Source organism: Leptosomus discolor, chromosome 1 (assembly GCF_034619465.1).
Source record: "Leptosomus discolor isolate bLepDis1 chromosome 1, bLepDis1.hap2, whole genome shotgun sequence".
In the NCBI taxonomy this organism is placed as follows: domain Eukaryota; kingdom Metazoa; phylum Chordata; class Aves; order Leptosomiformes; family Leptosomidae; genus Leptosomus; species Leptosomus discolor.
In genome coordinates, this window is record NC_141391.1 from 117,367,263 (window position 1) to 117,438,490 (window position 71,228).

At 47.4% G+C, this 71,228-nt stretch overlaps 2 protein-coding genes across 2 annotated transcripts; one reads left to right on the forward strand and one right to left on the reverse strand.

Annotated features, from left to right (window-relative positions):
- Window positions 1-5,108: 5,108 nt before the first annotated feature.
- On the forward strand, window positions 5,109-6,545 carry LOC104349293 (uncharacterized). The gene is made up of 2 exons (XM_009954796.2): window positions 5,109-5,190; window positions 5,626-6,545. Exons 1-2 carry the CDS (start codon window positions 5,139-5,141, stop codon window positions 6,543-6,545), a joined length of 972 nt encoding a protein of 323 aa, XP_009953098.1. The 5' UTR covers window positions 5,109-5,138.
- A 15,015-nt stretch (window positions 6,546-21,560) lies between these two features.
- Window positions 21,561-57,523, reverse strand: ILDR2 (immunoglobulin like domain containing receptor 2). The gene is made up of 10 exons (XM_086463131.1): window positions 57,478-57,523; window positions 47,942-48,274; window positions 46,730-46,849; window positions 37,214-37,270; window positions 32,612-32,758; window positions 31,683-31,859; window positions 25,764-25,880; window positions 23,739-23,949; window positions 22,432-23,122; window positions 21,561-21,596 (listed from the first exon to the last, which is right to left on the reverse strand). The coding sequence occupies exons 1-10, from the start codon at window positions 57,521-57,523 to the stop codon at window positions 21,561-21,563; spliced, it is 1,935 nt and encodes a 644-aa protein (XP_086319257.1).
- Between the last annotated feature and the right edge of the window lie 13,705 nt (window positions 57,524-71,228).

Below are 71,228 nucleotides of genomic sequence, written 5' to 3' on the forward strand. Positions count from 1 at the left end.
TTTTCCCTTTCATTCTGTTTCAGTATTCCCGTCTTATTTTGTTGACAGCCATTTCTCCATCTGTCCACAGCCAGTGAAATTAGACGGCAGCTCTAATGAGCCCGTATCAGTCATCGCTTCTCCAACAGAAAAATCTTTAAAAATGCAAATTGATGCTTAAACCTTAACAAACAAAGCCTCAGCATGACAACACTGAACCACGTTCATTTCTCTCAAGTTTAGGGCACACAGTCACTAAGGTTTCTGTCTAATTCAAATCACTTGTGCCCTGCTAACAATGGCTTGAAGTGAAAAGCGAATCAGGAGGCTTTGAGAGTGTTTTTCACTTTGTTTTGGTTCCTGGAAAACCATTCCTTTCTGGGCCTTCATCTCAAGGCCAGCCTGTTTTGTATCACTGCTAAGCACCTACTACATATTTGGGTGGTTTAGCTCCTAGAAAGGCTGGGTAATTTCCTGTGTTGTCATTTTGGAGCAAGCGGTGGCTTGAAAAACCCATTGCCCAAAGAGGTGGTGTATGGATCAGTTGGGGTATAGGGGCCAAGGTGAAAAGCTGCTGGTTTTTTATGGCCTCCTGGAGTGAAGCACATCTGCTGTCCCCTGCCTGTGGCTGCAGGGTGGCTTCCTCCCTGTTCAAACCCACTCCCATTCCCCTGGTAAGGTAGCAACGAAACCCAGACATCACCATGGCAAGAAAATGGCAAACGTCCATGTCACCACAGCAAGAAAAGCTGTGGTCTCACAGATGGCTGGTCCCTACCAGGCTTGAGGTGCAGCACCCCCCACCCCAGAATCACACTTCTGACTGTGCGAGGCAGAGGGAACACATGCCCCCACGCCAGACAAGGCGGCAGCCAGCTGGGATGGTGCTGGAAGCCTGTGCCACGGTGGGTGTATCAGGGTGGAACGGCCTGGTTTATACTGGTCAGCAGTAACCATTGCGGGGACTGCTCTTAAGGGCAGAACCTTGTGGGGGGACTGCCTGGGGAGAGGGCTAGCAGCCGTGTCCCAGTACCCTGAAGGGGGTCTCCAGGCATGGGCTTAAATGAAGAACTGCAGAGGCCCAAGTTAACCCTTTCCTACACCACCTGCTGTGTCGGGACCACTTCTCCAGCATTAGTGAGGGAAGAGCTCATTTACACACCTGAGCTCTCATGTTTCCTACCACGTGTCATGAAAACATGCGTGGTCATCTACCTCCTCCCCTCCACGGAGGATTAAAGGAGAGCGGGCACCGCGTTCTAAAACCACACGTACATTTCCTTCCGCGGCTCCCAGCGAGGCAGTAACTCCACAACAGACTAACACCCCCCCCCACACACACACACACACCCCTCCCCTCTCCCGCCTTGCCTGGCAAGCTCTCCTCACCAGGAGCTCCTGCGTGCCGTTTCCCACCACAGGCAAGTGCCACACACCCCGCCTCGGCTGTTGCAGCGACCTGCACGTGGGCCACAGAACAAACCAGAGCCCCGTTTCAGAGCCCTGGGGTGCGGGAGGACCCGCCCCTGCTGAGGGGCACTGGATTTAAGGCTCCGGAGCAGCTACAGACGCGAATAACCCACCCCTCCTCCCGCTAGATCCACCGAGTACCGGTCCCCGGCGCGCTTCCCCGGGCAAGCAGGTGCAGGCCACCAGGCCGAGAAGGCTCAGGGCGGTGCAGCTCCCCCCGCAAGGAGGGCAGAGAGCGGGGCGCCGGGGGACACCCCTTCCCCCCCCCCCCCCGCAGGCCCGGCCCCGTCTCCGCGCCCGGGTCCTGCCGTCCCGCCCCGGAAGCGCCCTTTGCCCGCGGAGCAGGAAGCGGCTGCCGGCGGGCGGCGGGGCGGGCGCGGTTGGCCGCAGGTAGGCAGGGCGCCGCGGTGCGCGGCGGGGCTGGGTCTCCGCGCCCGCTCGGCGAGGGGACGGGGCGGCAGCGAGGGGCAGGGCCAGGGGTGCCCGAGCGGCTCCGCGCCGGCTCTCGGGGGAGGCCGGTTTCGGACCGCGGCAGAGCCTTTGTGTGGCGGCCCCGCCGAGGAAGGAGCTGCCCGCAGGAGAAGACGAAATGCAGCTCGGAGAAGGGGAGGGCCAGCTCGCCCCTTTTACGGACCGCGCTCTGCCCTAGTGGGCACCCGTGCCTGCTTGCAGCCCTTACCTCTGTCCATCCCTTTGCACCTACTGCAGAGCAAATTGTGTGTCTTTTCCCCAGTTTCCACCCGGTGTTTCCGATCGCTGTTGCAGGCAGGCAGCCTTGCACCCCTGCCCCTGCTCTCTGGAAAGGCCTTGTTCCCAAAAACTACACCGTACTTGCCCCTCCTGCACACCCCCCTGCCTTCGAGTGCCCTGGCAGTGCGCTCCACGGCGGCCCTTCTGCCTCCCCTCCTGTCTGTCTCCCGGTGCCCCCCGGCATCGCTCCCTGGGCAGGAAGGCAGCCACTGACCAGTCCTGTAGTTCATGAACAAATCTGGCAATACCGGGAGGGGGGCTCTCCTCACACCCAAGAGAGATGTGTGCAGCTCCGTAATTAACTGTTTTCTGTGATAAAAAAATGTCTTCACCTTTTGATTTTACTGCAAACATGTACCCCAGATAATAGTTGAGAAGAGGAAGACCTGAACACCGTCTTCTGAATTGCAAGTTTTTGCTGTCGTGCCTGGCACAATTGTTCAGAGAGCGCTTTGCCACCGACAGCACTCCAGGAACACGAGAAGCTGAAACTATGGAGCTCTGCACTAGGATGAGTCCCACAACCTCCACAGCTCGGTACAGCCATGGGAGGAATACAGAGCTGGGTGGTCGGAAGAGAAAATAAGTAGCCAAGGTAAAGAACGTAAATTGTAGGACCCAGCTACAAAAATCTACATGTGCTCTCACAATACTAAAGGCCCCAGGAACAGTATGGTGCATTTGCAAAGTCCCTGCTGGAGGTCTATATTAGACACCCTTCATAGCTTGTTTTAGTGAAGCTGTGGGTGTTGCCTGCAGCAACCCCCACACACCCTGTTCACTTTCTGCATTCAAGCAATAACTCTGTATGCGCAAGGATATGCTTCTGCTAGTAACAGGTGAAACCCCTGAAGAAATGTGCCCTCTGTTGATGAGGTTTGTCACCTCCTTTCACAGAGACATGATTGTGATTGTGGGAAAGGAAGAAACTCCAGACTAGCCTGTTAATTGTATAAAGGTTATCTGCTCTTTGCTGAGCCACCGTAGCAAATCTGAGCATAGCAGCAGTGTGTCAGTGGCAACCCGAGCTAGGAAATTTTTGCAGGGTCAGAAGGGAACTCTTCCTTCCACCTTGTCTGCTTGCTTAGGTGTTTCCCCAGGTGATGGCTGGACATTAGTCAGATGCTGATACCACTTCTACAACGCTGAGGGATTTGCTCCTCCAAAGTTCCTGTTTGTTGTCAGCTTTCAGAGAGAAACCCCGCTGTTTGTGGTTAGCTGCCTGGGGGAAAGGTCTAGGTGTGGACACGGTTTTGACTTCTGCTCTAGAGTCGGGGTGGGCCACCTGGTACGTACTGCGGCTTGTAGATAGCTTGGTCAGCTGTTGCAGCAGAAATTCTCGGTAGTGCCAAAGTCCTGAATGCTGCAGGGCCACAGAAGGCAACCTCCCTCCCTTTGTGTATCGGCTTGGAACTGCTGGGAACCATCCATCTGCAGGGGTGGTCCACTTCAGCATTCAGCAAATATTTAAAGTAGGGACTCAGCTTATTAACTGTTAAAGTTTCTGGGGTTTTGCTAAGGCTTCTTTTTTGCTTATCTGATTTTTTTTTTTTTTTAATGGTTCTGCAGTTCAGGATTGCAGCCTTTCTCTTTTGCTTGCTCCCTTTCTTTCTGTCCAGCTTTGTCACACAGAGTAAAAGACTTCAAGACTGGTGGGTTTGGAATTACTGGCATCTGAGGTCCAAAACTGTTCTGTTCTTCTGCGTTGTCTCCTTGATTCTGACACCATCTAATCCCTTATTACCCATTCCCTGTCGTTAAATAGCTGTTGGTGATGGATGAAGTGGTCCAGGACCAGGTACCCATCAGTTACATTGTTTGTTTGCACCAGCACCCATCTGTCTAGTTAGTCAGTTCCACCTGGAGCCTGAGTAGTTGTCCGGAGGTGTTGGTTGCCCAGAGCGATTGGTAGCTTGAAGCGGAGTTCAGGGGGTATATTTCTGAAGTGATGCAAACTAGTATTAAGTAACTATAAAGATAAATGGGGAGGGGGAAAGTTATGTCTTAAATGCTTTTAAAATATTCCCATAAGTGATCTCGGCTTTACCTGTGATGCACGTCAGTCTCTGGTCCTAGATTGATCCACATGGTATCATTTCCCTGCCATCTCTGATACTTACTTTTTAAAATAAAGTAGAATTTTTCTTAGCATTGTATTTTCTCTGCTGTTCTGCATTTTTTTCTGCAGCAACTGCTAATGCCTGCCCTCTTGATGCTAGCTGCTGTTGCTTACTGTTTGGCTGGTTTGGGCCTTGAAATAGTAAATGCTGAAGGAGATATTCTTGTCTTTGGTGCTGACGGTGTTTGTAAGAGCACCCTGCCCAACAGTTGCATCATGGCGGTTGTTGGAGCTCAGCAGAGATGCCAGGCTGGAAACTAACAGAATCCAGCTGGAGTAGACAAGACTCAAATTGCCTGTTTTGTTGGGTTTTGCTGCCTCAGCTTGAGAGTCTTGGAGGAGAAAGAAGAGATGAGGTAGCAAGTAAGAAAATTAGGTTCTGGTGACTAAAGGGTTATTTTCCATTTAAAATAATCTTAGGAATTAGTCTTTTGGATGTCATTATTCAAGACATGTAAGTATGGCTGGGTTTTGCTCTTTGCTTACACCTGTATCTGTGATTGCTCTCAACCAGTTCTGAGTCCAGCATGTCTGGTGTAGGTCCTAATGTATATCACTTATCAGAAGGGGGGCAACCTTGAATCTTCCTTAAGGAAAGTATCTGACACCAGATACCTCAGTAGTGCACAGGATGTCCATAAATGTTTGTTGCTCAGTTGACTCCATTCTTTTCTGCAATCACTCTCTCATTCCCCATGTTCAGCAGGGGCAGTAGATTTTAAGACGTGTGACAAGCTCTTGCTGAATGTTCATCTAAGATTGCTTTTGTTTGTTTTTGTAAGAAGGGTTTCTGATTGCTGAACCTGACGTAACTGCCCAGATGGACCAAGGAGAAGAACAAGATCATGAGGCCTTGGAGGAGGCATACATGGGTGAGGAATAAGTTAGATAAGTTTATAAACACAGAGCAAGGAAAATGTTCTTTGACCTGTCTCTGTTATTTAAGGCACTTTATTTCACACAGCTTGTATTGAGACCTGCTGTTTCCCCCTCAGGGCAGGCAGGCAGCCTGCTGTTAAGAGCGTGTCTAAGAAGACACAATATTAAGAAGACAAAATGTGAAGATTTCTTGGGGGCAAGGAGACACCTGTAGCATTGCCCTTGGCTCTGCTGCTCATGGCACGTCTGCTCCGGGTCACATGAGAAGGCCGTAGAGCCTCTTCTGCAGCTAGGTTTCCATTTGCTCCCAGTCTTCCCTTTACTGCTTCTCCCACACAGTGCAGACCAGGCTCCCTAGGATAACAGCTTGCCCGTTCTCTGCTGTGCCACTTCCCAGCGAGAATCACAGAGTCATACTTTTTTTCCAGGTGGTGAGCTAGGTCCCCTTCCAGATCACCTTGCAAGCGCAGATCTGCAGGATGTGTTGGCAGCGGGGTGCAGAGGAGGAGAGGAACAGTTGCAGGGCAGCCACGGAAGTCAGCGCGGTTCCTCGGAGGCTCAGCAAGGTGCCTGTGAGGAGGAAGAGGAGGCTAAGCTGCCTTGCTCTGATATCAGCCTGGTGAAAAGACAGGAGAGAAGGGTGGCGGCAGCCTCGCGGCGAGCCCCCCGTGTGGAGCGGCCCACCATCTGCTCCGAGTGTGGCAAGGGCTTCAGTCGGAGCATCCACCTCATCCAGCACCAGCGAATGCACACTGGGGAGCGCCCGTTCCTGTGCAGGGAGTGCGGCAAGAGCTTCAGCCAGAGCTCCCATCTCATCCAGCACCGGCGGGTCCACACAGGCCAGAAACCCTACACCTGCGCAGAGTGTGGGAAGAGCTTCAGCCAGAGCTCCAACCTCCTCAAGCACCAGCGCATCCACACTGGGCTCAAACCCTATGTGTGCAGCGAGTGCGGGAAGATCTTCAGTGACAGCTCCACCTGCATCAAACACCAGCGTATGCACACGGGCGAGCGGCCCTACAAGTGCCCAGCCTGCGGGAAAAGCTTCAGCCAACACTCCCACCTCCTTCAGCACCAGCGAGCCCACGATGGCATCCGGCCTTACGCCTGCGGGCAGTGTGGCAAACGTTTTGGGCAGAGCTCCGACCTCATTAACCACGCTCGTACCCACACTGGCGAGAAGCCTTACAAATGCAGCCAGTGCGGCCGGGGCTTCAGTGGCAACTCCAACCTCATCAAGCACACCCGCATCCACACTGGGGAGCAGCCATACCACTGCGCCCAGTGCGGGGAAAGCTTTCGGTTCCAGCCCCAGCTGATGCGCCACCAGAAGCACCACACAGAGTAGGTGGCGGGGAGGAGAACGCCGTGCGGACTGTAGGCAGCTACCTGGGGTTGAGAAGACACACAGCTGCTCCCTGGATACCTCATGCGGAGCGTGAATTTTGGGGGAGGGAGCCCTCAGAGCCTGTCCCATTTTCTTTTGGGTAAATCTGTTGGTGAGCACTGCCCAGACACTCAAGCAAAGAGGGAGGCTGCTGCCGAATGAACTAGTGCATGTTCGCTGCGGTGTGGTGGTTGTTTTGAGCCCCTCTTTTGGGGATGGGGGAAAGAAACCTGCTTATATGGTATGGTATGTTCAAGGCCAGAGAGAAGGGCATAGAGGTATTCCAAGGATCAGTGCCTTTTTCTGTTATTTCTAGTGGGGAGTGGTTTTTATCCCAGTAAAACCCAGCTAAAATCTGTACCTGTTTTCTGTACAAGCTGCCTGGGTTTTCCCTCGTGGTAAGACCACAGCCTGGGATGGTCGCTCCCCTTAGAATCCACATTTCCCACGTGCTGGTATTCTTGGCTTTAGGAGGTGTTAGCATCTGTTTATTTTAAAACCCCACAACACTGCTGGTGCCTCTCTGTGTACATGTTGTGGGCCCAGCTGATGCCCTTTTGGGGCCACACCTATGGAACGGTATTTTTGCTGGGTTTTATGGCTGTTAAATTGACAGTTCCAAAAATTACGCAGCTGTCTGACAGCTTAGTCCTCAGCAGCAGTTACGTAAATGAACATCGTAATAGGTATTTCTCTCAGATTCTTGTTTAGGTGCTTTTGTGGGTGGCACTTTATGAATGTTTTTATACAGCTTTTAAAAGTATTTAGGATGACTTTTTTAATTGTGATCTTCTAATTGTCAGTTGATGAACAGAAAAAGGATGACATTTGAAAAAAAAGCTATGTCAAACTTTGATTTTTATATTAAAATGTTAAACATTTTTTCTTGCATAAAACTTTTTAACTCAAATGCTATGGGTTTGAGTTGTTAATGATTACGAAGAGGTAATTGTGACACTGATTTCTAGAATTTCTGTTACATTTTTGTGAGTGGTTTTGACATCTTTAATAAAGACTTTCTAAGGAAGATGGGGGAGGCAGGATTCTGAGAAAGCAGAAGGAACTGACCTCTGATGAGATTGTCTTCACTTTGAGGAGGAGAATACTACTACTGGGAGTCTATCCTTAAAAGGAATTCTAGCTCAGGCGACCGCTTGGTACGTGGGAGGAGAGAACTGGCAGTAATAACAAAGATGTTAATATCTCCAGCGTGTAAGAACTCCCTGTAATGAGCATGGCAGTGTATACTGAAATGCCTGTTCCACCCACGGAGCCAAACAGGGGAAGAAATCACAGTGTGCTTTAGGCAAGAACATGAAGTGATCGAATCGGTTGTGCTGTAGAATTTTTATTTTCAGCACCGCATATAGGCCTAATGCTAACAACGAGCTTGCACACAGAGGTGAGCTCCCAAAGACGGGATGTCGCTAAGGGCAAAGGATCCCGAGGAAGCCAGCAAGCTGTGAACAGGAGGAATGTGACCAGAATCACTGGCTGAGTAACACAGATACATCCGTACCTCCCGTAGCCACCAGTGGCTATCACAGAGGGCACAGCTTCATGCTCCATTGGCAGTAGATCTGGTGTAAGTCACTTGGTCTCACTGCCACCTCCTCCCCTAGAGCCTGAACTAACACAGCTGTGCTGAGTAACTGTGGCTGTGCCCTAAGTCAGATCCGTAAATTGATCCATGTTTTTTAAATGATGGGCTTTGGAGAGTTCGTTTTAAGCTGCATTAGTCCAATCTGGACCACAGCCTCACAAGCAACAGAGTACATACACACCACCGAGGGGCTTAGTGTCAGAGGAGAACGGACAGGCCAAAAAGGGAATAAATAACCTGTCTAGTATTGCTGTTAGTTTCCAAGAAACACAGCATTTAAGATGTTTGCTGCTTTTCTTTTCTATTTTTGTTTCTAGGGAGGACTAGACTTGGAAAAGCCTGACACATTGCCTTTATTGTTTCTGCATTCCCCCAGCCCCGTTGGGGAGACCCCCATTGCCACGATATGATGGAAACTGCATTTCTGTGGTGCCCTTGCTGCACATACTGTTACCAAAATATGTATTTATTCTGAATTTTAGTTCTCCCCCATCATCTGTCTGAAAACATCTCTTGCCTCAGAACTGGAATATCAGCCTCTCGCGTACTTTTGTGGAAGGAGCAGAGCAAGGCAGTGAACAGGATGGTTACATCTACACAGTGAAAGGTGCCAGGGGCACAGAAGCCAAGCAGTATTAGCCCAGCTGGACAACCTGGCACTTTCTTGCTCCAGCGCTGCCATTTACCTTTCAAACTGGGCACATGGAGAACCTGCTGGTGGGAGTTATCTGCGCCCAAGGAGTCTTCGTACAGACACTGCATCTAGGCAGTGCACGCCTCTGTGCCTTCACTGTTCGCTCTCGCCGTGCCAAGCCAGGGCACTTCATGCTCTCTCTGTTCAGTTGTTAGAAACTCCCTCGTTCAAAGCCCGCAGCATGCAATTCGGCTTGATATATGGTTCCCTTACCTGGGGACAGAGGGGAGCGGGAGAGCCAAGAAACAACATCTAAGGACATTTTCTGTCCTACACCTTTCATGTTCTCTCTCTGTCATGCATAGAGGTAGGGGAAGAATGGGCAGTGGGCTATTTTGGGACCAGCCTCTTTCCAGGAAAGGCAACCAAAAGTGCGGTGAGGACTTGCCTGTAACTCTGCTGCATGATTTCTCAGAGATCCATCTTTCAGGTTCCAAAAATGCCAGGTTGCCATCTAACTAGACATGGCCCAGACGACGTGTTGGTTTTGGTGCGCCTGTGCCCTGGTCTCCTAGACCTGTAGCTCTTGCAGGGTGCCCTGCAAGGTGGACAGCCTTGTTCAACTGGCGGTCCTTCGGAGGCAATCGGTTACTGAATGCGGACTGTTGCAAACAATTTTACTGCAGAATATAGTACAGAATATAGTGTGCTAATGTGTTATGCAGAGCAGATGATCAGGGACTGTGCACTCAGGCTCACTCCCTGGGGCTGTGTTACACACTGGTGTAGGCATAACCCAAGGGTACTAATCAGCTGAGTAACACAGTGGATATTCACGGAGTATGTCTGTGTTGCCACTTGATGTGTTGCAGCACACCACCCTTTCACTTTGCTCCAGTGCTTGGATTTAGTGCTTATCTGCAGGCAGATGTTTTCCTTTTCTCCTCCAGGCTCTCACGACCAGCCATTTCACAAACACCAGTGTCCTCCCTTATTAGCTTAAACCATTTGTCCAGTATTTTGACCAAGGATTCTCTCTGGTTTTCCCACTAATCGGAACGAGTTTAATCACGCAATCAGTGTAATTGAGGTGCTCAGACAGGAAATCAGTGAAGCTTAGCTACAAGGGCTGCTGCTTAATTGATTTGCCTGCAAGTAAAGTTGAGCTTTTCACAGAAGTGCATGGTCTTGGGTCTCCCCAGCAATAGTACCTGCACTCTTCCTTTCAGAGATCTTGGCAGTAGTACAAAACCATGCTACTGCTCTTCAAACACATTTTGAAATTTGTTCTCTGCATGCTGTACATGCTCCAGTGTTGGACTTTCAGACTTCTAATTCATTTGAAATCCTCTAAAACCCCTTGTTGTTGGGAGCTCTGTAACTCCAGACTCATTGATATGATGAGGGAAGTGGGGATACTTAGGAAGTGTTTCAGCTCCAATGCGACATCTTTGCTTAATTAAGAAGTGTCTCTCATCAGGATGACAGGCCGTCCGTGGAGACCTCTTGATTACAGAGCTCTGCTGCAGTAACTTTCTTTTTACAGCTATTTACAAGAACCAGCCTAACTTGCATCTTGCTGAAACTGAGGAGTGAAATTTTCCACTCAGGCACCATACTGTCCTGAACAGAAGGCAGCCTCAGATCTCTCTTCTCAGAAGTGAAGATGAAAATTACTATATATAAATATATATTTCTATTTTAAAAAATCCAAACAACAAACAAACCACATTTCACTCCCCCTGTACTACTTAAAACATACCTTGGGCTCCGAGCCTGCTACCCACACAAGTTCTATCTCTGGCCATCAGGTGAAGGCCTGTTTGTGCATGAGACCAAGTGCTCTCCTCTTGGTCTTGGCAGCTCAGTTCAGCAAAGGTGTGGGTTCCAAGCTGCATCCATCGGTTCTGGCTGCCAGGGGTGTGCAGTGCAGTGTCTGTAAATTGGCTGTGCTGGGATGCGTGCGGACTGTGGTTTTGCTAATTTGAGTAGTTTTACTTTCCCAGAAATCCCAAGGACTTGATTGTGCTGATAGTTTCAGCTCAAGGTGCTGGGGCTCTGAGTTCTAAAGAAAAACATCCCAGGTACCAGGCCCACACATCCTTCCTGCACCCGCTTAGTAACAGTAGCCAAGGCCATGCATAAAGATTCGTTGGACCTGCATTTTAGGCAGGCATTCCTCAAACTCTAACTGTGCAGGCCTACCCTTTAAAATCTAAGGTTGCCAAAAACTTGAAAGAGAAATCCAGGAAGAGCTTATATAGCTAAGGTAGTCTTCATTTTAGTAACCTCACCCTTCTTGCAGAATCTTACTGATCTGAAGATGAGAGAAGGGCTCCAATTCTCCTTGTGGGGGATGCTGACAGGGGGCTGCTCCCAGCATCGAGGCTGCTCCCTAAGAGGAGCCTGCAGCAAGCTGTGCTGGGCTGTGCCCCCCCACCCCAGGCACAATCCCACAGTGCCAGCAGCCCTGGGGCAGTTCTCATTTGGCCGACATGCTGTAACCCACACGCACCCCTACATCCTCCAGTCGGGGGTCCATTTGCATGGACAACAAGTGTGTTGTCTGTGACTGTGTAGGTTAGCGATGACAAATAGATGCAGTGGTCCTTAGGCAGGACATGGTGGCGTGTCCATAAGAGGCAAAGCTTTTGGCTTTTTATACTACGGTTTTACCTGATCCCCACCTTACTGGATGTTAAAGTCCTTGCCGAAACTTGTGATTCCAAGGGGAGCGGGACTGAGGCCTCTAGAAACACGCATTTTGGCTTTGCCAGGAATCAGGGAACTTCAAGAGACTAAATAAATTAATCATTTAGCAGGCCCTTGAGTGTAAAACGCATCCAGTTGGAGCTCAAGCTCTCATTACCCTGGAGTACCTCTTCAGAGACAAGTGTGCTGACTAACCTGTTGCTCAAAGAGAAGATGTGGTAACTGAGACATGAAAATCACCACCACCTGCTCTAGAGGGACTGGTGGAAACAAACTTGAGATACAACCAGAAAGGATTTCTGCCACACAGCAAGGGCTACCTGAAAGCGCTACACCTGTAATACACAGTCCCGTGCCACTTCAGGCAATTTTTTCCAGGCTCATTTCTCTAATTCAGAAACAGCCATGAATCACAAACTTGTACCTATAGCCAAGAGCTCTGGACCGACTGGGTCTGGAGGCAGAAGAGCCTTGCCTGTATGAAGAGTAATCAGAAGTTACTGTGGGAGCTGCAGGGGCACTCCTGGCTTCTACCTTGCTTGCACAAACGTTTCCCCAGCCAGAAGCGACTTCCCGCAGAGCTGGGCAACCTCTCGGTATTTCTGCTGTCATGTCTTCCTCACTCCTATTCGTCTTCAACGTATGGGCACCTTTTCCTTCTTGTAGGCTTGGAGATTACTTCGTTGGGCAGGGGGAAGGCCTTGAGGGAAGGAGGAGGAATAAAGAGGCCCAAAGAAACACGGAGCACCTTCACGCATGAGGGAAGGGGGGGATAGTATTAACGATGATTTTCAGAGGCAGTGTTAAGTTTAGAGATCTTTAACGCTACGCACTCCATTTGATCGGCCTTTCGCCAGGCCTCCGGCTCCTGCCCCCCTCGGAGCCTGCCGCTTCGGCTGGGGGCGGCGGGGAGATCCGATGCCGCGGCCTCCCCCGGCCGGGCGCCCCCTCCCCGCCGGGCGGCCCGAGGCGGGCCGCCAGGGGGCGCCCCTCCGCAGGCGGTGAGGGCCCGGCGGGAAGAGGCCGAGCTAGGGAGGGCTCCTCCGGGCTGGGCAGGGCGCGGGGGGTCTTGTTCGGGGTTACCTGGGAGGCTTCCCCTCAGTGCTGTGCTCCCAGCTGAGGGGCCTGGTGGGTCTCTGAGGGGGGAGCTTGGTTACCGTGGTATTGTTGGCGCAGGGGCCACGGCTGTTGACTTGTCAGGGTACGAATGTGAGGATGGAACCTGTAACGCTTGCGTCTGGGTCCGTGTTTGCCAAGGGCATAACGCTGGGGTGTTAGTTCAGTGCAGAGCCAGAACATCCAAGAGGAGCGGTGATGCCGGCCGGCATTTGGGAGAGGCGTCCAGAGCGGGGCTGAGCTCGCTGGGGTTCGACCAGCATTGTCCTAGGAAGCAGCAGCCCCTGGGTTGCCCCCCTTTCCATGGGAGGGAAGCTGAGGAGCCAAGGGATGATGTGCCTTGCGCAGGGAAGTACGGACCAGAGCTGGGAGCTGCGGGCGCTTCTCCTGCTCCTGACTGGGTAACGCCTAGGAGGTACGGATCTGAGCGTGTAAATGCTGTTCAGTTCACATCTGCAAACAGTGTGAGAGGCTGCATCCATTATTTATAACATGGAGACGGGATCTGAATGAAGAGTCTGCATCCATTATTTATAACGTGGAGGCAGGATCTGAATGAATTTGCTTGTTTATGGGAGATGAAAAATATTGATCCACAGTACCGCAGACATAAGGTCAAAGGGGTCAAACTGCCGAAAGCAAAGAACATGTCTGTAGGAAAAAGATAAATTTCCCAATAAAATCCGCAGGGAAAAGATTTTTAGGTCTGCAAAACCAGGGGACTTCCTTTCTGTGAAGGAGTGTGACTCCATGGGGTGCTTGCAGGGATTTCTTGTATGAAAGGATGCTGGGCAGAATGTGCGCGCATACGTTATCCTGTGAGCTAGGTATGAAATTCATGAAGGGGTCTACTGCTCCACTGGAAAATGTTTGGTTTATCATCCATTATTTATCAAAAAAGGGTTGAAAACTGCTCGTGTAAACTGCTCATTTGTTAGCAAAAAGTGGGCAAATTGTTTGCCTGCAGGATAATAAAAAGGCAGATTGGCGATATCTTTTCCTGCTTTTATTCTCCATGGTGACAACTCAAAAGCAACAACTTTGAAACTGCAAGCATGGCAAATGTATAATGCGTGGTAACTGGGGACGAGGCTGTGTCCCAAAAAGCTATAAAAGTGTTGGATTTTCATTATACATTATACATTATTTTGTCCTTCTCCCTCCCATATTGAAAATAAGTTCGTTACTGGAGAGAAGGACAATCTAAGTAAAATAACAACAGCCAAGTACAGCAAAGAAAGCCACTCACTCACTGCATAATGGGTAGGAAATGGCTGTTGTAGGCGAACAACGGCAGCAGAAAAAAACCCAGCTCACTGATAAACTGCAAGAGAACTAAGAGGATGATACCATGGGTCAGCGCTTTCAACAAGGTGTATGAAAAGTCAGCAACAGCGGGCACCTCGTTCCCAGCCCAGAGTCTCCAGACTGCGTAGCTTGTACCAACGGAACTAAAGGTGGGTCTGTTGGGTTGCACGACAGGGACAGTGATGGTGCTCCACGGACTCTCCACCTGGGACAGGGATGCGCAAGAGACTCCTCTCACCTCTAAGTTCATTTTGGTGCTTGGGGCACAGAGGGCACATTGTCCTCGGAGCACTAGTAGAGGCTTTGCAGAAAAAAATACATTTTTCTATATAAGGTGAGCAGGTGTGATGGAGAGCCACTACCAGGCAGTAGAGATTAAAACCTTGCCATTTCCTTGAACTGAGTTTTGCTTTTAAGATAAGCCTGTCAACTTTTAGTTCATACTTTTAAACTCAAATGTAACTAATAGTATCTTGGAATCCCCTTTGCTTTCTATGACTTACGAAATGCTGCTTCTCTCTGCCACTGCTCTCACCAAGGACAATGAAAACTGAATGCATTTGCTTCTGTTGTTTGCACTTCAGAGCTCTGACTGAAGCTGCCCTGGGGTCAAAAACAATACTTACTTGTTTTGAAATTACGTTCAGCTTTAATTTTTAAAATGTAACATCCCTCCTTGGGCTTGAGAGATTATCTGGAGGGCTTGGGGTTTTGTTTTGTGTATTTTCTAGCTCTTGCTTTTATAGGGGGTAAAAATGTCTTTTTATAAAATGCCACTCATTCTACATCTAAATTGACCAGAACCCCTAGGCACAACGCTGAAGGTTAACTGGGAACAGCCAAGGAAAGCAGAGGGGTCAGAGAGGGGTTACAAGCATAACACAAAGTGACAGGCAGACAGGGAGAGGAGGTGAAGGTCTCTCCTGGCAAAGGCCCCCATGCAGGCAGAGGTGAATGTTGAAAAGCAATTATAAAGGTCACAAGAGAATTCATATGGGAATCATGGCAGATTCATTCCTTTAGTATCAGCTGACTTTATTCTTAAGATTTTTCTGTTTCTAATGCTGGAGGCATTCTAGGCATTCTAATGCCCACCCAGCTGGCATTTTTAAGATCATACTGAAACGATAGCTGTCCCATCACATTACATGATGGATCTCTTTTCTGTTCTCCCAGTCAATGGGAAAGGGGCTTTAGCCGCCCCAAGTGATGATGAGGGTGGTTCAGCATCACAGCTGTTGTAGAAAGCACGCGTGGCCAGTATAGCCCGATGGAGATGCTGTACCACAGAGATTTCCAGAGTCACAGTCAGATCTGCAGTGCTTGGCTTATGCCAAAGGACTCTTTGCTCCTGGACCCAGTCAAGAAATGAGCTAAAGCCCCTTTAGCTTCTGTTTCCACACAGCACAAACCCTGTACTTAATGACACAGAACAGATCCTCACCCACATCTCTGAGTAAAAGCTCCCTGGAGAAAAAGGAAGACAGCTCCAAGTGGTTTCTCAGCAAAACAATCTCCATGACATTAAAATTATTTTAAGAATAGCCCAGGCATGATAAACACCGCGTTGCTGCGTTTATGTACCTGTTACACTTTGCAGCAAGGTTTGACTTCTCAAATGTTTTGCGATTGCTCCTTCTCAGGGATCTATATTTGTACAGCCCAGGGGCTGTCCTGCACCTCTGCAGAGAAGCAGCTTTGGGAGGGACCCTGGTTCAAAAGGGACACAGTCCTCTTCAAGTATACAGAGAGTTTGCAGTTACTTTGCTCAGGACAACCTGGAACTGTAGCAGCACACCAGCAACTTGACCAAGCAAAGCTCTTCTGCACAGTGTCAGATCACTGTTACTGGAGGAAGCTGGTCACAGCCCAGTGGTGGAATCTGTGTGCGGTTAACTCTCCTGAAACTCCCTGAAAAAAAATGCTCTGAGAATGCCCCTTCCCTCCTCCTTGCAAAAGGCCAGTTCCACCTTACAATGCCTGATACTTTCTTTGCCACTCCCACAAATTTCTCTGGCCAATTTTAGGTAACTGGAGAGGATTGGCATGTAAAAGTCTCCTTGGTGATTGCAAAACCATTTGTCTTAGGTTACAGGTGAACAGGTATTGTCCACCTAGAGGGGGCTTGTTGGAAAAGGTCAGGAAAGCAGTGTAACTGCTGATCCACCGGCAGCAGGTACCCAGAGTCACAATCACAGAGTCACAGAATGTCAGGGGTTAGAAGGGACCTCTGAAGATCATCTAGCCCAACCCCCCTGCTAAAGCAGGACCACCTAGATTAGATCACACAGGAACACGTCCAGGCAGGTTTTGAATGTCTCCAGAGAAGGAGACTCCACAGCCTCTCTGGGCAGCCTGTTCCAGTGCTCTGCCACCCTCAGGGTAAAGTTCCTCCTCATGTTCAAGCGGAACTTCCGTGCTCCAGTTTGTGCCCGTTGCCCCTTGCCCTGTCAAGCCAAAATGAAAACTGCAATTCAGTGAGCTATGGAAGGACCCAGACATCAAAAGCAGAAGCTGGGACCTCTCAGGGAACCTCAGCACATGCAGCTGCCAGTGCTGGCTGCAGGGAAGGCGAGGCGGGCGTGGGGCACGCTGCTGACGGCCATCTCTGACCCAGTAACAGTAACACAGGCTGGGGTGCTCACACTTCCAGTCCCCTGTATGTGGGCCAGCACAAAGACCTGAACAATTCTGGCTGGCTGTCTCAGGTGGTGTATGTCGGAGTTTCTCAAAATTTTCAAGTATTCAAAGTGCTAGTTTTGTTAATTTTCCATTTCAGTGGAAGTGGAGCGGTCTGGGGATATTCACACTGAAGCCACCCACTGGAATTTTTACCATGTACTTTAAAGGAATAATGGGATTGTTGAGAAGTTATTACCATTGATATTTATTTTCCCATTCTGTTATGTCAAAACTTTTTTCAGTAGCCCAGATCACATTTTTGACAGCACAGCCAAATTTACTGCTGATGCTTGATCCTGCTGTAGCTCTAAGGGCTCTTTTTTTTTTTTTTTTTTCACAGGATTCACTCATCATCCCGGTTGTCTTCTTAGCAAGTCACTGTTGTGATGCTTCATTTTAAGGCCAGAAAGCCATCCGTGTCCTTGACATGACCCAGACATCCATATCTTGTATGAAAAGGATTTTAATTTTACCCCAACAATAAAAATTGATCACTGGAAAATGTATAATTTGAGACCCCGTAATAATCAGGCTCATTATTTTCCAGTGCCAGCATTCTGCAGGTGTTCTGGATGGTGCAGACATAAACCATTACTTCATTTCTGAAACAAGAGGCTCCTCTCAGCCTCTCCACCAGCCTCGTGCCCCGTGCTCCCCTCTGTTGCAGGAGTCACGGGTCATTAGGGTTGTGTAGCTATAGAGATGGAAGCCCTGCTCTAGTCACCCCTCACTTTTTGATTTCGTCCACTTGGTGCTGCTGCAATCACACTTCCAACGGGAAAAATAAAGATGGCCTGAGGACAGACACTATCAAGTAACTGAAAATTCCTTCAGATTTGTATAGGGAGATATGAAATCTGACATTTTAAAGCAAAGTGGAGCCAACTGATGGGTGCTGCCCTGACCTGACTTCAGGGAATTAAAACCTGCTCCTTTTTTGAGGGGCTGAAATTTTTATCGTCTGGTAAAAGTCGTAGAATCACTAGTGATAAAATCTTCAATACTCTTCCAGGTACTTGGATTCAAAAGAAATGCTAGACAGTTCTTACGAACAGTTGTTTCTACAATTAAAATAGTTTCCTTAAGAGAATTAGCTTGCAACTACTTATTTATAAGCTAGATACATAAATGGCAACTTCTTACACATAGTGTACAAATGCCCTAAAGTACCAGCATCAAGCAAACAAAACCGATTCAAATAAACAAGGGGAAGGCTTGTATTTTTAATACACACAACGCATTCCTGAGGGCTTGATCCAATAAACTACAGTGACTGAGATAAGGGACAGACAGAACTGAAATGAGGAGGAGATTGTGACGCTCTGGCTTTCAGTACGATTTACAATACCGGTATTCAGAGGCTGTTAAATCACTGGTTTGGCCCCTTTCTGACACAATCATTGTTGCACAGGCACTTCCCAATTTCTGTGTAAAATGTTTCCTGGGTCTGCTGGATGTCTCATGGAAAAGACAGCAGGCTAAACTCCCTTGGAATTCATGGCAGAGGGGTTCCTAAGGTTTTCAGGCTAACGGAACATCAACATTTCTTGCTGCTAGTATCATCGTGTGTCAGGGATGAAATGTTTAATTCTAAACAGCATGTAGTGTTGCTCCTCAAGGCCATGGAGACCTCAGATGGCCACCACCTGCCTACTTCTTGTTAACTGTGCTGTGATTTTCCCAGGATCATACATTAAAGATGAGAAAAGATGAAAATACTTAAGTCTGTCCAACCATAATACAAGTAGATATAAGTTGGCACGTAGCTGGCAAATGTAGTCGCTAAGCTGCTCTCCCTATTTGAAGTCACAGAAGTCAGACAGCTAGGCCCCCAGTGACTGGAAAAGGGAAACCTCACACCCATTTTTAAAAAGGGTAAAAAGGAGGACCCTGGGAACTACTGACCAGTCAGCCTCACCGCCGTGCCCACTTAACATCACAGAACAGATCCTCCTGGAAGCTACGCCAAGGCATACGAATGGCAGGGAGGTGACCAGAGACAGCCAGCAAAGGGCAAAGTGTGCCTGACTATCTGGAGGCCTTCTGTAATGGAGTGACCACTGGTGGGTAAGGGGAAGAGCAACTGATGTCATCTACCTTGACTTCTGTTAAGTAACACAGTCCCACACAACGTCCTTGTCACTAAACTGGAGAAACATGGGTTTGCTGGATGGACTATTTGATGGATAAGGAATTGGCTGGATGGCCGCATCCAGAGAGTAGCAGTCAGTGGCTCAATGTCCAAATGGACATCAGTAACAAGTGGTGTCCCTCAAGGGTCTGTATTAAGACTGATACTGTTCTATCTTTATTAATGACAGACAGTGGGACTGAGCGCACCCTCAGCAAGCTTGTGGGTGACACCAAGCTGAGGGGTGCAGTTGATTCAGTAGAGGGAAGGGATGCCACGCAGAGGGACTCTCACTGGCTCGAGGAGTGGGACCGTGTGAACCTCATGAGGTTCAACAAGGCCAAGTGCAAAGTCCTGCACCTGAGTCACATCAGCCCCTGCTATCAATACAGGCTGGGGCCATCAATGGATAGAGAGCAGCCCTGCAGAGGACTTGGGGACAGTGGTAGATGAAAAATGGACATGAGCTAGCAATGTGCACTCACGGCCCAGAAGGCCAACCATATCCTGGGCTGCATCAAAAGCAATGTGGCCAGCAGGTCAAGGGAGGTGATTGCCCCCCCTCTACTACACTCTGGTGAGGCCCCACCTACAGTGCTGCATCCAGCTCTGGGGCCCCCAGCACAAGACAGACACAGACCTGCTTGAGCGGGTCCAGAGAAGGGTCACAAAGATGACCAGGGGGCTGGAGCACCTGCCCTGTGAGGACAGACTGAGAGAGCTGGGGTTGTTCAGCCTGGAGAAGAGAAGGCTCCGGGAGTACCTTATAGTGGCCTTCCAGTACTTAAGGGGGCCTGTATTTTTACCAGGAGAAATTATTTTAAACTAAAAGAGGTTAGACTTAAATACAAAGAATTTCTTTAATATGTGGGTGGTGAGACACTGGCACAGGTTGCCCAGAGCAGCTGTGGCTGCCCCCTCCCTGGCAGTGTCCAAGGCCAGGCTGGATGGGGCTTTGAGCAACCTGGTCTAGTGGAAGGTGTCCCTGCCCATGGCAGGGGGTTGGAACTGGATGAGCTTTAAGGTCCCTTCCAACCCAAACCACTCTGTGATTCCATAATTTAATGTCCCTGCAGGCTAATGCTTCTCTGGCCAGGAAGACCCAGGACTGGGATTTCCAAAACTACAGTCATTGCTAGAGGAGCGTGGGAGGAGAAGAAAGCCATCCTTTCAGTGATTCACCTTCTAGCATGAAAACTGCACTGTCATCAAATCTATGGAGATTATTCTTCCTCTCCCCTGACCATTCCTGGTGAACTGATTTGGCAAAGGAGTAATACAGAAATTAATCTATCATTTTTATGGGGAACTGCAGTGATGTTAATAAATCTCTTGGTCAAAACAGTATTGCCAGAGTGAGCCCCTGAGGCCAGACAGCTCCCCAGATTTCCAGAGTTAACGACAGAGATGGCATTTCAGAGGCTGACAATGTCCATAACGCAATAGGGCACTAAGTTGCTTCTAGGCTTTATAGGGATCAAACTACTGGACCTTAAAATGTTCCCGTTGTCTTCCTTCACAGTATGATTTTAGCAGCTAAAAATTAAAGAAATATCCTATGAAAACCAGAATGCCAGGCTTCGAAATGGTGTGAAGCACTCACTTCTAAGTTCAGCTGTTCCTGAGACAACAGCCACTAAAACCATATCACAACGGAAGTGAATGAAATGGCTGTAAGTCAAAAAGGTGACTTCCAAAGATTGCGTTCATCCACAGTGTTAATTCTTCTTCCATTGCTGTTACTGCTCTCTTCAGTGTCCGGGAACAATGACCACAAAGGAGTAATACCAGTAGTGCAGAATGAAGATCTGCAGCTGCCCTCTCACTGAGACTTTTGCCTTTTTGCTTCTTTAAAACAAAAAGGCCACTCACTATGCAGAGCAGGCGGGTGGTGCTGGAAACAGAGCGCCAGCAAGGCCAGAGCACTGCTTATGATCTGGCGGAGGAGATATTCTAGCAGGAAGTGCTACAGGGTCATAGCTCAGCTGCAAGGAGATGCAACTGTATCAAAACAAATCACAGTTGGGGATGGGGCGGGGGAAAAAACACATCATGCTCTCATCACAATAAAAGCTACTTTGATCCACTTTTAAAACAATACATCAATCTCACCTGCAACTCTCATCACACAATGAACAGAACTAAATATATTGAACAAACCAGCCCGTAATTGTCTCTTTCTCTCTGTTCAGCCCTTGCCAAAGTAACACCTCATCAGTCCTTTTCTATAGCATCTGAAAAGATGTAGATTTTCTTTCACGATGTAGGGCCTGATCAGCTGGAGGTAGTCTGCAGCTGTATGAACAAGGCCTCCTCCCAGCATGGGGAGGATATAGAAAAGGCTCTAAGTGTAAGTATGGAGACAATTTTGATCCAAACAGAGAACTGGGGAGACAGAGAGAGCAAGAGGTATGCACGCAGGCCTCTCTCTGCACATCAGACAGGGCAAGAGGCACGAAGGCAGCCTCGCTTGTAGTTCAGGGATGCAGGGACTGTAGGGACGTGGCTGCCTTCCAGCGCAGAATGGAGGGCACTGGAAAACAGGGTGCCAAAGACAGCCCTGGCCTGATTTTCCTGGCAGACTCCCAGAGCCTCTGAGACAGTGCTATTCACAGGAGTCTGTCGCTTACAAAAGCCTCTGCTTCCCCGATGAAACGAATGAACAATTGAAAGAGTCCACGGCCGATGACCACGAAGGTTCAAGGAGGCTTGTCTTCCTTGTTGCTCTGTATCTTTTCAACTGCAGTCACCTCGTGCTATCCAGCCCATCAACATGACATGTCCACAACTTCAAACCACAAGGGACATCCTCGTTGGGAAATCGTTCTGAAAGAGAGAAGAGACATGTCAACAGGAAAGCACCCATGGAATGGACAAAGAGATAGACATGGCTTTGACAAAGACACAATCAAACAGCAACAGCTTTGTCCACCCCTTTCCTCTCTCACACATGACGCTTAAGCTCAGGCCTAACAGCCAAGCTGCTCTAGTGACAAGGTTTCCCTCACGGACCAGACTTCAGCCAGCTTCCCTTCCGCAACAACCATGATCTCATTGGTCCTCACTAGCTCTGACCGTGGCAGGATGTTCTGCACTTGCTGGTATCCTGTGTGAGGAATGCCTTTGGCATGCATGGCCCCTACACATGCACTCGCAGGAGTCTGTCATCTCACCCCTTTCAGGAAGATGAGGTCTCTTACACCGTACCTTCCTACTAGCCCTGTCCCAGTGCAGAAGACCAGAGCCTCTCAACCCTTCCTTAACAAGGATCAAGGCCAAAGCAATGCCCTGTAATTTCTGTAAGCCCCGGGTAAGTTCCCTTTCCTACCATGATCCTCCTAAACACTACATAAACTCCCACTTCCTTGGATCACCAGGCCACAGATGCCAAAAACACCCCTTACCTCCCTGGTCCCAGGTACCTCTGTCTCTCCCCTCCATCATGAAGTCCTGTGTAGAAGCTATCTTCCTTTCTGGCCTCCTACACCCACAGTGACTGCCCTCTTCCCACAGTGACTCCCCTTATCTGGGGTTCCCCACACTCGGACTCCAGGCTCTACCCTCCTGGAGAGCCCCCTTGCCCGTAAACCTGGTTAGTAACCCCTGCCTGGTGGCTCCCCACTCAGCCTATTCAGATCAGGAACATCAGACATGGCCTCACTGTTTTCTTGGGGTCCTTTTTCCTCTTCTTGTCAGAGGCGTTGAGGTAGGCCTGCTCCCTGGCCCTGTACGAAGGGCCTCGGCTCAGCTCCCTCTCGCTGTACGGGGGCAGGGTGTCCTCCCCATCCTCCTGCTGAGGTGGTGGTGGCGGCTGCTGCGGCTGCTGCTGCGACTTCTCAGCTTTGTAGGTAGAGGGTGGTGACCAGGCATAGTATGTACCCCCTCCTCTCTGGCTGGGCTGCGAGCTCAGCTTTGAGGGGGTTTCACTACAGTCACCGCTCTCATCGTAGCTCCGGGATTTCCTCTCCAAGACGCTGCTGAGGTAGGAGTGATCGTATTTCTGGCTCCCTCCGGGCGTCCGGCTCACCAGCCTGGGCAGGTGCTTCTCCTCATGGGCCCGTCTCCGGGGTGGACTGTATGACCAACCCCGATCCGAGTCTGTCAGCGGCTCTCGGTTCCCTCTGCTACGCTTGGTGTAGTACTCCTCCAGGGAGCTATCCTGGTGGGGCAGCCCCCCGCCACGGCCGCCGTGCGACTCTGACCGCTCGAAACGCCGCGTCTCCTGGCTGTCTGCCCGCCGGGTCCGCTGGCTGTAGGACTCTGCAAAGGCTGCCAGCTCGTCCATAGAGACGGCCGGCACTCCTACAGAGAAACTCTTGCGGGACAACATCTCGGACTTGGATCTCTGCTGGCTGAAGGAGGGAAGAGGTAGTGTTAGAGGGCAGGATTCAGCTGCGCTCATCCCCTTGGCTGCCTTCACAGACAATGGAGGGAAACAGGCACTCCTGAGACATGCATCATCTGACCTGTTTTTGTCTTCTGTAGGAAGAATCGTATCACATCCCTGAAATCCCTGCTTCTCTCTGCTGACCGTAAAGGCAGCTTAGTGCAGACAGCTCAGACTCTGCCTGGAGTACAGGTCTTGCTGCACCAACGCACCAGGGTGTGACTCCTAACACAGAGCACCAGCACTGGGAAGTGCTGGAGGCATCTGGCACAAATCTCAAGTGAACACTTTGGGAAGGTTGCCTTGGTTTCCTATTGATCTCACTTCTACATCCCACCTGGACTGCAGCTGATACCTAGCTCTGCCCAGCTGGGAAAGGCTTCAGCAGACTTCTAGGAATCATATTCATTCTGACCTCATCTAATGACATCTCCAGATTTCATGTTTCTGTCTAACCCCTCCGTCCTGCAAAGCAGAACCAGAGCAGCAGGAAATGGAGAAGGGCCACCAGTCCATCTGCCCCTTCTCCTTTCTCTACTACTTCGCCAGACAGAGCTGCCTCCCAGCACGGCACCCCTCACCTGTGCCGGAAACTGTCCCGCTCATCTCTGTAATCAGAGACAGCCTGTGACCTCGACGTGCTGCCCCCACCGATCACTCCTGCCCAGTATTCAGCATCACCATCCAGGTCACCCGCGGGAGGCAGAGGTTTCCTTCGCGACTGGCGGTAGGGCTGCCGGAAGTTCAAGTCCTCTTCATGCAAAGAGCTGAGTTCAGAGATGGTGTTGTTATCTGCAGGGGAGGTTGCAGAAAAGAAATGAGATAGGCATCACCTGATGGCCTGTGGGAGAGGGGAAGAGAGGACATGAAGGCTGTGGGGAGCCCAGCTGCAGCATTTTCAGAAAGAAGCTGAGCTGCCCTCCGTCAGAAAAAAAAAAAAGTCAAAGTGGAACCCAAGGCCTTTCTCCAAACCCTTGACCGATCCTGCCTAAGACTCCTGGAGCTTAGTTTGGACACAGAGCTGCTGTTAGACCTACAGGTCTTCTGAACTGGTAGCTGGCAGCCAGGTAGGATATTCTAAGGGTATCACAAATGGCATCAGATGCCTGTGTTCCAGATAACCGAGTTCAGCCTTCAAGCAGAAATCCCCTCTCAGCCCGGCTTCAGTAACACATGTGGGCTCTGCGCACTCACGAGGTGGGCACTGATTGGTAGGGCATCATCACAGCAGTTGTGCCACCTCCCCCTTTCCTGGTGTGAGACAGGCTGGCTCTGCATTTGGCCTGACTTGCCCAGCTAAAACAAAAACAACCCCCTCAAAAAAAGATGAAGAAAAAAAGTCAAGAGACTGTCTGAATCACTGTCAGTCTCTACCCCGTCAAGCACACTGACATCTGGAGGCCTGACATACCAATCTGGAAAGGTCTTTTTATAGTAAATCTTGTGGGTGGAGAAGACAGTGTGCTCAGCAATGACTGTTTTAGAAGTATATATAATTTGTTAGTTATGCCTAATCTGTACAGAGCTTTGATGCAGTGTCATTCCCTAAAGCCCTGACCTTCATTGATTTGCAGGATCTCACATGTCTGTTTTAAACGAGCCTCTACCAGTGCCTAATGTGGGTGAACTCTGCACAAATCGGATGTTGCCTGGAGGAAACCGAGCCCCCAGCCTGCTGCTGTCCTCCGCCCAGAACAACCAGAGGACAACAAGCGGCACTACAAGCCCTCCTCATGCACATACACCTTGTCCCACCACTGCACCTCTGTCTCCTAATGCAGAAAGACCCTCACTTGGGTTTGTATTCTGACAGCAATTAAGCGCAGCCTCAGCCTTTATTTAGGGAAATAAAGCTTGCAAGAGGCTATTGGAAGACAGCAAGGACTTCCACACAGAATCTCAGGTCTGAATTTGCATCACGTCCCTGCTCACCACCCTCCTCCCCTTCACCTGCAATTTCTGACTGCCAAGCCGTCAGTACTGATGCGTCTACCACCTCCGATCTGATGTTGACCAGTGTCACAAAATCTGACAATCCCCTGGCTTCTTGAATCTTTCTTGTAGTCCATGCTCCTTCTGCAGGGCAACAGCCTCTCCAAACTACCTTTCTGCATCCTTCAAACCACAGTGGTCATTGCAGTCCACAAATCATGCTTTCAGTAAAATCATCCCCCTATTTTGCCATGCTGCGAATTTACAAGTACCACACTGTAAGACGTACAGAAACTGTGAAGACAATATCCCAGCTATTATCACACCACAGGCTGTGGAAGACATGAATACGGACTTGGCTTTTCACATCGATCGGTTGACGATCCAAAAGTTTAATTATCCAAGTGGACAACTTTCATGAGCTTTTGAGTATCCCTCACCTTGTTTGCTCTAAGGATGATTAGGTAAGCAGATCTTTAAAATCAGAACATAACTGTAGATGCTTAAAATCTAGACTTTATCTGCCCCAAGTACCATATCCTGGACATCATATCCTAGAGGCTGGCTCTAAGGCAAAGCCAATGAAATTTTAACTATCAGTTTGCAGTCTTTCTACAGGTCAGTGGAAAAAAAAAAAAAAAAAAAAAAGAAATCAAACCACGCTTGTTCCTCACATCGTTCTCGCATCCTCCTGGCTGGGTCAAACTGAGCCAGTTCTTTCTCAACATAGTACAGCACCTTCATGGAGTCCCTCTCCTTGTCAGCCTGGATCCTGTACCCTTTGCGCACTGCTAGGGAGAAAAGAAAAGTGTTAGATGAAAATACATTTAAGTCCAAAGAGACTTTCCAACAATAAAGCTTCTGTAGTTGAGCTCACGTCTGCAGGCAGGTAGGCTGCGTCTTCCAAAATAGAGTGAGTCAGCCCTTGCTTCAGAAGGAATTTGTCTGTAACGTGGGATGTGAAGTTCTGAGCAGCTGCATCATTTATAAAGTTTGCAGTAACAGCAAAAATGGTTTGGAAATGCCCAATCTGTACAACCAAATGCATCAACTGGTGTCATTGCCAGAGTGATTCCACCTCCCACAGAGGATGGCAGAGAGAAAAGTAGCACTCGTTTCCCCTTCCTCAGCACTACAGAAAGGATTCGTCATGGTTTGGGAGAAGCAGTTGCACAAGATCAGGCTTTCTCTATGTCGCAGAGGCTGCAAGCTCCCAGTCTGCAGGGGAAGCAGGTGGCTGAGCATTTGGGAGCTGTCATTCTGCAGGACCACTCCACCCTCCCATCCCTATGAATTCTGCTTACACAGGTTGAAGAGCATGTGGTAGGAGAAGCTTCAGAGAACACAGAAAAAAACACAGAAAGTCCCACAAAGCACATCACATTGCTTTGAGATTTATACCGAATCCAGTGATGGGGCCAATCAGGTCACTGGGTAACTGTGAAACTGCCTGCCCTGGCATTCTTGAATGCTTTATTTTATGGAAAAGGTATGTCTTACACATACATTAGGTGCTTGACTCCTGGGATTACTCCATTTACAGGGGAAGTCTGGACAGCTTTTTTGGCTTTTCCACATTCCTGTGTGTAGAAAAGAAGCCCCTACACACCTGGAGCCACTGCAGTTCTAACTCTGGCAGGCTGGCTCCAGGCACACTTTATCTGCTAACCCTACGAACAGCCTGACTTCCTCAAGGCAGGTCTATAGTCAGCAAGCAGAGAACTCCACCAATCAGAAAATAAGGCTTTTTTAGCAGATTATTTAAGAAAGGTCTCAGCCTGGGGCTGTGACAGAAACACAGGTCTAAGTTCAAAAGAGGACTACAACCCTCACACTCAGCCTCATTACAGAGCTGTTGCGAGGACAATTCACTTAGCACTACAAAATAGAACCTGTCTGCCTTGCATGGGGTTAATACGTTCCCTTGTGTGAATACTGCAGTGTTGCATGAGTGCTCCTCTTGTGGCACCATTTAAATACTTAGACCTTGGATGGTGGTTTTGAGCCAACCTGTTCTTCACTGTTTTATCCTGCCCCCCCCCCCCCCCCCCCAATACATCAAGCTACTAACAAACACATGCGTTTGGTAGTAGGTTGCATAGTATGCTCTGTGTGGGCAGAACAAGGACTTGGCAGAGGTATTCTTAGGCACCTTCTGTCCTAAACTGCTGTGCGTATGTCTGTGCACTATTAAATAACCATGCTCTGCTTCAGAAATGGCCATGCCATAGAAATGGGCAGAATGATTCCTGTAATAACCCTGCAAATTGCTTCAGGAGGAAAGTGCTTTACTGTGGGTTTTGACTGTGCACGTGCAAGGTAAGTAACCACATCTTAGATCACAGAACAGTTTCAGCTAGAAGACAGCTCCAAGATCATTGAGTCCAACCTTTGTCCCAGCTTCACCAACACCACTAAACCATGTCTCTAAGCACAGCATCTACCCGTCTCTTAAACACCTCCAGGGATGGTGACTCCACCACCTCCCTGGGCAGGCTGTTCCAAAGCCTGACAACCCTTTCAGTCAAGAAATTCTTCCTAATACCCAGCCTGAACCTCCCCTGGTGCAGCTTAAGGCCATTTCCCCTTGTTCTGTCCCTTGTTACTAGGGAGAAGAGACTGACCCCTGCATCGCTACAACCTCCTTTCAGGTGGTTGTAGAGAGCGCTAAGGTCTCCCCTCAGCCCCCTCTTCTCCAGGCTAAACAGCTCCAGATCCCTCAGCTGTTCCTCACACGAGACATGCTCCAAATCCTTTACCAGCTTGGTAGCCCGCCTCTGTACCCTCTCCAGCACCTCAGTGTCCTTGTAAAGAAGGGCCCAAAACTGGACACAGTACTCGAGGTGCAGCCTCACCAAAGCCCAGTACAGTGGAATGATCACCTCCCTGCTCCTGCTGGCCACAATATTGCTGATACAGGCCAGGATGCCATTGGCCTTCTTGGCCACCTGGTCAAATCTTGAAATATTACCTTGCTTATCTGTACTTGGGAAAGGAATTAGGTCTTAAAACATAGTATGAGCCTATCAGGGTCCTGCTTTCAACATGTCTCCGGACAGCTTAGCTGACAGCAGTCTATAGTTTCGCTGTGTTTCATTATTCCCACGAACCTGTGCACAATGACTGCATTTGCACGCAGCGATTTACAGAACACAAGGAACCCTGCCTCTGCCTTCCAAAGTGGAAGACCATCGCATTTCTTGAAGCGAGGCTGATGCTAGGAAGAGGGTCTGGACTGACTGGCCTCAGAAGCGATGAATCCTGCTGCACTGTGCGAGCAACATCAAGGCGAGTTCTCCACTCACCTCACCATCATGGCTGACCTGTCTGGTACCTTGCCAAGAAAGAGGTCTCTCGCTATTCTTTCTTCTGATGTATCTACTAAGCTCAGCTAAGCTGCCACCTCATTTATACAAGGCCAGCAAACAACCATCAGCTGTAAATTACTCTGGCCTACTAATAACCTTTGGGGAACTTAAACAGGCAGCTTCCAGACACTGACTCCCCAGAGCCAGTACCCATGCTGAGGCTGTGCCAAATATCCATTTGGGCAATATCTATAGCTCCTGGAACTGATGGAAAATTAGCTAGCTTCATGCTCGACTTGCTATTGCAGCTATGTATCAAAAGGCAAATGAATTTCTTGGTGAATTCTATAAGCATCTAGAAATTAACTTTGGATTTAAATCTGCAAACATGACTGTGAACAGCTCATAAAAAGTTTTCAATTATAGACGAAGCATATTTTTTTCTATGTTTATTAAATACTTCTTGCAATGATATTGAAAGTTCAACTTATTAAACCTCTTTATTATTCCTTCATGTGAGAACCAAAGATATCATTGCTTCCTCCTTACACCCTTCTTCACCTGTAAATTGTCATAACCCTTTAATAAGGTCTGAATATTTTTAGGCCCATCTTAATTATAAGGAAATACAGATGCAGAGACATAAACTACTTATCCAGAACCATTCACTGAAGTCAAAGGGAAGGGAACATTCTTCCCTGTTAGACCATATTTTCTTCTCCTGAACAGCTCATAAATTTCTAATGTTTAATTTGTGTTTAACTAGACCCTTTTTTTACTCTTCTGTGGGTGGAACCAAGTCAGCCAAAACTGTAAGCTGTTTCCCTCCCCAGAAAGGACAGCACTACTATTTTTTTCAGACAAGTGTGGTTAGGAAGTAAACGATGTCTCATCCTTATACACTTCTCATATTAAAGGTCCGGAGTCCAGCTCTCCGATCAAAAGCTTCCTTGTGTGCATGGTTTAAGGAATCTATGCAAGGGTTTCCAGGTAACCACTGCATTTAAAACAGAGAGAACATACATCCTAACTTATGTGTTGCCAACACTCCTCTAAATAAAAGAGCTGAAAACTTGGGTTTTTTTCCCTGTTCAGCCCTAAGTTTAGGATGGAGTTCCTAGGCTTCACTGGAGCACTGTCACATGGCTTTTATGTAATCCTAGAAAAATTTTCTAAATATCCTCATGCCAGGGTTTGGTCACTTCATCACCTCACAGGGCTCATTTACCAGCACAGAAACTATCTAGGGCAAGGGCTGTCCTTTTTAGCCTGGCAGCCAGGATTACAGAATCCTCCCGTCTCTGTCCCCTAGCACTTTTGATCACATTTTAAATAAACCTGACAGAAAGGTTCAAGTCTCAAAGATACCAAGTTTCAGATCAGACCTACCACACTGGCTGCGTGGAAGACACAGACACGGGGCACAAAATTAGTGCTCCTTCTGAGAAAAGGCTTCTATTAGAAACTCAACCATCACCTGCTCTGTTTAGCTTGGTGTCTGGCCAATCAGCAAATGAGTAGCTTGGAAAAAGCCACATAACGTTTTCTCTTCTACATCCTCTCATTAAGGGATATTCTGGCATTGTGGAGGACCTTACGAGAATAAGAACACGGTGCAGGGTATCACCCTTCCTTAGCTCCACAGTTCAAGAACACCTTGGACAACAGGTGCATGATCCAGACTAAGAGTGTGTCCATATTATTGCAAAAAATGTTAATTAAAAACAAAAACAGTTTAAGAACCTCTGCTGTCTTGCCACAACAGCTAAAACTCTGTAATAATGGTTTTATTTGCGGTATTTCCTGTCAAATCTGGAGTTGAGGGATTAAGTCCATCCAGCTGATTCGGACTATGTAATAAATGCATCTTCCTGTAAAATAAGCATGGGATGCTAAGAGCCATTCCGTTTGGTTACCAAATGCATCCACACTTTTTCATGCTGCATTTGTGCCCTGCTAGTGATGCACAGCAGAGACGAGACCGGGGCTGTGATCTGACTCTTAAAAAATCCCTGGAGTTCCTATGGCCAACATGACGCTCTACATGCAGTGACATTTTTCACAGGAGAAAAAAAAAAAAAAAAAAAACACTGAGCTGTCATTCATCATTTTCTGACAAAGGTTTTTGAATTAGATACCTTCTGCTTCGGATCAGTGATTGATTTATTTCCTATTTCGAAATGCTCCATTTCAGAGCTCTGTTTTGATTTCAGCAGGGAAAAAAAAGTATGATTGCTGAAGGAAAATACTTTTTGTAATTCCAGAAAGGTTAATATACTGACTGGGGCAGCAGAAGGGTGTGCAGGGTTGTCCCAAAAGCTTGATTATTTGATTATGCTACTTGATCTTGTCTTTTTGGAAGTATCTTATCAACACGTTGTCATAGGCACATTTAACAATTGACAATTAGTGTGGTGCTTTGAAATCAGACACGTGGCTGGATCAATGGCAAGCACACTGTGTCAGTACGGTGACTCTACATTGCTGAGAGTTGCTTCTGCTGCAGCACGTTTGAATTTAGATAGTCACTCTGATCCTGAAACGCTAGCATGTGGCTACATAGCTACCCTCTTTTACCTTGACGGCAGCTTCCCCTGCAGCGGGAGAAGTGACCCTCACCAAGACAGAGTCATCATACCAATACGTCTGACATTAATCCACAACTCCTTTCTAATTAGAAGGCTTTTATCACTCACATTTCACAAATGCAAACGCTGAACAAAAAAACTGACCTACTGACTTCTGTAAGGTAGAGGAAGGGGTCCAGCCTCAAATGCTCTTGGGCAGAAATGCCAAGGGAGCATGTCCCTGTGCCCAAAATGCCACGGGAACAGTAAAATACGTTGCAGAAAAAACTGCTGCCGAGGGCAAGCAGTGCCCTACAGAAGGCAGGAAGAACAGTTTACCAAGAGACAGCAGCTTGCAAGGCATCAGCTCTAAGGGGAAAACGACCACTGCCTCTGCTCCCCTGAAATCATCCCTATCCTTTTGTCCTCCGCAAGTAAACGTTTGCAATAGTAACAAGACGGGTCCTGAGCTTGAACGTGGCCTCCCATTCCCTGCTGACCTAATTAGGCACCCACAAAGTGACACTGTGTTGATAGCACTAGAGAAGTTGGACCTCGTTGCCCTAAGGATGCAAATATCATTGTCAGAGCGAGGATTACAAGGCAGTCTCTCTGTGTTTCTTTTGTTCATACCACTCTATCAGTCACCATCATTCCTCCCTTTCCCAGCCCTGCTCCCAGTAAGAGGACTGAATGATGTGCCTGGACTGCAAATTACCATTTTGGCTTCCTCCACCAGAGTCACTTGGGGCTAAGGGAGGGGGGTGCGACTTATCCATCAGGACAGCAGGAGGCGGGACACCAGCTACAGGAACACTGGGGATGTAGTATGGACCTGGCATGGAAGAGACTGCAGGAGGGTACCCAGCTTTTGCTGCCTTGCCTGCTACATACACTGAAAAAGAAAAAAGAACAGCAGTCAGCATCACACCAGCCTCCCACAGACCCACACCACGTGTGGTCAAAACCTGCACATCACCAACTTTGGTGACAACCCAGCAGGAGACAACTGGACAAACGAATTGACAAGGACCAATGTGAATTTCTCTAGCCCTCAAAGGGCACCGAGGGGAGCTTAAAAATTGCACGCGGCAGGCGAGATGAGCACTGCAAGATGCCCAGCAACCAAAGCACGTTCAGCGTGCTACAACCGGCACTACCACTGCCACGATTTAGTGGCAGTTCAGCTTTAAAAACAACTGATGACTCAAGTCTCAGGGATGAGGTTCATGAGGCTTGACAGATCTGCCTGAGCCTGAACAGGAACCGTGCTGGGTTGCAAAGATTCTGCCCTGTTGTAGAGGGCAGCTGCTTTGCATGGCCAGGAAGAAACCTCCCAGGACGCCCTCAGCTCTGGCCCACAGCATTCACTGACATAACAACAACTTTGGAAGGGGAGCATGACGTTCTGGAGAAGGCGGCACAGCTGCCAAGACAGGGAGGGCTTGGGGAATTACATTTGTAATTAACTTTGAGCGCTCAACCATTGAGCAATAGGTCAGATGCTTCACCCCCTAAGAACTAGTTCTTTATACAAGCAAAGTGCTCAGGGCAAAGGAATCAATATTAGCACTCTCCTCCTGTTCTGCCAGGGAGCAGAAGCAGTGCATGAGAAGATTTGCGCCAGGCTCAGACAGGGTCACTCACACGCCCGGGGACAGCAGCAGGACTCAGGACAGCAGGGGCAGCGGACATAACAGCAGCAGCTGTGTGGGCAGCACTGGCACCAGCAGATCCCCACCAGGAGGAAGAACAGGAATGCCCCCAGGATCACCAGGCCCACGAAGACCCACTCTGTAAAACAAGGGGAGGAAGGGAGATACTTACAGGATTGCAATCGCTGTGGAAGGGAAAGTCAGCAACATCCTCCCAGGGGAGTGCACAGGGGCAAAATAGATGGTGAATAATGGAAGTGGACTCTATGCAGGTCTAGGACTACGTCCCTCTCTGCATCAAAGCAGAAATGGCACATGACAGTGAGAAATGGAGCTTCAGAACTACGGTCCCTTCTTGCAACATCTCTGGCTGGCTGAGAGGCAAGCAGCACGGAGGCGGGAGCTCTGGTTCCCCAGCACAGAAACCCTTCACCCCACAGCAGACCTGTACGAATGTTGCAGGACATGCTCCATTAGCATTTAGGTCTCATCAAAGGCTCATTCTTCCTGGCCATGTTCATGCCCTGCTTGTGTGTTTGTTCCCTACCCACATTCTAGTTTTAATGGGACAAACGATGGTGAAAAGCAGGCTATAAATAGCCCAGTGAACGAGCCAGGACTGCCCCTTCACAACTAGGCCCACGCATGCAATTATTCTTTTGAATGTGCCAAATGAACATCCTATTCAGGCACTGCAGCCAGCCAGGAAACCTAACAAACACTTCTTCCCTGCCCTTCGTGCCCCCCGCCCCGCCCCCCCCCCCCCCCCCCCGCCCGAAGCCTCAGATGATGTCTGCCAGGCCCCAAAACGTAGCAGCTGAAAAACACCCTACAAGTGAAAGCACAAATGAGCTGGTCCACAGAAACCAGGATGGGGGTTGAATGGGAAGAAGAATGAGAAAGTTTCTCAAACTTTGCTGCTGGGAAATCCACAGTGGCAGCAGCCATGGTGGGAGCAGGTGCCCAGCCCACGCCAGCGCAGCTCCCACCTCTGCATCTGGCCACCCTGTGCTTTGCAGGGGACTGCGTGTGCAGGGCTGTGCCTACTGCCACATAGGAATTACCTGGATTAAGGGAATGGTCAGGGAACACATCCAGACCAAGAAAATTCAAGACTCTGAAGGAACAGGAGGCCTGGAGTTGGTTTTAGAACAGAGAGATGCACCAACCTATCCAGAAGTCAGACCAGTGGTGGGGAAAGACTCCACGTGTACCCAGGGGGTTATTCAACCACCTTTGAAAGATGGTAAGAAAACAAAGAGGCGGTGGGGCTGCTTCGCAGTGGGGTGGTTTGGTTCACCCCCATCCCAGAGAAAAAAATACAGCAGACAACTGTTTCCGAACAGAAGTCCAGTGTTCACCAAGGGGTCTTCTGGTACCTTATTATTTAAGATGAAGAAGTATGATACAAGGATTCTAATGTGAGTACAGAATCACAACGGAAAAATAGTTCACCTCTCACCTGCGTCACTAAGCTGAAAAGTCAAGGAAAAATGTTCCACTTGGAACAATCAAACCAGGCTTTTTTTCTAGTTCTTAATAAAACGCAAAAAATAAGAAGCATCATTTTAGATTCATCCACAGCATTCTGTTTGAACAAAAGTAAAATTATTTGCTTTGTTGGAGTTTCCCTTAACTCTTTTACAAACAATTCCCTGTTTTAAACGCCATTTTTAATCTAGAACTTACAATTTCCTTTCAAAAATTTCAGTGAAAGATCTGGCATTTACAAATCAAAACACTTCATTTCAGAAGTGTCAAGTGAAACGTTTTAAATTTTTTTAATATTTTATTTCTTTTTTGTCTGAAATGGTTTCATTTCTTTAAATTTGCAGATAATTTTGGTCCTTTGAATTTTTTTTTGTGAAGCTACTATACGCTGAGAAAAATTCGGCTAATGAACAAGGAAATGTCTGGAGGGAAGCATTCGTGAATGGAAAAGTAACAGCTGCAAGGAGATTACTGATACAGTTCCTCAAGTACTGGTTTTAGGAGCTATCTTATTTAATATTTTCATGAATGATCTTGACACAGAAAATAAGAATCTGTTAATGTACCTTGAGGGTAAGAGGTAGGGAAGCATTGTCACTGAAGGTGAACACTGGGATATGTTATAGAAAGGGTCAGTTGTCCTTGGGCCTACAAAGAAACTTGAAATGCAGCAATATACTGAATTTCAAGGTATGCAGCAATACTTTCAAGGTCACACATTCTAAGATTAAGAACAATTTCTGTTCTGAACAGGACTTCAATAGTTAAAAACAACTGAAAAACAAGATAAATGATCCAGTATGGATTCCATCATAAGACAACTGTAACCACATATGCAGCCACAAAAATGGCAAACGTAATCCTATGCTCAATAGAGGAGGAATTTCCAGTAGCATTAAGGAAATATTAATGCCATCATACAAGGCCTCCATGTACTTCATCTTAAGTTAATGATGTTACACAGTTCTGGTCATCTTTGTACAAGAAAAGATGAGTTCAGGTTGGAACCGATGCAAAGCAGGGATTTGAGGGGATGAAGGGACTCGATAGCCTGCCTTGCAGCAGGAGCGCTGAAGTGCTGGTCTATTAAAAAGAAGGCTGAGAGCAGACATAGCTGCTGCTGTCAATATGCTAGGAGGAAAAGCGGGTTATAGTTATTATAGTTAAAGGTCTTACATAAATGGGCATAAACAGGCTATGAGTAACGTAGGCAGAAGCTAGAAGCAGCACATCAAAGGAAGCCGTCCAATGGGAGAGAGAAAGGCCAAACCCAGACTACTCCTAAGCTCACTAAGCTTATGGAAAGACCGAAATTACATGGCGCTCAGGATGGCAAGCAAGGTAACAAGCCAGACTTTCCAGTCCTGTACTTGCTAATCTATGCCAATCCGAGGAAGGCAACAGCTCAGTGGCTTTTTCTTTTGTCATGTTCTCAATTTATTCTCCACGATCATCACTGGTACAGAGAAGGTGGTGAAATAGTATTGCATGACAGCAGGGGCCAGCCACAGCTGTGCAATGAAGCTCAGAAGCCAGATCTCCGGAACTATTAGTAAACATTTCACAACCACTCCATAAAGGTAAAAGCCCGGTAGAGGAAAAAAAACAAACAGCAAGTCCATTGTACATATATCTGTGGTCTCTCTGAAAATGTTCTAGGTGTACAAAAGGAGGTCAGGTTAGTATGTACATTGCAAGGTACTCACTCAGCACCAGGAGTGGATGTTTGAAATCAGTGCCCCAGTCACAGGGACCTATGAATGAGGAAAGATTTTTCTTCACAGAAAGTTAGACCATTTGCTTCTCTGATGAGGTTAAGAAAGAGCCTGCTGGCTCCTCCTTTATGCACGAAACTGGGATTCAACCAGTTCCAGATACAACTGTGTAACCCTGAGATTCAAATGACTACCAAGCAGAAATGCTATGTGTCCTCGCAGTCTGGAAACTACTGGTTTTGTGTTTGCAGGAGCATCTGCTTTTGTTCATTCAGGTTAACAGGCAATTCTAACAGATGAAATGTGGTTTGCCGCTACCTTTTACACTTTCTTGTTGTTTGTACCCACGCAGTGAGAGTACCAGAAAGCTACCTGGCCAACACAAAAGAATTTTATACCCATTCAATAAAACTGTAAATAGCTGGGGGAAAAAAGAGCTAGGCAACAGAGAATCAACTTCTGTCTATGCTGAAAAGACCAATCCCTCTCCTGCCACACTGAATTTCCAGGGAGCTTTGGGTTACACTGGAGGTGGGGGAGTGTCTACCTTCTCTCCATTTGCATCTCTGGGACACACTTGAAAATAGCTTCGCACATTTATGTGGAGCTGCATTTTTGCACAAATGCATGAAAGAAACACTCCTTGGGCATCGTCAGGGGATGATCAGATGACTCAAGGGCTAAATGTTCTCACAGCTTTTCCCTTTCAAGGACAATCTGTTGCACAGTCTCTGTTTCCTCTGCAAGGAGTGCCAGAACTGGTGGCTCTCATTAGTTTGTGTAGCAAGGGATTTATCACGGGCACGGAGCTTTTATGTCTGGTCCAGCCACCTGGTGTTACCTAGATAATGCCCTGGCCATGCAGCACAAGAGGGACTGTGCCACTGATGGGTTCCTAACCAGTGCTCTACTTCTAGCACCTCCTGTGCTACCATCTGTGGCGAGGGCTATAACTGTACCCACAGGATAGGGTCTGGGCAGCAGAAGTTACTACTGCACAAGAGCAGCTGACGTACAAAGCCACACGGGCACATGAGGCTGCTGAGGTCTCACAGGCTGGAGCAGCGTTACCTTTGTGCTAGTAGGGGAAGAGCAGAGAGCTCAATATAAAACCTCCCCTGAACAGCGCTAGCATTTCTGCTCTCACAGTGATCCTGGCATGACATCAACCACCTCTGTATGTTGGCTCCCAGCATGGCCATTCCTCCCCCAAGCCCCAGCATCAGCTCCCTCTGATCTCAATTCAACACACTTTCCCAGTGACATGCTTTTCTCATTTTATCCCCAGATAAAACACATGTAAGAATGAACACATAAAGATGCTGCAGAAGGATAAACAGACAAGATGACAGAGGACTGGGTGATTTAAGGGTGAAATGACTGAATACCTGGCATAATCTCCACAGCAAAACTGGGCAAGAGATCAGCAAGCAGCCCTGTCCTGCCTAGAAAAGACAGAAGGAGGAGAACAAGGAGAGAGGTTACTGCAAGAAAAACACACTCCCCAGCCCCTGCCTTAGCCTCCAGTCCCCTTCCTCATCAGCCCACTTGCACTCTGTTAAGTGAATTCCTATCAACCACAGATGTCATCCTGCTCGATGCCTGGTGTCTGCCTCTGCACTTCTGCCATTTCTGTGTCCTTGCATTTTATCTTTATCGGCAGAGCTGAGGGGAAAGAATCTGGAACAGAGCTTCTCCGATCTAGGCACAAAATGACAAGAAGAGGGAGGTCCCCTTAGCGTGGTTACATGGTAACATCTTTCTGGAGTTAGGCTCTACACATGCAAAAAGCTCCTGGAAATTAACAAGAGCCCTCAAACAGAAGGATTTAGTTCACTTTAAAAATGTACTGATGTAGTTTGGATGGATGTGAAACATCTTGAACCCAAGGCCCTTGACAAGTCAGCCACATGCATCCAACACCCATGGGTGGTGCTCTCCATGGGGGCCTCTGCAACTGCACAAGCAGCTCCAGGAAAGGAGTCTTGAAGTGAGTATGTGCTAATTATTTCAAGATGCACGAGCAACTTGGTGAGATTGTGTGATATAAGGCCAACTCTCAAGCAAAGCAAACCAACCAGGGAAGGATTCGTGTAGAAATTTGTGGAATCACTTTGCAAAAGGAAAAGAAAAAAAAAAAGGCAAGTCAATTTCTAATTTATAACTGAATACAAACAAAATCCAAGCCAAATGGCAGCTTGGTGCCTCTTTGTTTTGGCACTGAATGTCTGGGATATTTCTAATACACAGCAAACATCCTGCACGGTGTTGGTGTTCAGCTATAACTTAGACACACCTGTGCATTGGCAGAACAGCCCTATGTGCAGCTGTGCTGCATACTCTTTTATATAGCACCAGGATCATGCTAGGATTTTGAGAGACATGCATAAGGTAGGAGAGCTGCACTCTGAAAAGAGACATACATTGCAGATATAACATAACCAAAGTAGCTAAGGGTAAGCCAGTGCAAAAATGGTGGAAAGCTACCTTTAACCTCCCCACATGCCCTTCAGGTCCTGCACTAAGCAGCTCTCAGACACAATGATGGACTGGATCCCAAGCTCCTTGGCCTCTAGTCTGTCCTTGAAGCGTGTTATAATCAAAGTCCCACTGTCTGTTTTTTCTCAGTGCTCCAGCAGAGGTTCTGTAGAGATCAAAAATCCACAAGGATGCCTGCTGGAGCCATAATAAACATACTCTGAATGCAAGCAGTGCTTTGCAACCAGTTGCAACTCATCAAAGCTGTCCAGTACTCACAGTAACGCCATCATGATGAGGTGCTCCTGAAGCCTTAGCAAAAGATACAACGCTGATCCTTCAAATAATTCACTACTTTGAAGGAGGACTCCTGCCATCAGTCTACTGCAACACTTTCATCTACATATACAAAGAGTTTCATGACATTCTCTGCAGTCCATTTTCTGGAAGGATCAAGTGTCCAAACTGCTCACAGCTAACTTGTTATGGGAAAGTGTTCACGTATGCTTTCTGCTCACAAGATATAGGCACGTATACGTATGTGTGGCCATACTTGGGTGCCACAAGTGGGCTCCAAACACATGCAACAAATGTATGCCTTGTGTCACAGTATGCTAGATTTACATTATGTTCCATGTGAATATTAAATATATTCCTTATTTTCCCAGTGCACACACAAAAATATGCAATTCTTCCATAGGCCTCTGTGTGTATATGTGAACTATGTGCACATGAACCACATGCACGCAGACCATACGGGCAGGCACAGGCACACAGCTTGCCTCCCATGTGTTATTATCTCTGCACAAGCTCACGAGCAGCCCCAGTCTGAGAGCAGATATCAGTGGACAAGTAGCTGGAGGTATATGGCTAATTCAGGGCTGGGATTTGTGGTACCAGAGGTAAGGGACTGACGCATATAAAAAGCAGAAGCTCCATCTCACGAGTCCAAATAGGGACCTGCTTTATTTTGAACCTATCCGAAAAGCTTCAACCCCTGCTAGTGCTAGGTCTCACGGTGCCTCCTCATCCCCAGGAGGATCCACACGTTCAAGGGGGATGAAGCATCCCTCAGATATAAGGGCGCTTGAGAACTCACTAACTTGTTAACAAAGACAACCAAAGTAGTTCCTCTGTGCTACCTACAAGCTGCCAAGTTATTTCCCTGCTTATGCAGCTTCACTTGGCTCTGCTGAGGATCTGCTTGGGGGTTTTCCTCCCCCCGGCCCTGCCAGCGGGGCTCGCACAGCCCTGCGGGCCCCAGAGCCCCCAGCGGGGTACGCGCAAAGCCCGGGAGGGCCCGGGGCAGCAGCGAACCCCACCACGGCTCAGCCTCAACTCTGCCGCCCTGACTGACAGCCCCAGCAAGCACAAAGCCTGCGTCTGCACTGCCGTGCCCCCGGCAGCTTTCCCCGCACCTCGGCTCTCTGGGCTGAATGAATTCCCTAATAACCCCTCCCCACGCCCCTCCGCTTCCCCCGTAGCGGGTGAAGCCATCGGGCGGGGGCTGCCCGCCGCCATGGCTGCCCCGCGGTTGCCGCGGCAACGGGAGGCTCCCCGCCACTGCCCCTCAGCGAAGGCGGCTCTCCTCCCGCCCCGCCCCGCCGCCAGCAACAAGTGGAGCACAAACCACCCGGGGGCCCGCCAGGCACCCAGCGACAGGGCGGCTGGGGGCGGGGGATGGCAAGGGCCGCCGCTGACCCTGCCCTCTGCAAGCCGGGCCTGGGCGCACCCCAAAGCCAGGCGGTAGCTGGAGGAGGGGAGCCCGGGATGGCACCAAGGTGGGTGGTGCAATACCCCAAGCTGTGGGAGAGAGGGCAGGGTGTCAGCGAGCAAGGCCTCCTTTTGGACCCACGGCTGAAACGCCAGCCAGAAGGCAGCCACAGCGCCCATGGCCAGCGCCCTCTCGGCTCTCTACACCCAGGCTGCTCCTTCCATGGGCGCTAAGCTCACCTCACTTCACTCTTGGTTGTTGGGTTTTTTTTTGAAGGTGAAGGGCTGGGGCTGGATAGCAATTGGTGGGGAGAAAATAACTTAGCAAAACGTCCTGCCGAGAGACCATCTGGCCACCCCACCTCTGCACAGTGGCTCTGCCTGCCTGAGAAAGAGGACCGCAGGCACTGCCAGACACAGCTGGGCACAGCTGCCCAGTCACAGCTCTGTGCCCCCACCCTCAAGGGCTACGTGTTCTCTCATCTCCGAGTCTCAACAGACACCCCCAGGGGAAAGAGGGAACAGATGATGGCCCTGTTTACCAGGGTTGTCCCGGGTGGCTCCGTTGGAGCTACGAGCTCGTCCTCATTCCAGCACAGATTCTGGGACGCACTCCTGTCTCTATTCCCATAGTGCTGCTGCAGGGCTTTACCCACCCGCAGTGGCCTCTCACTGGGCACCCTGCACGCCTCAGGTCCCAGCCAGCCTCGAAGTGTGAGGGAGCCCACGAGCCCCCAGCGTGCACTGGCAGAGCGCAGCAGGAGGGGCCAGGAGGAAGAATGGGAGAGGAAAAGCTGAGGGGGTGCAGAGCAGCTCCAGAAGGTGCAGAGATACAGAGGAGGTGAGCGAGGACAGGAGTTAATACAGAGCAGGCAGGCGGGTGACAGAGCAAGACAGCAAATAGCAGCAGATCAGGGAGCACCCGGAGTCAAGCAGACAATTAGCAGAGAGTCTGAAGAAAAGACACAAAAATAATTAGGGTAAGTGGTGCAGCTGAAAAGAAATGATGACATGAATAAAGTAGGCACAGGTGCAGTCAGGAACATGACAATCAGGTAAATATGGGAACATGGTAAACACTGGCAATTGCATAAATGTGATAAATATTGGGTAAATATGGGAATAACTGTTGAACTGCTTTCCCTGCTGAAGGCTGCCTCCACAGCACTACCTGCAGCAGAGGGACCACAGGAGGCAGCAGCTACAGAGGGAACTGTTTCTTACTCAGTGGTGGAAAAAATTGCCAAGCCATGCCTCAGCAAGAGGCTCCTGGCACAGGACGCTGCCCTGAGAGAAGGCTGGAAAGCGTAGCAGAGGAAGTGTGTCCCTTGTAAATCAGCTACTTTTCCAAGGAAGCTGCTGTGAGATTTATTGGGAGAGCATGGCTCTGCAATGAGCTCCTCTGTGTTCCCTCTGCTCGGAGTAAACTTTATCCTTTCTTCCCATCCTTCTCTTCAATTGGAGGAAGAAACAGCAGCAGCCCTTCTTGGAGATCAAAGTTTTAGCAAGCAACAAAGACCTCCAAGGAGGCTGTTGCCATGGCTACCTTAGTAACGGAGGCCTTTTAATCATGCCAGTCTCCTTTGTGAGCAGTGTGTGGCTGCCGCTGGCAAATAAGGAGGAAAAGAGGGGTAAAAAAACCTTGGCAACAAGTAGCACTTCTAAATGGTGTGAAATAAATAACTAGTAGGCCGGGCTAGGACAAGGGGGACTGGACCCAGATTACAAAGGCAGCAGCACAGTGGTCCAGGGCAGGGCAGCAGCTCCTAGCAAGGACAGGAGGAGCGCTTTGGGGGTGGGAGGACACCAGCAGCCTTCCTGGCATCAATGCCTTTCCTGGATTTTTAACGTCTCCCGTGCTGTCCACTTCCTTCGCCTGCTGGCACTACCCGCCTTCGGTCACGAAGGCGCAGCTCAAGGTCGGAGAGCCCTCGCCATGAAGTTGCTTACAGACACCTCCCCGGCTGAGATCTGGCCCTCTCATCCCCAACACATGGCCAATACCACTGACATCTCTGCCAACTGCTGTGACCAAGTACTGGCTCGGATGCTACTGGCAGCTTTTCAAAAAGTGAAACAGAGCGAAATCCTAAAACTATCATCTTGTAAGTGAAAATTTTGCCAAGAACTTTTCTGTCCCCGAAACCACATCAACTTTTATAATACAGTCTCTCCTGGCACACAAGAGACTCCGAACCTGGCTATATTTATACCAGCTATGGAGTCACTTTGCTGAGTAAGAACAGTCTTATTAGCACTGCACGGCATACACACACGTCCCAGTAGAGATTTATCCTCTCTGAAAGCCAACGCATGTCTCTATTAGTACATTAATTACTGTGCAATATGCTGCGTGTAGACGTACCTGCATTCTTTCCTGCCTATGGGTGTTAGACTTGATAAATTTTGGGTTTAGCCTGTATCGATATTGGCTGGTAATACAAACTACCAAAGATGTCAGTTTACCAAGATTAAGTGCTAGCTGACTTGGGAAACTAACAACCACCTCAGGTGCTAATTGTTGTTATTTGAAGCATAACAACAGTAGAAGCTGAAGCTTCTAAAAGATTAATTACAAAATAATATTTCATTAGTATATAATTTACGTAGTATTAGCTGCCGAGTTGGATGGAAAAAAAAGCAGGCAATAGCTGTCTAGCAAAGCACATGGGTCACTAACCAAAGTATCAAACCAACAACTGGGATTAGTGGATCACTTTCCTGCCTCTTCCAGGAACTTGACACGCCCTTGGGAATGAAGCCACTGTTCTGTGAAGCACGTCTAAGCTATGTAAAATCTTGCAATGCAAACATTGCTGAGGTTGCACAGACCTGCGCATTTCAGGGTAGCCAGCTGCGCCTAGCTATACCTAGAGGCACTGCTCTATAGCTCTACCAGCTTGGGAAGGGAGCAGTACAGCTGCTTTCACAGGACGCTGCACCTGAATTCTGGCTCTCGGAAAGGCTTACTGGGTTATATACAATCCCATGCCATTAAGGTAGACTGCTTCCTGATGGGAGCTGTGTCACATGAAGCTAGGATGGGGTATCCGCTAACACTGCCCTGTACTTCTGATTCAAAGGTTACTCCAGGTGCCCTGCATCCACTGCACTGGCACACTTGCAGTTCCCTTCAACAAAGGCTGCAGTGAATTACTTCACTAAAGCCCAATGACATTCTCATATAAAAAACACAGGGGCTACGAGTAACAATTTGATTAATAGCACTGTCTGTGTTTCAAGAAGCAGGACACTCAGCTGCTAGGTACTAAGATAGAAATGTAGACTTTCTTAGATTTAGGATTAAGCCTTTTTGATTCAATCATGTTAAGTTCTAAAAAATAAAAATGTATAAAGTTGCAAACGGATTCACTACCCCAGCTGTAATGTCAGCAAAGGGTTCTACATTTCTAGAAAACACATGAGCGCAGAGAGCATCACTTGATTCCTGTTGTGGAATCGATAAGCTCTGTACTAGTCTAGCCCTACTGCAGCAGAAGCAGAGTTCATACAGTTTCCAGCATGCTCGACCTCATTGAAGATTCCAAACGCCACCAAAATACAAATCTTTAATAGAAGTGTAACAGCCCTTTTTAAATTAAACTCTTTACTTACTCTACAGGAGGTTCACTATCAGCCAATCTCCTTTTGTGTTTCTGAGGCACAGAGGTTGCTCTCCCTCTTCCCTTGCCTGCACTGATTCTGTTAGAGAGGGCTAAAGTCCCTGACTAAGCAAAACCTACTGAATGATCTTTTCAGAAAAGCACATAAGCACATGCTTAACATCAGGTATGCTTTATAAATCCTATCAGCTTCGCTGAGCACTAATGGATATAAATAAATGTTTATATGCATTTCTGAAATAGGCCTGAAATGAAGACAGCACGTGGGATTCTCTGATGCTACCTAGAGTTGTCCAGCCCTTTGTGTGTCAACATGACACATCCACGTGACAAAACTTAACATGCAATCACATCATGACCCAGGCTGACTGGCTACTTAAGACTTCACTGGAAGTCTCTGTGATTGCTTCCCTAAGAAAAAATACCGTGATTTGCTCAGGTTTTGTATTTTGCTCCAAGTTCTGATTAAAAGAAGCTTTTGAGCAATTTTTAACAGTGAAATTTGCTGTATAAAAGCAGGATCCTCCGCTCTTAGCTAAGCAAATTTCCATTAATTTATTGATGCTATTAGGTATCTACTGGTTTTGCCTCTGAGACCTTTCAAGGTTTCTGCATGATATTAAACTGCCCTGTCCAGCAGTATCATTCTCTAACCTGAACACACCTTTCATCTTGGCATTAGTAAGAAATCACTGTAAGGGATATTTGCCTATTTACTTTTCCATTCTGATTTTTCTGTCTTCCCCCACTGATAGCATGAGCGGGTAGAACCTCTGTTCTATTCAAAACTCTAATCTATGCTTAAATCATGCAGCAGCCCCAAAATAAACAATGTAAATTATATTTGAAAGACCACTGTCAGCAGGGAGCAAATAGCAATGGGCTGTGGGAATCGTAGTGTCTCTCAGACGCCATCCCTCCACTGCTCCAACCGCTCTACCAGGGAATCTAGGTTCCACCCAAAGAGCAGCAAACAGCACAACAGCAAACAAAACCCTTTTAACACATGGCCCCTAGGACTGTGGAATCGCTCCAATCTACATCTGTACCCACTGTCTCCCTCCAAGCAGTGGGATGGAATAAAACATGTCCCAGAAGGTGCCAGAATATTAAGAAATGGTATTTTCTCCACCAGCTGCTCCCTCCTTTAGCCATCCATGGGGAGAAGAGGTAAAGGAAAAGGAAGAAAAAATACCAGCAAAGACAGAAGGAAAGGAATAGGTGGGAAGGAGAAGGAAGGAAAGAAGGAAGGAAGACGGGTAGATAACCTGGAATCGCTCCGAAAGCTGGAATGTTGCCTCCGTACACACTACCCAGGAAAAAAAATACACACAAGCTGCGCCAAACAGCATAAGGCAGAACAAAGTATGCCCACGACAAGTATGCTTTCCTGCTGCTGCCAAACTTAGCAGAGTGCCGTACAAAGTGCAAGGTGAGACCCACAGGCTGTAGCGAACAGAAAAGCAGATGCGGTCAAGGTAACACGGCCTAAGCTCCATGTTTCCTCCCAACATAACCACAACGAACTGAGGCCAGGGACATCATCAAGCCAGCTTCAGAGGAAGGATTTCTTTGTTTTCCCCCCACATAGTCTTCTGTATATGCTGAAAAACAGATTCTTCCTGTTACCATGGCACTGTTTCATCACTGGTGTCTGAGCACAGTTGTAGACACCAAATCCTGGACAGGAAGGCGGAGAAGGGACAAAATTCAGCAGCCTATCACCACACAGCCACAGACAGCTCCTCTGTAGAGGCTACATAACAGCTACAATTGCCACCCAGCAGAGATAACCTCCCCTGAACTAACACAGGTCAGTCTTGGGCCTGTTATTAACTAGCGTATGATACACAGTCATACTGTGGATTTAGACAGGGGTTTGACACCGTTTTCTGGAGGGACCCATTCTCCAATTGCCTATTGCTTGACTGACATCTGAAGGAGTGAGGGGAGGTGATGGCACTGTTATAGTCACTCACCCATTCAACCTGGTTTACTTTGTGATGATAATTACAGCTGCAAATATAAATGCCAATCAAACTCTGACCTTAACCATGAGAGCAAGGGCACGTGACAGACATGTTCTATCGTATGCATCTACGGATCACCTACGCACTGTAGACCCAAGCTTTTTACCATTTCCTTCACAAGATGTACAGAATCTGTACACCCAAGAACCACGCAAGCATGCTGACCAGACAAACACTGGTGTCAGCAGGTGTTAATGTAAGTTGGGAAAAACTCATCTTACTCTCCTGGGGCAGCCTAGGGGTGAAGCACTACAACTGGCTCAAGGCAGTGTCAACAAACGTCCCTGAAAGGCTCATTCCACTCTGCTTTTTTCCCCTAGCTGGGATGGGTACTTTTTTGACCTTTATAGTGAGCTGGGCTGTGGAAGCCATCACTGAAAGCTAACACTGCAAATAAGAAAGAAACTGATCCTGCTCCCCACACTGCTTAAGGGAGCTTAACAGAAACCGATCCAAGCATGCATACTGCAGAGAGGACAGGTCCTTTTAGTGACAGCACTAGCTTAGACCTGATTAGGGTGACTGTGAAACTGCACCTCTAACTGGACAAGTGTCATTAGGCAGACAGTCTCCCAAACTGACATATTCAAGCAGATAAACATGGTGCTTCTTGACATCCTCACAGGTCAGAAGAATGGGACAAAGGGAATATTAAAAGGCTGCAAAAAACCCACACAATTTGATGTCTCCTGAGTGTCTATTTTTAAAAGACTGTCTCAAGTGTTCACTTTGCTGCAAGTTTCATTGTTTTATGCCTTAAAAACAAGGGTTCTGACTTTCCACAGCCCTGCACTTTCTGTAGTCATTTACGCCTGTGTAACGTGTGAGCAGTGTGGGTGTAAACATTACTATTCTGGTTTGGCATAGTTTGCCACCCACTTTGCCTAGGTGTGAATGACTGCACAAGGTGCAAGGCAATGGTGAAGGCACTGCAGGGACTGCTTTATATAGATCTTACACCCATAGTAATATGGTGCACAGATATGTAGAGAGAGCAAGAGAGCAGAAAGAAAGATACATCAGCTATCTGCTGAAAAGGTAATCAGGCAAGAGGGCTTACCAAGCACAAGCAGCTCCACCGATTCTTCATTCTTGCCCTCCACATCATCCGGTGTGATAATAAGGCAGTAATAGAGCCCACTGTCTCCCCACATCAATTTTCCAATCTGAAGGTCTGCATCTGAAAGGCAAAAAATAAAAGTCAGGCTTTCCCTCCAACATGTATAGGAAGAGTGGAGTGTTGAAAGCACTGGGTCTATCTCCATGTCCCAAATCCCTTTCATTCCCTTACTAAGAAGGGAGGTTAACCTTTTCCAGAATATCACAATATTCAAGAAAAAACAAGCAGCTCAGGATTCTGTGGCTGTAAGTGGGACGACAGGTAATGCCACAGAGGCAGCTCGCTCTGCAAGTGCCAAGAGCAGAAGGGGTAACTAATGTCACACTCTGTCCTTCCTATCACCTAAGGCCTGGGGTCCCAACCGTATTCGTGCTATGCAAGAAGGGCTTAGACAGCATCTCCTCTACAGCACTTCAGTCATCCGCTGAAGAGGTTACATGGAGACAAAGGAAAACACTCCCCCTTGCTGAGGCTGATCACAAGCTCTCCACACCAAGGGGCCTCCAGTTCTGGCTAGGTGGTCTCCAGAGTCCAGAGTCAAGTACTTCTGAGGGACAAGGTTTCCCACAGAGCCTTCCAGATCAAATGTTTAAGGATGCTGCCACCCCCCATCTCCACCCAACTTGACTTCACCCCATGGAAATGTGTCTTCCTTTCACACTGCCCAAGGCTATATGGGTTTAGGTTCATGATTGGGTAAGCTTGCAAAGTCCAGAGTTGAGCAAACATGAGGTGTAGGTAATTCTGGTATTTTGGAACTGGGAAAAAATCAGTTGGGTTTGCAAGGAAGAAAAACATAGCCCGCAGATTGAACTCACACCTCTCTTGCTGGCACCCCTTTGTTAAGGAAAATCTATATACATAGCAATATGCAGAAGCCAGGAATAAAAACCTTCCACTTCATCAAAGGGAAAAGAATACTGTATCAGGGTGGGAGACCTACATGGAGTCGGATGAAGGGAAGTGCCAAAGGAAATGATCTTTGGGTCTCAGGTTGGTTGGTTGAATCCTGAATGTCTGATGTACAATAGCTCCATTCCAGGAGCCTTTTCTAAGGGAGTTAACTGAACAATTACTGCCAGCCTCCAGTATCCCAAATTGCTAAGGGTCCATTCCAACCCCCACCAAGCATCACTGGGGTAGAAGAGTTACCGTGGACAATGCTGACATCTCTTTCCTTATAGAAGTCCCCTATAGTGACAGCAGATCCTTGTTTGGAGGCCACGACACGGACTGTCCTCCTGCTGTCCACACAGTCCAGGTACGGATCCCAGTCCAGGTTCCTCTTGCTCATTGTTTGTAAACCAGAAGTTGCCATACCCAAAGCTTCTCCCATCCGGTCCTGGCAGTAAGATTTAAACCTCCACTGTACCACAGCTGGTTGGGTGGAAGAAGTAGAGAAATGGCAGCGAAGCAGAGCAGGCTGAAACAACATGGCCACCTTTTTCTTCTCAGGCACGGTGACTTGCAATCCTTCCACCTCAGCTAAAAGACAAAAACAGGAGTGTCATGCCTTGGCATTGCTTGAAGAGGGTGCATTTTATCATAGCATCATTCTCCCCACTTACGTAAATTTAACGTCCATCTGTTTCAGGTGCTAGAGTGCAATACTCCCCAATGTATCCAAGCATGGATGTTGGCAGCAGAAGTAGGTTTGCTTTTTTCATAGCCTACAGCCACCAAGGAAAAATACAGCATGATGGGGCTGAAGGCTCACATGTAGTATCCTTACACTCTGTAGAGACCCCTAACACAGTGGCATGACAACTCACAGCTTCTGTGGCAGGTTCACAGGTAACAAAGAGATATTTTAGGGATGGCCACTTCTACAGCAGGTCAGCCAAGGGGTCAGATCCCAAGTTCATAACAATCTCAATGCAGAATAGGTCACCCCCCTCCCAATTTCAGTGGCATCACACCTCCTCTTTGAAAGTCAGGCAGCACACAGCACCTGTCCCAGCCCATTGTGCACTGGTGGCCAGTCAGTGCTGCTTGCTCTGCCAAACTCTAGAGATGTTTGAAGGAGTGGATCCAAATCGCACAGCTCCTGCCAGGGCTGGCGTGTAGCACTGACAGAAATTGCTCCATGTGGGAGGTGCAGAGAAAAATGGCCCAAACACTCCAGTTTTTCACATTCCCAGGGAGGAGATGGATCTCAACACATAATGTTTATCTGCCAGCTGAAGGGAGAGCTGCAGCCTGGAGCTGATGTATTAAGGCCTCAAAGAAGACGCATGGGACTGCCGCCACATCCTTGTGTAGCTTAGGGAGAAGCTGAGAGTCACTGAGCAATGCCGGCAGAGAGCCCTCACGAGAGTGAGGTATTCCATCTGCCCACAGGGGAACGGCCAAAACCTCCCACGCATGCCCTTCACTGCTTCCCTCCTTCTTGCGCTGCCAGCAGCAATGACTGAGAGCACTTACACAACACTTTCCCAAGCAGGGATGTTCTTGCCTGTGGAGGCACAGAAACAGCCCAGGAGCAAGTAGGGGGCATCTAAGAAAGAGAAAGTTTGTAACCAGGGGCACTCACTGCAGCGGAGGGGAAGCAGGGCCTGACAGTGGTCATTCGTATGAGAAACGGGAACCAGTTTTGGTATGGGAAATGTTGATGATGGCAGCTCTGTACACCCAGTTACCATACACCCCAAGGCCATGCACAGTGAAAACAAGATGACAACACAAGGAAACACTCAAGAGAATAAAGCAGAAGAGGATGTTTATGCAACATCAGGAGGGACTGATGGACTTCGGTGAAGCTTAGGCAGGAATGAAAGACTGAGGACAAAGAAAAGCTTCCTGATGTCCGGAAGCAGTAGGAGAGAACGGCAAATGCCAAGACTTAAAAAAACAGAGTAAGGATAAAGTATCAGGGTAAGTATAGGAAGGAGAAGGATAAGCAGAATGACAATCATGGAAGCAGGAAGCTTACATTCAGCTGGAAGAAGCTGAAGAAGGTGACTCAGCCTAGGTCAAAATAATTTCAAAGAGCTGGAGCCAGATTGCAGGTTAAGAAATGATGTAGAGAAGAAATGGAGTTAGCAAAAATAAACTACCCGCTCCAGAAACTATAGAGATGAAAAGGAGATTGAAGCTGGCAAAAGAAAGTGAAGTGACAGGAGGTATCTTTAGGATGGCGAAGAAAAAGGCATAGACTAAAGCACTGGAGCTTAAAGCAGACAGAGAGCAATAAATGCATCAACAGTATGACAACAGCAGGCATGAAAGGACAAGGTCAAGTTGGAGACAGCTGCAGACCTGAAAAGCAAAAGCAAGCAGAGATCTGATGATCAGGAGTCACAACCAAAGAAAACTGAAGAGGCTGGACCAACACTGAATATTCATTTCAACAAGTTATCAATGTCCAAACTATAAATCACAATGAAGGCTACAAATACCAGTCAGGGGATAAAAAACACAGTATGGACAGAACCTAGGGGAAAGCATATTTCAGAGAGGCAAGATAGTCACTGATACTAACAAAGAGGTAAGATCTAGGTAGGACTTGACTCTGGGGACTACTTGCAGAGCACAAGGGTGCTATGGCATTTGCATAGGAATGCTGTATTACGCATATAATGAATGCATGACATGATGCACATCACACTTGTGCCATGTACAAGTTGGACAGAAGATGTCACTAGTTTTGCCAGAATTGCCTGGACCCAAATCCAAATGCTGGGAGTGTAGGTGTTCTCCAGAGTACCACAAAACACAGTCGAGGTCCCAACAAGACACTCCCACAGGAGACACAGCGGCATTAGGCAGCTCCTCCACTTTCCCGAGTCATAGTCAGAGAGATAACTCAAAAAAAGTGGCAGCTGGGACGTTTCTGCCAGGCCTCCTGTTCCCAGGGACTAGAGGCGCAGAAATGGGGGGGCCATGCGTCACTAAGAGAATATCACCACTTGCTTCTCAAGGTGAACCAAGTGGTGACGTCATCTTTTTCTCCCCTCTCCAGAGGCCTGTGCTTCCCAGGTTGCACCTAAATGCAAGAGACATGACGAACACCTTGAAAAAACAATGTGTCCAGGTCAGACCTGTATCTGGCAACCCTATGCCTGACCCCACACAGTCAATGGCCAAAGCCAGCATGTGACATGAGCTGACCAAGTGACTCATCACGTTACTTCAGCTTCAGGGATAAAACAGTGACACAGTGAATATTTAAATCTTTCCCTTGTGAACTAAGTACACTGCTCAGTAAACACACTGCTTTCAGCTAACCATGCACCGTAACCCTCCTTCCCTGTTAATGAGATTAATGAGTTTGGCAAGCCAGGGACTGCTTTAATAAATGATTAGCTGAGCTTTAGCAAATTCTCATCTGACTAACTTTCCCCACCCTACCCCCATGTGAATGTCTATATCAAGGAAAGAAAAGGAAAGCAGCTTTTGGGAAAACACGGGAATTCTTTTTCTAACCAAAAGCATTTGAAAGATGGGCCGTAAACTATCTGGCAGCTTCTATATCCTATCCCAAGCCCTTTATTAACTTCTGAAGTATTATTTTTGGATCTTTTCCAGAAATAGCATTTAAGAGCAACACAGTGGAAACTCTAGATCTGTTTAAGTCAAATTATATATAATTATATATGGCTAAACTGGGAAATTACACACCTGTTATTTCCTCTGCCAAAAAAAAAAAGGATCAGAACCGATTCATGCAGTACGTCACCACTGTAACAGCATCCATCAAAAAGGCCAACAGGATGTTCAACTGTCGAAAGACAAGATGGTGCTTTTACACCTATCAGTTATGCCCACATACGTGAATTATAGAGGTCTGCTTAGGACTTCCTCAACTTCAAGAAGAAACTGCTGACCTCCAGAGACGAGCCAAGGTAAGAAAAGCCTTGGTGTATCGCAGCACAGAACTCTGGGCTGTTTATACAGCAGAGCAAAAAACGAGTGAAAGATGTGAAAAAGGATGACAAGCTCAGTGACAGCACCATCACTAGCTCTTTGTCTAGTTTCATACAAGTAGGACTAAAAAGAAACTGAATTGTGCTCTGCTATGTTTTGACTAATGCAGACAGAGCAAGATTAGCCCTTATTTAAAAATCATCATGGAAATGTAATTCTTGCACCTCAAAGAAGCAACCTGTTCATTGTGAATTTCACAATGTTTGAACTTTCACAAGAAAAAAATAGCTCGTGGGAGTCTCATGACTATGTGACAATTTTGCTTTCCTTCTTGTTCTCCTAAATTCCCAGAAAAAGGTCTGCAGATATTAATCAAATGCATCTTAAAAACACAGATATCCTTAGTCTTAGAAAATTAAAAAGAATCAATGTCTTTTTTGTGCACGAGTATACAGACACTCCCAGAAAAAGAGCTTAAAAATAATCACACTTTAGAAATATAATTGCATGGTTTTGTCTGTTTCTCATTGGCAATGTGTATTTGTCTCCTTTCACTGATTCTTTTCCTAAACTATCCTCAGATTACGCATTCAAACTATGCAATCAACATTACACACAAGCTATCACTAATACATTTTAGTGGTGATTAAGGAAAATTCCAGGAAGTGATTATAGAGGGGATATTTGTAAGGGCGCATTTGAACCTTGTGAGCCTGATCTTTATAAGCACTTTCCATGAATAAAAGAGAGAAGGCAACTGAGAGGTGGTAACTTAGGCTCTTGCTTTTCAATTGCCCTCCAGAGAAGCCTGTGCCTCCCTGAGGCTAGATGAACCCCAGGAAGATTTAGCTTCACTACACAGCCTTAAGTTCTACACAGCCTTAAGGTAGCCTTTATGAATAGAATCACAGAATCGTTTGAGTTGGAAGGGACCTTAAAGATCACCTAATTAGAATAAAGTTGATCTGAAGCACTAATCCCTGTAACTAACAGCAAAGCCAAATACTGTAGTTCAGTGTAATGGGTCTCAGACTGCACCCTTCTAGTGCGTAAGATTTGAGTCCAAGAGAAGGCAGCACATGTTATTCTTCAGGTCAGCGTGCGTCTCCCTATCTGTGCATGCATCACATCTCTTTCTTTGCAATTATTTGGTTCACACTTCCACTTGCCTGAGGCAGTACAGCTGATGCTATGAAAGTACGAAAATTACATCTCCCAATTTTATGCACCTTTATTGGCAGGAGTGGCAGTTCTGCACACAGGAGAATGGAAGTCCTCGGGTCCTGAACCAGGCACCTCAGAAGAACTACTCCTAGACTATACCTAAGGGCTTTGGCAGAAAAGTGTACATTCACTGGTAAGAGAGAGTGCTCCTATGGTAGTAGTTTATATCTCTTTCCCAAACAAAATAAACTCTTAGGCAAAAGGACACTACATCATTCTTTTTTGCACCTTGGCTACTATGCATCAGTTAAAAGCATTCTTTCCCCCACTGCTGAATACAGGCACACCATCCACACTTTCGAATGCGGATCAAGCCCAATTCAGGAAGTGCAAGATCCGGGCTTCGAGACTGAAAAGTCAGAGATGATAAACAGATGTGTAAACAGGTGAATGGAGAGCCAGAGGAATCACTGAGATTGTGTTGCACAGATTCTTGCCTACTCATGCTGGAATAAATCCAGCCCATGCAATTTATCAGCAAAAGCCATCACCATCAGCTTGTGTTGAGTGGCTTATGGGAAATGAATTGGATGTCTTGGTCTGGCTCCTATCAGATTGGTGTTCTTAGCTCTGTGGCCACTAATTGTCAACTTTTTTTAGCCAGCAAGAAACCAACGCCTAAATAGGTCAGCTGCACCTGAGGTGAAAGCACAGTACTGCTTTTTACAGCTCCACAGCAAAACCGAGCATTTCAGCTTCCTAACTGCTTAACCTGGAAAGGGGCAAAAACAAAGCAGCTGGAGAAAAGCACGGCCTTGCACATCCAGCACTCATGGCACAGAAGCTGAGTAAAAAAACCAGTGCATGTAGGACACAACCCAGATTCGCAAACTGGCTGCAGCAGACATTGGTCTATTTCTTACTCTTCCCCATTCTCTGTGATGCTGTCCCCCAGGCACCCCATGCTCCTGACTTCCCTAGGGAAGTGCAAACCCTGAAATGGCAAGGACTGCATAAGGGCTTTCACAAGAGCTCAAGCCGTTTAATGGGCTTTTCTAGGTACCAGTCTCTTCACCAGCTTCCTGGAGCTCATTACACTGTCTTAAGACCTGCCCCTTTCACCCATTCACAAATGCCACCCTGGATGTTTTCAGGTGAACTATCTTAGCTTTGGCCAACAGATGAAATCTTTCCTGTCTGAAAGCTGTTACAATTGCCAGATGGCTCCTGGTTTACAGCCTTGGTTCAGCATTCCAGAACTATCACTCAGCAATTGGTCACCACCAGAAGCCCAAGAACAAACGAAAAGAAATGGGAAGTCTCTCCAAGCCTTATAACACCAAGCCATGACACCTGTCCTTGGGATGGCACTGGCATTTCCACTGGTGCCAGTCCCACTCTAAGTGATCTCACAGGAACAACAAGTAAGAAAAATGTGAGATTTCTTCCCACTTACACTACACTTATGCTGTGTGCAGCCAGTCAAGGGAAGACAGATGAATACTTTTACATCAAGGCAGAGAAAAAGAGTCCATCCATTTCTCTGCCTTCCCAAGAAGTCTGCTTAGTTGGCCAGGAAACAGCAAACCACAACTGTGCTCCAGCATGCCCCCTCTGCCTGCTCTCCTAAACTGTGGCTGGGAAAGCAGGGGTAGTAAATCTACCCGCCTTTGTACCACACCATTGCATTGCAGTGGCTCTTCTGCATAGGTAAACAGGTACTAGGCACTAAATTATTGATGAAAAATTACTTAGCAGGGAGAGGAGATGACATTTTAATGTGGACAGTCTTCTAACAGTAATCTTTTCAAGCCTAGCCTGAGTCGTGAGGCGTAAAAAAATGTGCTCTGCTCGTTCTGTAGGTAAAACTGGAGTTCAGTCTCCAGTGCAACACATCTCTCTAGTTTTAAATGCATTAGGAATTACAGCATTAATAAGAACGATAAACACGAGGGAAGGATTCATTCCAGAATCAAGCTGCACTTGGTAGTTTACAAGAACCAGCTTTACACAGGTGCTTAAGGATACTTCACAAATTGTACCTTCTTTTTCTAGAGTGAGAAGAACACAGTCCCACACCTTGCCTAACCGTGTCACTTCACAGGAAGGAATAAAGGATGACCTGCTCTTCATCCTTTTGCTGTTGTTATTAAAACACTAGCTTTAGGCACACGGAAGAGCAGGGCAGGAGAAAGAGAAGCTGAACAAAATCCTCCACTGTACCTCATGGAGGATTTTTTGAAATTGCAGTAAGAAGTCACAATGCACAAAACCAAACAAAAGATAAAAGCAAGAGCCAAAAATTAAAGACAAACAAAGGACAGAGAGAAATTACTGCTGGGAGGAAAGGAACTGAAAGTGCTGATTAAAAATTTCTCAGTCCACCTCACGGAGGGAGGAGGGGAGAGGAGGGGAGAGAAGGGGGCAAGAGCCTCTCTCTCTCTCTCTCTCTCTCTCTTGCTCCCTTTTGTCTCCCTGCTTCCTCCCCATCTTGCACTCTGTCTCTTACCCTGGCCCCTCCACCTCCCAGCCCCCACTTCTCTTTCCCAGAGGAGTGTACTACTGGCTGGATTAGGGCTCCTTACCTTGATGCGGACCTTTCATTCCTTTGCACAGCCACTGGGGAGAGGAAAATCTTGAATCCACGTTTGCGAGCCTCTCTCCCTTTTCTGTGCACACACGTACACACTCACTCACTCACACACACACACACTTTTGCTTATTTGTTTTCTCTCAGCCATAAAAAAGGACAGCAGCGCCTGCTCTATCGCTAGGCAGCAGCAGCCGGGAGGCTGGAGGGGAGCAAGCTAATACGGGCTGCCTCCATCTCTGAGCACACAGCTATGGCTAACCTGTTGCCTGCCAGAAGCCTCTGCCTACTGACAGCATCAGCAGCAGGCAGTCCTGTCTCAAAAGCCCAGGACTAGAGGAGACTGGAAGGTCTTCCTACTGCAGCGATCTCTCTCTCTGCATAGACCTTGCATGCTCCAAACGGCGGTCGCTGCCAGCAATCATGAACTACCTTTAATGGAGGGAGAAAGGTGTCAACAGCCCAGCCTTTTAGCTTGATGGAAAAGTCCTGATCTAGCCAGACATGGCCAGATAATGAAGCTCTTTTTAAAAAGAGGGAGGAGTGTAGCGTCACGTTTATCTACACCCTGTACTCCTTTAACAGTCCCTGGATGCTATTTATCAGCATACTACTATGGCTAGTAGGAAAGGAGTGGTAGTTGTGGGTGTGCTGGCACTCCAGACCAACTCACTGAAGCGGGATACATTCGGAAGCAGCCAAATGGCAGGGAGGAAGGCAGGGAGAAAAGCAAGGAGGGAGGATGAGCTAGAAGCTGCCGAAGCCCCAGATGAGGCCATGAAACCCTGGAAGGGAGCAGCAGGCAGGCACCGGTGTTGAAGATGACTCAGAGTGAAAAAGCAAGGAAAGGGTGGGTGGGTGGTGGGAGAGAGGTGTTATGACTAAAAAGCCGAATTTACTGCTTCTGAATCCTAAATCTGAATAGGAAGAGTCTGAGGTCTTTTTTGTGGGATGCATTGGTGGTGGAGGGAGATGTATGCCACTATCCAAGTGTGCCTGTTTCTTCTTTCGGAAGCCTGTAACCAGCCAGCCTGCCTAAGTCAACCTGCTGCAGCTTTTCCTAAAGCCTCCTGCTCCTGCCGGTGCCTCGCTGCTGCACCGGCTCAGGGGAGGCAGCTCCTGCCGCTGACCTGACAGGGCTCCCTCTTCCTCCCCGACTCCCGGCTGCCCTGCCGCTCTCACCCCGCTGTAACCCCTACAGCGGAATCCCTCTCCTCTCCTCGCTGTCCGGCTGTCAGAGCTAGCCCCTTTCCAGCTCGTTTCCCCACCGCAGAGCCCTCTCTGCTCTCCTCACCGGCTCCCCTCCCCCTTGCTTAGGAAGGGCTTGCCCGATCTCTCTGGGAGCCGGCCGGGCAAGAGGTGCTTGGCGAGCTGCGCGGAGGGAGGCAGTCCCGTCCTGCGCTCACAAAGGCCTGGCCGCAGCTGCGGATCCTGCCCCCCGGGCAGCCGGGGCAAGGGGCAGGGCAGCCCCCTCCTCTCACGCTTCTGTTAGACGGCGTGTGCGGCCAGGACACCGGGAAAGGAGAAGTTCCTGCAATTGTTCCCAGCCCGGCGTGGGCGGGCGGGGGGAGCTGAGGGTTGCCGCCACCCCCCCCTACACCGCGGCCAAGGACGCTTCGACTTCCCCCCCCCCCCGCCCTCCTGCTGCCTCTCCTGGCCGGCTCCCACCTTCCCCGCCACCAGCGCCCTCCTCTCCTCCCCCAGTCCCGCGGTAAACAGCGGCCCAAGCGCCCCCCGCGGACAGAAGCGCCGGGAGCCCCCCCAGACCTGCCCGCACGGCCCCCCTGGCCGGGCCTGGGCAGGCAGGAGGCGCCGGCTGCCTCCCCGTGTCGGGACCGGCCCACTCCGCCAAGTCTCCGCAAACTGCACCGTGGGATGCCCCCGAAAAGACCCCCACTCCACGCTGGCTCTCTCCAGAGCTGCCCTCCCGCAGGCTGCCGGGGCATTTCCCCAAACCTCCCCGTTTTCGCCCTAAAAAAAAAGCCGTACAGCCCGCCGGGAACGGCAGGGCACGGGTACGTCGGGGACGCCCGCGCCCCCGCCCGCAGCCGGCACCCCGCGGCCCTACCTGCGAGCCACAGGAGGACGATCCATCCCAGGACGTGCCCATCCATCTTCCCGCTGGCCCCGGCGGCGCGGGCGGGCGGGCGGCAGGCGCGGGGCGGCGGGAGAGGCCCGGGGGCGGCCCCGCCCGGCGCGCCCGCAGCCCGCTCCGCCAGCCGCCTCCCCGCAAAGCCGGCCGGGCTGGCGGCGAGCGGCCGTGCTGTGCGGCTCCCCGCTCCGCCTCGGCTCCGCTCCTCCCCCGCCGCCGGCTGCCGGCTCCCGCGGCGGCTGGGGAGGGGAAAGGAGGAGGGGGCCGCCTTACAAGGCCGCCCCCGCCGCTGTACGGGCACGGCGGCGGGAGACAAGTGGAGGGGGGTGGCGCGGGACGGGGTCGCGGCTTGCCGAAATTGCTGCCCTCCCACCGGCAAAGGCGCGTTTGGGTTGTCGGGGGATCGCAGGGTGCTGCCGGAGCTCTTCTCAGTCTACGGGCATCCCGGCACGTTTCTCTGCAAAGTACTTCAGCCCCCCCCCCGCGGGGCGTGCAGCGGCCTCTGGCGTGGCCCCGTCCCGGCTTACGACTCCGCTAGTAAGCCCTGAAAAATATCCACTCCCATCATCTATCCTCCCCAAATTAACCGAATGTAGACCTTGGGAAATCAATGTAGACTGTTCCAATTCTGAATTTCCCTGGGGTTTCCACTTCCAGCATGGGCACTGCGGCTAATTACTGTAATTTTAGATGAAGAGGAGATATAATTTTAGATGAGGAGGAGGTGTTCTGGCTGTTAACGATGGACAGCTGAGTTGTGGGGTGTTAAGTTTTCATGCCAACATGATACTGGAAGAGGACGGAAGGTTTTTTTGGGAGGAAGGAGACAGCCAACTAGAATTACAGCTAAAAAGATCACTTGTTAAAAGAAGGATGTTGCTATGAAATTAAACGGTCCTGGCCACAGTGGACCCCCATGTAACAGACGTACTGTACTTAAAAGTTCTAAACTTTCTATGAAAGCAAAATAAGTCAGTGGAATTATCCATAGGCCTAGAGCTGGCTAAATAGCAGCATGCTTTGGTGGCTCAGCACCAAAGAGGAGCACCTTCCAACACTTCCACCACTCACCATTCACAGCATCCAGCACAGCTTCCCTTTGCTTGTTTGGGCGTTTTTCTTTCAGGGGCTTGGCTGGTGTTTGTAACCAAAGTTTGGATTCTGCAGAAGTCAGTGATCCACGTGAGAGATGGGAGTAGTCTTCAACTGCTGCTCATCTGGAATCTGCCAAAGAATATAAACAATTCTGATTTTCTATCACAAAGTTGGACCCCAGAAGGGAGCAGCACTAGGCGTGTCCCGCTGCAAAAGGCACGGTGCACAGGGATGCCTGCCATAAAACTGTACAAGCCATTTGCATTCTAGCGTTTTTTTTCCATTTGCCTCTAGATTCCTCATAACTTTGCCGTTCAGACTGAACTTCTCTACAGGCAAGATAAGCTTTTTTCAAAAGCATGAATAAAAATAGATCAATAATTTCTGAGTGAAAAAGCAAAACAGCATGTTTGCTATGATAAAAGATGTGTTGAAACATTTTGGTTGTTTTTGAACAGTTGTAATCCCTCTGTTAATATAGTTAAAAGTAGAATTAAACAAGGAGCCAGTCCCTAGGCAGCCAGTCTGTTTTTAACTTATTTGGTGCTATTCAATGTTATTTAAAAATACATTTCACATAGAAGTTTATTTTTATTCAACATGACTTAAAAAAAATACACACCCACCCCAATCAGAGTCCTGATGTTCCTCTGACCTGGTATGTTATGAATTTAACTGTTTTGCAATACTAGCTAAAAGCCACTATTAAGAACTAAGACCTCGTTATGCTAAATAGTGTACATACACAACAGCGCACAGTCTTGTCCTCCTTCAGCACACAGGGATCTGACACCCCACTGCCTTTGTGCATACTTGCAGGTAGAAGGCAAGGTAGAAACTCTCGTTAGGGCCACAACTTCAGCCTCCAGAAACACATGTAGCTCCAGGAAACTCAGATGGAGCTGTAATAGTTTGCATCAGCTGAGGGCCTGCCTATCTATAGGATATCATCCGTGAAGGTTTATACAGGCTGAATTAAGGCTCCTGAAAGGTGAACACAAAGCTATTTTTTCTCTCCCTCCCTTAACCATTTTTCCTGATAACCCTCAAAATTTTAAGTGAAATCCTAGTGCCTTGCTTCTCTGTAACTTAATTGGCCAGGAATTGTGGAATCTGATCCAGAGTTTCCCGAGACAATGTTGATGTTGATATTATCTCATATGTTTAACATTGGGAGCAGTACAATCCCTTATGCGTCACTCTTGTTAGCTACTCCTAGCTTTTTTTTATGTCCTCCAGGTTTTGCAAATAAATTTGGCATGCATCAGTCTTGTTAAACTTTTGACTCACAACAAAGGAAGGAAAGATTTTCAATACAAGGAAGCACCATTGTTTTGCATGTAACGTTGGATTTATAGCGCCTTTGAAATTTTCATATACTCAAACTCACCGTATGGTTCTTTTTCACTTAATGTGAGCTGTCATTTGTATGTATGCACGCATGATGGATGCCTGAGCCCTGAATAGATGTTCCAGGTCTCTGTAGACCTTTGATCTGAGTATTGCAACATCTGAGCTGGCTTAATAGTTAATGTTGGGATGTTGTCTTTCCTTTTAGCCAGTTCTTGGAGACAGGAAGCTGCGTGACTGCAGTTAGCCCAATTTTACCTTCAAAGGTGGGTAAATTCCTATGCAATTAGCCAGACCCACTTCAAGTCACAGCCCAGCAGGGATTCTCTGTCCCCTGAAAAACTTCAACCTTCATCTCCCTCAACCACTTGACAGCCTTGATACCAGATGACCAAATTCCCCATGCCTGTCCTGCATAGTTTAGCCCCAGACTGAACTGGAAGAATAGCACGCTACGATACTGTGCAATACAAGTGATACTGTGACTATCTGGAGCAGTTCTCCCCTAAGCAACGGGATCATGAACAAATTCAGTTGAACAATAGCAAAGCAAAGAAACGAACTCACTTTTTACTCCTGCTGTAGCAGCTGCTGACTCTTCTCTTGCCAACTACTCCATTCCTCCCTCCCTCCTTTCATCCTCCAGTCCCAGTCTTTTGTGGTCATTTCCTCTGTTGATAAGCAGAGTCAGCTTTTGAAATTACCAGCATCTGGAATGATTTACACCAGCACCTCACTCAGAATGACCCATCTCAGCAACATCCCTGAACACCAACTATGCTCCATGAAGATACTTGTCTTCGTGCGTACTTTTGCACATCCATTCAGCCCCCTGGATTTCCCTTGTAGAAATTTCCATAGAAACAGTGATTTCAACAGCTTTCTGGGATGACATACTAGATTCAGCCATTAGACACTGCTCTCTTGATTTAGTACCGAGACTAGCACATTAAAGAAGCTATTAGGTGACACATCATCAGATCGTAGCGTTTAGCGAGTCTCTTCAGAATAGCTACTAACTAAAACTTTTCCTTGTTTGCTTTGTTACACTGGAATCTCTTATTTATCGTTGATGGCTTCACAGCAAGACATTGCTGAAATGTATGCACTCTCTTTATATGTTGTTTTTTTCTGAGCTGCCTGGCTACATTTCCCATTAACGTCAGGAGTGAGTGATTTGGATATATAAACTGCTTTTGTTCTTAACCATGATGTTTGTACCAACAAATGTTTAGAACCGTTAATGGAGAAATTTGCCTTTCTCATTCCAATGAACCTTGAGTCCTGTAATATAAATTCAGCATCAGAAAAAAAACCAAGAGAACAGCATCTTTCTGTAGTATTCACTCCGCTGTATAAATTTCCTGTGCTGCTCCTGATTCTTTTTTAGACACCAAAAATCATAGCGTGCCTTTGCTACACTTCCAGAGGGAACCTGAAATTTTCATTTAAGTGAAAAACTAAGTGCATTTCAGCAGTAAAGTTTCATGAAGTTATTATATAGGTACACAATCGTAAGTGAATCATCCCAGCTCACAATCTTTTGTGTGTCACTATATGCGGAAATACACAGAATAGGACAAGCTCTGCTTGCATATCCACAAATAACCAAGGAGATAACAAGTTGTTAAGGCTGTAGAGAAACTGTGGGCAGCACAAATACTTTCAAGGAGCTGGAGTCCACAAGCTGGACTTTTGTGAATGTCTAACCCAGCTTTCCAAATAAAACAGGCCACATCACTTTGCCACACTACATCCTGCTTGAATAACAGCATATCTGTTAGAAAAAGAATCACAGAACACTTTGGGTTAGAAGGGACCTCACCCTGCCCCTAATTTCATCTGACTTCACCTTCTAGTACTGCCAAGCTAGATAAGAGTGCTTTCTTAAGGCATTTCTGAACAGGGATAACAAACTATGATCAAAGCACCCTTAACCTTCTCTCGGGAAGTTCAACAGACTGTTATTTTGCTATATTCTTGAGCTAACACCACATCTGGAGAGAGCATCCCAGCCACAGTTGCTAAAAGTGCCCTGGTTTGACTAGGATAGAATCACAGCCCAGCCATGCTAGCAGTTTTGAGTCAGCCAGGACAGCTGACCTGAGTTAGCTACAGGTGTAGCCCATACAATGTTATGGTCATTGTAAGGGGGGAAGGTTTGTTGAGGAACAGGAGGTCTTGTAGGGTATCTGCTGGGGTTCCTTCTGCTTCTCGTGGCTCCTGAGGACTGCTCTCTTGTTGATTGTGACTGCTGGATACTCATTTAGCTGAGTAGAACCTTGTATACCTTTGTTGGTATTGGTGTTGTTTCATCAAATCTGTTTTTACTTCAACCCATGGGTCTTCTCTCCTTTTCTTGATTCCCCTTCCTGACTGATGAGTGATCAGTGGGTGATAGAGCAGCTGTTACAATTTAGCCCTGGATATGGGCTAGACAAAAAGCATAAAAGCAGAAGTAGTGCAGTATCATTGTTCCTGCTTAGTATTTCTTTGTTTATCATTCAAGGGATCACGCTGTTAGTCCTTTTGACATAGCATTACATGGGGAAGCTCCTCTTTGGTGGATATCCAACTCTATCACCTATGTTATTAGCTAGTCTTTTAATCTTTGTATGGTTTGCAAGTGTCTGTGATGACTGTATGTCTTCTTCAAAAGTACCAACAAATATTTGGTAGTATGCAGCCAAGAAATGACCTAAGAAAGATATTACTGAAAATGTGAAATTACAATTCCTTGTTTAAAATTACACTTTGAGACACCCTAAGCTAATGTTTTAACTGGGGACTGGATGGTGTATGCCTGTTCAGTGGTGTCTGTATCATTGCATTTCCTTGATTCAGAGTTGGGTGGTCAGGTCCCCTGCCTCACGTGTCTGAATGCATTACCTTTAGTAACCACATTTAATACTTTTTTGATGCAATTACAAACCAATGTGACAGAATCTACTTTCTGCAAATCCATGTTGATTGGCACTAATTACATTACTGTTCTTTAATTCATTACTGAAGCAACTCCTGTATCAGTGTTTCTATTCTTTTGCCTGGGATCCCTGTCAGTCTGACACGTCTATAATTACCCAGGTCATATACCAGGACAAATAGCTTCTTTTCTTTCAGCCCCTAATTCTCTTTTTCCTCGGGATATTCTGAAACCCAAGTAAGTCACAGTGGTTTGCATAACTTGTGCCTTCTGAGATGCTTGATATCCGGCCAGTCCCAAAAAATTTAATAAACTTATTGTTGCTAGTTTATAACCCGTTTCAATCTGTGTTCCAATTAAAATACCATCAACATACTGTAGGAAAGTAACAAAAGGATTCTTACCTTGCCATTCTTTCAGTTCTCTGGCAAGTACATTACCAAACAATGTTGGGCTATTCTTGAATCCTTGTGGCAGTGTGGTCCAGCAGAGTTGTATTTTCCTTCCTCTGGTAGGGTTCCCTCAATAAAAGGTGAGTATTTTCTGGCTTTCTTCCTCCAGAGGGATACAAAAGAATGCATCTTTAAGGTCCAATATTGTAAAACACTCGTTATTCTCGGGGATGGTTGACAACAAAGTGTGAGGGTTAGGTACCACAGGGTGTACATCAACAGTAATCTTATTTATTTCTCTTAAATCCTGCACCGACCTATACTCCTGGGAGTGGGGTTTCTTAACTGGTAAAATAGGAGTATTGTATTGATACTTCTGCAACAGTCCATACCGCACAAAATTACTAATCAATGTTTCTAAGCCCATTCTGGCCTCTAATTTCATAGGATATCGTTTCTTTCTTGCTGGTTGAGGTCCTGATTTTAATTCAGCTTTTACTGGAGTAGCACTCTTTGCTCATCCAGTTTCTTGGAGGCCCATACCAGAGGTATTACAGCATCCAAAACTTCTTCGTGAATCCTGGCTTCCTCTTGTTTCTTTTCAGTCAGCAAATACAGTTGAGCTTTCTAAGCTGTCTCCTCCAGCACATCTAACTGGATAGACTTTAGAAAAAGTCAGCCGGGCCTTCGATTTACATAATAAATCTTGTCCTAACAAGGGAACGGGGCACATACAGGAATTCATGAGTTAACATGGTTGTTTCCTATGGTACATTCCATAGGTTTCAAAAAGGGCCTATAAGCCTGCCTTCCTGGCATATAGGTTTTACTTGTAGGTCCTCTACAACTAGTTACAACTGAATGAGTTGTTTCACTATCTACAAAAAAATCTGTCACTTCATTCCCCAGCTTCGCTGAAACCGAGGGGTCAGCTGAGGAAATTTTAATATTCTCCCCTGGTCCCCTTGATTTGGCACCTGATGTCCCCACCATACTCAAATCTGCTTCTGGGACTATTTCCCTTCAGCTGTTTTCTTCTTTCTTAAAGGGACATTAATTTTCCAATGCCTCTCCTTTTTACAGTAAGCACACTGATTTAAGCCTAGAGGGGGGAGTGAATGGGCAAATTCATTCCCTTTCACCTTCCTGCTCTGTTCATCCCATTTTTCCCAAAGCCTCTTCTTCTGTCACCTCTCAAAGAACTCCCAGAGATTGCAGCAGCAGTGAGATGCGCAATTTCATGCATTTGTCTTTAAGGTTTTTTCCTTTTCTCTACCTCGTCTTTATTATTACATACTTTATAAGCAAGTTCAATGAAGATGCAGACATTCCCCCGACTCCATCTACCTTTTGTAACTTTTCTTACATCCGGAGCCAATTGTCCTATAAACACCATATTAAACATTTTTCTGTTCACCTTTTCCTCTGGATCTAAATCAGTCCATTGTCATGCTGTTTTGCACAAGCATTCATAAAATGCTGATGGACTTTCATCAGTTCCCTGTCTAAATTCATAAAGCTTAGACGTATTTTTAAGCTTTGGCACTCTGTGTTTGACTCCATACAAAATCAACTGTGGATACTGTTTAAGCATAGCTTTTCCTGCACTAGTATTTGGGTCCCATTCGGGATCAGTTCCAGGCACAAATTGTGTAATATCATCATTCACATTTCTCTCTTTCCCTTCTTCCCTAGCCTTATCAATCAAGTACCAATTGCCTTTCCTCAGCTGTAAAGACAGTAATTAGCACAGCTCGTATCGCTCCCCAATTAGGGTTATGTGTTAACATAGCAGTTTCTATTAACTGATGCTCTTTTCCTGCATTCTCCTGGTAAGATCCCACAAGGTATTTCCTGTTTAGCAAATCGGAGGTTATAAAAGGAACATGCACAGATATTGGTAAACCTTCCACCCATATTGCTTGTCTTGAGGGGGCCTGTGTAACAGGACGTTGTCCCCTTGTCTTCCAGAAATCAGACTAAAACTATCACTCTTGCTGCTCCTTGCAGGGGATTCCTCATTATTACCAGCATCTATAACCCTTCCATCCCTTTTTGCTGGCAGAACTAGCATTTGCACATTCTCAGGTTCATCTGTCCCCTTAATACATCTTTTTCCTTCATTACAAGCAGTGCAGCACATAGTTTTCACTTCCTTGCGTGTACTTTCAGCCAATACGTAAATTCCATTCGCATCATTCCCAGGCAATTTACATTTCTCCTAAGTCTCACGATCATTTCTTAAAGCAAAGAAAAGGTCAACACACAGAACTTCTCCCCACTTATCCTTTTGATGACAAAATAACATTAACTGCAGAATTGTATTATAATTCAAAGATCCATTTTCTGGCTGGTTTTCCCCATCATCCAATCCATACATTGGCCACCACTGCTGGCAGTACCTTTGAAATTTTTCTTTAGTTAGGGGATCCCCACCAAATTTATTCTAATTTTTCAGGATGCATCCTAGAGGAGTACACGGAGACATGCTTGTAGAACTACCTGAACACATATCATAATTACTAATCCAGCCAGGGTTTCGTGCACTACCAGAACAGCATGTGCACAAATCCAGACACAGAGCAAGGGATGTCTCCCTTTGCTGAAACGAAGTATAGAAACCAAATTCCAGAAACAGGAAAAAAAAAAACAACCCACAAACAAAAAACCAGCTGCCTACCTCTGTGTCTCTCGTACAGCCATTCTCACAGAAATACCTCATTATGGTGTTGCACTGTTGCAATGCTTACTGCCCAACTGTGGGAGAGGAGTCAATGGAGTCCCTGAGCAACAGGCTGGTGCATGCTGGAGTCTGCTCACTTCTCCCCATTGTATGTGGCACGATGACCTGAGCAAGGCTGTCAGCATGGTCCTGTTTGGGTCACCAAAAATCTTGTCCCACAAGCAGGGTCCAGTACCTGCTGTGCAACAAACCAATCATACACACAGAGCAGAGATATTTATTTCAGTTCTGTGCAGAAAAGGTAGAAATTCCACAAAGCCAGCACGCCACCTTCTTTCGCCTTGCAGATTATATGCACTTCAGTATCCTCTGCCTTCGACACCTCCCAAGTATTATATGAATTTATATAGTTACATACCCTCTGAGCACGTGTAATAATTATCTGTTGTTATGCTCACTACTCTAAAACTGAATCTAAACAAAATTAATTACCTTACGGATTTTCAAGGATGTTCCTCCTCAAAAATGTCTTTTTCTGCTTAGTTGTCCTTGGCTAGATCACATATATCAATACAAACAAGCAAGACATTCTTGTGGAGTCTTCTGGGGTAGGATGTTTCTCTTTTATCAGTCTTTTGTGTTCTTATTCAAGGACATCGTAGTTAGTAAGGCATGCATTGCTGACAGACCACCTGGTCCATCAAACAAAGCAATGGGCCCCGAGTCTTGTAAAAACAGGACCGAGCTTGGGAAAGAAAAGGAAAAATAATTCCATTGCCCACTGTATATCACCAGGACATTCACAATAGGTCTAACACTCAGCAAAGCCCCGCATAGACAGCCAAGGGAACAAGGTGGAGGGACGTGGCTTACCTTTTGTAAAAGGCCTCCTGACTCCTAGGTGTTCCAAGTTACATCCTTAATCAAGCAGCTGACATGTAAGGCTCCCTCCACTCCTTTTGCGGTTGTGGCACTGTTCAGAAAGAAACCCAAGATTCGTTAGGTCAAAAGGAGTGAGACCAAGAGAAAGCTGATGGCTATAGCTTACTGGTTAAATCATTTGCCTAGGGAAGGGGAAGCCTGCAGGTTCTGATCCCTGAAATGTTTATGCATTACCTATGAAACAATAATAATTAGGGGACTGGAAAGGCAAAGTACCCACTTTGTATCACTCTCCAGAGAAATTGTAGGTTTAAAATGTCCATAATCAGGCTGAGAAAACATCAACTGTGAGATTATGTGATAAAAGCTTGTCTACACAGCCTCAAAGGAGTGCAGAGAGACAATGGCACAGGGGTGGTCTACGTAATACCCTGCCATGGCTCCTACCACATCCATCTCAAGAGCCATCAGCCGAACAAAGGCCCATCTCCACAAGTCCAGAGGAGCACAGGGCCACAATGGCAGATGGGAACCCAAATTAAGGACTCAGTGGAAGGGAAAAACTTGTCCAGGCCCCTCCCAGGGCTGTCCCAGGAAAGCTTCAGCCCCAGGGTGCAGGCATGAAGCCCATCAAGATGAGTCAACACCACTGCAACTCTAGGATTGAGGGGGCTTGCAGCCTACAGCTGTAGGACATGTTACGGGATGTAAGGGAAGAGCATTTCAGGACTGCACAGGACTTCTTATGGGATGCTTAGGGGAGGAATCAAAGGCAAAGAAAGGGAGAGATCTGTGATAGAAAGGGCCAGTTGTGTGTGCCCTGCACCTGCTCTGTACAGCCCATTCCTATCTCATTAAATTACTTTATAACCCATTTTCTGAGTGAAGGACTGTCCATTTTGGGTTGTATGCATGTGTATGGGGGTCTGAGTGCCAGCCTCTAGTCAAGCCATGGGTTAGAGAGCCCCATGTGCCTGCGTGACAGTGACTGAAGAGATAGGAGTGAGTCGACTTAAGTGCCAGCAACTGGAATAGGGCTGCAGGTTGTAGAGGCCCCCATGTGTCCATGGGGCCAGCAACTGGAGTGAGTGAGGGTCAGGGTGCCAGAAACTGGGCTGGGGCTGTGGGCATCATGTGCCTGGGTGCCAGTGGCTGGAGAGACCCGAGTGAGTGACAAGAAGTGCTGTCCACTAGAGTGGACCAGGGGTCAGAAGCCCCAACGTCAGTGGTGCTAGGGGGGAGCAAGTGTGTCAGCGTTAGTAATGGTCAAGCTGGTGAGAAGGTGATGTGCCCTGAGTCCTGCGGAAGGGAGAGCAGATGGTGTGTCTCTAATGACAAAACCACAGAAGGATCTGTCACTTTAGACTGGGAATATATGCTCGACCTTGCTTCAGTTGGACCTGGGAGCGTGGAGTTGTGTCAGCCACACCTCTCTTGGGTTGATGGATCTGGCCTAAGTCCTCTAACATAAACACCAAATATTTCACTTTGTGGCAAAATGCTGTAGCCCCAGACCAGCAGGTAAGTGGGTAGCAGCAGATGTAGTCACTGCTGTGTTTTTTTAGAATAACTTTGCTCATTCTTTCCAACAAACAACTGTAAGACATACTTTGGAAAGATTATAGCCACGAATCCTGAATGAATGAAAATACATTACTGGCAGAAATGTTCCAGATAGCTTTTCTCTCTACGTAGTGCTAGGGTACAAAAACCCCATTTTGAGATATCTGACAAACTCCATGCATTGATGGGAAAGCACAGGCCCCTGATTCTGGAGCTGGGTTTCCAAGGCCAGGTATCTAGGAGTTAAGTGTTGGTATATCGAGTCATTTAATTGAATTAAGTGCTTTAAAAAAAAAAAAAAGCAATATATAACACAAGCACAACACTTGCTTTTATCCGCTGGAATGACCCCAGTGCTACAGAAGTTATTTAAACATCAGTATAAATGGTCCAGATTAATCCTTTGCCAGCTAAGTTAAACAGCAGACAATCAAAGAGTTAAAACATGGGCTCCTTTAGAGGCACTAGGCTCTCCTCAGGACCCTGAGGAAGAATACTGATGACATGGTGCTCTGAAGACGATCTGTTGCCTGTTTTTTCTCTGCTCCCCACCCCACGTAGGAAAACCCTTTCTCTGTCCACTGCTTATGAATTTATTTTCCAACCACACCTCTAGCCCTAGGAGAGCTATTATTGGAGCCTTGTGTTTTTCAAACAGTTGATGCAAACATTATCTGAATTTCTTTAAGAGGAAGGGCTGTTGAAGGGTGGGTCCCAAAGCTGCACACCAGAGAAAAGGACATGATGTGAAGAAAAGTAAAACAAATGTGCACAGATGCACTCCTAGCAACAACTCTTCCAGTGATAAAACAGTAAATACTTGCCTTCCTGCCTGAAAAACTAGACCCTGTGCAGCAGTTCGTATTTACAAGATACAAGTTATTTCTTGCAGTCTCTCCTTGGAGATTTAGCATTAATGCATCAGGAACTAGACTGGAATATAAATTATTTTCCACAACAGTGAAAGTGACTTTAGAAACACTCACCTGTTCTCGTGGAGGTTGCATCACGACTTTATATGTTTTTAACAATGTGATTGACCCCTCCTGTATGTGTAACAGCAAGTTCAGTAAGTGTTTCTCAAACATAAAACAAACTGTTTCGCTGGATTTGAGCAAGACAGAATAGCCTCCAGGAGACTAAACTGCAGTAGCATTTTTTAACCCTCAGAGAAACCAACCACCAGTGAGATGCAAGAGCAATCTGATGTGACCTTACCTGCCAGCAGTTCCAGCAGTGACAAATGTAATCAGCTAAGCCAAAGATTTAAGCCTAAAGAATAGCTACCTCCTTTGAAGCTAAACAGACTTACATTACCTAACCAGAAGATGAGAAAAGCAGCTAGGCTGAGAGGAAGAGGCAGAGTTTTCCAGTGATTTGGAAACGCATGGAGGTGTTTTATTACTGTTTTTACACTCATGTTGATGTTTACAATAAATTCAAGAAGACTCTGAGACAGAGGATCGGAAAGAATCTTCCAAGTCAAGGCTACAGCATTCATTTTTATTGAGATTGTCTGGGTAGCTCCATGGAAGATGACTGCGTGAGAAGCAGAGTGCTAGCTTCTCGTTCTGCTGCACTATGCAGGCTCTGCAGGAGCTGCAACTGCATGCTGAAGGAGATCCCCCAAAAGACAAGGGGAACAGTGAGGAATGTGGGAGACATCACATGCCTGGGACAAGCAAAACCTGGCCAGAATTTAATCAGGGCCTACGCCAACATTGCCACTTCAGTAACCGTGTCTCAGGTCAAACGTAGGGTCCTCTGTTCAGGCAACCAGATTTCACAATCCGTTCTGTAAACTGATTAACCTTTGTTTTAAAGCCAGTTGTGGTTATCACCCTGCTAATTTCCTTTTTGTTTTACTATGGCCAGTGAAGATCACTTGTTTTTTGAGAGAGATCAATAGAAAGCTTAAGAGGGAGGAAGCAACTCCTGCTGCTCATCAAGATGATGCAGATCAGGTTATTTCTAGCCTTTATCTTATCTGAACTGTGACTCACTATGCAAAGTTTCAGTGAAGGAAGTGTCAATTATGTCAATGAGATAGATGAAAGGGAAAAAAACCCCAACCAAACAACAAAAACCAACCCAAAACCACAAAAAGAGAGTCTGGATAGCAGTCTCTGTTTTGTATAACACAAACTCCCAAATTATTTTTAATGAGCAAGTTTGCCTTTCCAAGCACACACGTGCCCTCTCACGTCCTCAACTTTTCTACCACATATCTCAAAACCAAACCTACGCCTCTTGAGTTGGTCTTCACCTCCTCCCTCACTCCTCCCCACATCTCTTGGGCCCCTACCCCCGTTATCATTTGTCACCTCCTGCTCTCACCTGGGACCCCAGCTCCTGGTAGCGCTTTGAGCACTACTGGAAGCATCAGAGTAGCCACATCACCGTGATCATCTTGTCTCGTGGGGTACCAGCTCCTCATGAGCTCGCTGCCAGGGAGCAGCAGGAGCCAGGCTGCCACAGAAAGAGAAGGGAGCCGGGAGCCCGCCAGTGCCCAGCCCTAGTCACAGCGGGGTGCCTGTCTTGGCCTAGATGGAAGTAGCTGCAACCAGTATTATTTTTATTATTGCATTTTTTTAATATTATTATTATTATGTTTCCCTGTGTTAGGGAGAAAGCTACTAGAAATGTTTGAGTCAATGTTAGCTGTTGGCAGCTCTTGACGAGCATTGATAACGTCCTTTGAAAATGCACAATTACTTTCTTATACGGAGTTTGTTGGTTTGTGGGACTATTAGAAAGAAACAGTAAAATAATTTTTTAAAAATTTTCTTTCCTTCAGGTTTCCGACTGAGGAAGAAAAGATGGCGTATACGGTGATGCT

Bases quoted from the DNA above. Each gene is read 5' to 3' on its own strand.
- LOC104349293 (XM_009954796.2), top strand. From the start codon at position 5,139: ATGGACCAAGGAGAAGAACAAGATCATGAGGCCTTGGAGGAGGCATAC. The intron at 5,191-5,625 runs GTGAGGAATAAG...CTTTTTTTCCAG, and splicing joins CTTGGAGGAGGCATACATGG to GTGGTGAGCTAGGTCCCCTT.
- ILDR2 (XM_086463131.1), bottom strand. From the start codon at position 57,523: ATGGATGGGCACGTCCTGGGATGGATCGTCCTCCTGTGGCTCGCAG. The intron at 48,275-57,477 runs GTAGGGCCGCGG...TTTGTCTTTTAG, and splicing joins CGTCCTCCTGTGGCTCGCAG to CTGAGGTGGAAGGATTGCAA. The intron at 32,759-37,213 runs GTATTCAGTCAT...CTTGTTTTACAG, and splicing joins TGCTGTGGAGATTATGCCAG to AGTGGGTCTTCGTGGGCCTG.